This window comes from Salvia hispanica, chromosome 3 (genome assembly GCF_029641045.1).
Source record: "Salvia hispanica isolate PSC_SH4W2 chromosome 3, Shi_PSC_v1, whole genome shotgun sequence".
NCBI classification, from domain to species: domain Eukaryota; kingdom Viridiplantae; phylum Streptophyta; class Magnoliopsida; order Lamiales; family Lamiaceae; genus Salvia; species Salvia hispanica.
In genome coordinates, this window is record NC_142694.1 from 16548551 (window position 1) to 16619611 (window position 71061).

General features: G+C 33.7%; 5 protein-coding genes, 4 long non-coding RNA genes and 3 other non-coding genes across 14 annotated transcripts; 10 read left to right on the top strand and 2 right to left on the bottom strand.

The window, feature by feature from the left end:
* Positions 1-530: 530 nt before the first annotated feature.
* Positions 531-3484, bottom strand: LOC125211864 (protein CHAPERONE-LIKE PROTEIN OF POR1, chloroplastic-like). The gene is made up of 5 exons (XM_048111812.2): positions 3379-3484; positions 2332-2515; positions 2144-2244; positions 1041-1485; positions 531-970 (listed from the first exon to the last, which is right to left on the bottom strand). Exons 2-5 carry the CDS (start codon positions 2463-2465, stop codon positions 820-822), a joined length of 831 nt encoding a protein of 276 aa, XP_047967769.1. The 5' UTR covers positions 2466-2515; positions 3379-3484; the 3' UTR covers positions 531-819.
* A 40-nt stretch (positions 3485-3524) lies between these two features.
* TRNAE-CUC (transfer RNA glutamic acid (anticodon CUC)) lies at positions 3525-3597 on the top strand. The gene has a single exon. It is a non-coding gene; the product is annotated as a tRNA-Glu (tRNA).
* A 1524-nt stretch (positions 3598-5121) lies between these two features.
* On the top strand, positions 5122-8399 carry LOC125214656 (disease resistance RPP8-like protein 3). The gene is made up of 4 exons (XM_089068473.1): positions 5122-5675; positions 5890-6101; positions 6634-6683; positions 6729-8399. The coding sequence occupies exons 1-4, from the start codon at positions 5122-5124 to the stop codon at positions 8397-8399; spliced, it is 2487 nt and encodes an 828-aa protein (XP_088924599.1).
* A 426-nt stretch (positions 8400-8825) lies between these two features.
* TRNAE-CUC (transfer RNA glutamic acid (anticodon CUC)) lies at positions 8826-8898 on the top strand. The gene has a single exon. It is a non-coding gene; the product is annotated as a tRNA-Glu (tRNA).
* Positions 8899-10379: 1481 nt separating this feature from the next.
* LOC125214658 (putative pectinesterase 53) lies at positions 10380-12339 on the top strand. The gene is made up of 4 exons (XM_048115775.2): positions 10380-10713; positions 10792-10981; positions 11500-11942; positions 12076-12339. Exons 1-4 carry the CDS (start codon positions 10424-10426, stop codon positions 12227-12229), a joined length of 1077 nt encoding a protein of 358 aa, XP_047971732.1. The 5' UTR covers positions 10380-10423; the 3' UTR covers positions 12230-12339.
* Positions 12340-14268: 1929 nt separating this feature from the next.
* On the top strand, positions 14269-19757 carry LOC125214657 (transmembrane and coiled-coil domain-containing protein STS1-like). Of its 3 annotated transcripts, XM_048115774.2 has the most exons (15): positions 14273-14663; positions 14773-14851; positions 15186-15689; positions 16111-16276; positions 16398-16550; positions 16722-16819; positions 17013-17104; positions 17370-17440; positions 17542-17677; positions 18326-18385; positions 18462-18544; positions 18864-18940; positions 19050-19120; positions 19200-19257; positions 19354-19757. In XM_048115774.2, exons 1-15 carry the CDS (start codon positions 14473-14475, stop codon positions 19474-19476), a joined length of 1962 nt encoding a protein of 653 aa, XP_047971731.1. In that variant the 5' UTR covers positions 14273-14472; the 3' UTR covers positions 19477-19757. The 3 variants fall into 3 exon arrangements, 1 of the variants encoding a protein (XP_047971731.1); XR_016137121.1 differs by lacking the exons at positions 19050-19120; positions 19200-19257; positions 19354-19757 and adding an exon at positions 18619-18761 and having other exon boundaries at positions 14269-14663; positions 18864-18945; XR_016137122.1 differs by lacking the exons at positions 19050-19120; positions 19200-19257; positions 19354-19757 and adding an exon at positions 18681-18761 and having other exon boundaries at positions 14269-14663; positions 18864-18945.
* A 7428-nt stretch (positions 19758-27185) lies between these two features.
* Positions 27186-28001, bottom strand: LOC148930264 (uncharacterized). Its single transcript, XR_016136447.1, has 2 exons — positions 27878-28001; positions 27186-27419 (listed from the first exon to the last, which is right to left on the bottom strand). It is a non-coding gene; the product is annotated as an uncharacterized LOC148930264 (long non-coding RNA).
* Positions 28002-33095: 5094 nt separating this feature from the next.
* TRNAK-CUU (transfer RNA lysine (anticodon CUU)) lies at positions 33096-33168 on the top strand. Its single transcript has one exon. It is a non-coding gene; the product is annotated as a tRNA-Lys (tRNA).
* A 696-nt stretch (positions 33169-33864) lies between these two features.
* Positions 33865-36213, top strand: LOC125210416 (uncharacterized). Its single transcript, XM_048109975.2, has 7 exons — positions 33865-34131; positions 34499-34630; positions 34698-34757; positions 34841-34917; positions 35605-35661; positions 35764-35830; positions 35904-36213. Exons 1-7 carry the CDS (start codon positions 33949-33951, stop codon positions 36021-36023), a joined length of 696 nt encoding a protein of 231 aa, XP_047965932.1. The 5' UTR covers positions 33865-33948; the 3' UTR covers positions 36024-36213.
* Positions 36214-46539: 10326 nt separating this feature from the next.
* LOC125213136 (uncharacterized) lies at positions 46540-47080 on the top strand. Its single transcript, XR_007174864.2, has 2 exons — positions 46540-46652; positions 46839-47080. It is a non-coding gene; the product is annotated as an uncharacterized LOC125213136 (long non-coding RNA).
* Positions 47081-57221: 10141 nt separating this feature from the next.
* On the top strand, positions 57222-57748 carry LOC125212898 (uncharacterized). The gene is made up of 2 exons (XR_007174791.2): positions 57222-57330; positions 57516-57748. It is a non-coding gene; the product is annotated as an uncharacterized LOC125212898 (long non-coding RNA).
* Positions 57749-61900: 4152 nt separating this feature from the next.
* LOC125210640 (uncharacterized) lies at positions 61901-64953 on the top strand. The gene is made up of 2 exons (XR_016136401.1): positions 61901-64166; positions 64712-64953. It is a non-coding gene; the product is annotated as an uncharacterized LOC125210640 (long non-coding RNA).
* The last annotated feature ends 6108 nt before the right edge of the window (positions 64954-71061 follow it).

The following is a 71061-nucleotide window of genomic DNA, read 5'->3' on the forward strand; positions in this document are numbered from 1 at the left end:
GAGTATAATATTAATATGTGAAATGTCATGAAAGCAAATTGAAACAACATTGAATTACCTGAAACTTGGGAAAGTCTGTCTGATCAAGATATCGTTTCCACAAAATGATAAAATGTGATTGGTATTAGGAAACTGGTTGATGATGATTCAGACTCCTCTGCTTCTTAGCCCTTATGGAAATGGAGGGCTAGAGAGAGAGAGAGGAAGAGAGAGATTGAGTTTGAATGTGTTTGATTTGAATGGAATGCAGTGGAATTGGGTTTTTTCGGTTTGTGAACTGTAATATAACCAATTTAACGAACTTTTCACCTGAGTTATTCGAATTAATATATATTAAATCAAGTTTTCTGATTTCGTATAGAAAAATTGAATCTTGTTCAGGCAAAGTTGAATATTGACCTATCCATTTTGGATGTGAAAAAATAGAATCAGCCAAAAATAGAATTAAGCCCAGATGAAACAATCCTACAAAAAAAGAGACACGTTTCTTGTTGAAACTTGATGCAATTGCAGATATATGAACGCAGACAAAACAGTAAATCATCCCTTTGGTGATATAGCAACTCTATTAAGTAAGATTAATACATAAACCAGTCTCAAGGTTTTCATGTAACAAAACTCAACAAACTTCTAGCCTCATCTATGGAAAATTGCCCTCGCGACGTGATAAATTCAAATAAATTGCAGGCAAATCTAACCATGAATCTGTACTGACATTCTGTAACCGTAAGAATAGCAACTGCGACCACATCAATTCTTGCATTACTGCAAGAACCTACCATGAATCTGGAAAACTTTGGTTATGTATAAAAGAGGCGATCATCGAAGGTAAGTAGATGAAACCCAAAGGAGAATGTAGCTTATCAATGACGTCGTCACTTCCAAGCTTGTTGGCCCTTTGAGTATTGGTGGCATCACAGAGACCATCAAGAAAGTTCCTAGAAGCCACGAAAAAGCAAAACTCCCAGCCCTGAACACATATAGAAACAATTGTCAGCAAGAATTTGACTATTGATGTAGAAAAATAAGTGAGGACTTACCCATAGAGAAAAGCACGCAGTTTGGTCTTGAGGCGATCATGAATGAAGTACATTGTGAGTATCAGAGAGATAGCAACTTGAAGTGTCGGGCCTTCTTCCGTTGGAAAGAGTACAGTTAGCACTCCAAGTACCAAGAAAGCTATGGAAGTTTTTACAATGACCTTTGTGGATGGGGTTCTAAACCTGCTTGTGAAAGCCTGGACATATTTATGCTGCGTTACTTCCCTGACCTTTTTCTTGACGTTGATCTTAGGGTTCTTCCTTTCGTAAAATTTTTGCATAATGATTTTATCATGTGCTTCTTCAATTGCATCCACACTGGCTTTATGTCCTCCATAGGTTTGCATTAGGAAGTTCCGAGCAGATTGAATTTCATCTTCTGAAGCTTCCTTACTGATACCTAGTCGCTTGTAAGGATCCTTGACATTAATTCTAGGAAATATAACTGCAACAACAGGAAAAAACAGAACGAAGATTCAGAAAGACTGACCTCCACATGAGGGTTATAAATAATGCTAATATGACTATATAGCAAGTGCAACAAGCAGTGATGAATAAGTAAAGTGCAAAACATGCAATCAAAAGCAATCTCGTGAAGCCACAAATTTGAAGCGCATGCCATGTATTACAACCTGGACCTAACATGAAAGATTTTTATAATTTTTTATATGAACCTAGCTAGTAGAATCCTGTAAATGCAGTAGATCATGTACGATTAGCAGTCATTTATACTCAATAGTTAAGAAATTCCGGGCATACTTTCACATATTACATGGGACCACCAATAAACATATGATACCTACCATCGATCTTACAGATTAAATCCATAAGTAAAAGTTACACACAAAGTAGAAAGTATAAATAAGGTTTCTGCTTGCTTAAATCAATGAGAGGCTGAATATCAATGCAATTTGGCATAGTTTTCTTAATCCTTATAAAAGCGCTAACCCATCCTTTGTGCCTGAAGTTCAGAGAAACTTGAGAAAATTTCCAGAGATAGGAATTTGCATCAAATAGAACTCCTTAAAGGAGCACAGGATCACTAAGGTTATGACTTATAGGATAATGGGCCATGAAGAAAATAAAAAAAGTTGGTATTTTACCGGTTGATTCATTGCTAGAATCTCCAAAGGTAGCATCCATTGCGCACTTAACAGAACCCACTCTCTGTTTATATCTCCAAGTTGATGCAGCCAAACCATTTCTACATGATTGTATAAACAAGATATTAGTGACGTCAAGTTATGCATATAAAATATAAAATTCTACATGTGAACTGAGATGACTTTACCTTTTCAAAAAGAGAAGATTTGCAGATGACCCAAAACTAGGCATAAACATGAACTGTTTCTTATGCGATCCTAGCCCTCTTGCAGGTAAGCCCATGTTATATCTCAAGGGGCTACAGGTTAACCCGGATGACATTGCTCCTTAATAAGTGTAAGCTGTTGATAGCTTATGTGATAGATGAAAGGCTGCACAACCAACCATAAGGCGAAAAAATAAGAGAAGCAAAATATAGGTTAAAGAGCCTAAGGTGCACTAACTCAATTAAAGCAAAAGCATTAACATGTGGTCAATGAGGGTGTGTTCTTGTATTGACAATGATATCAATAAAATGTAAGACAAGAAGAAGGTAAATTTAAACAAATTGGGAAAATTTATAACATGACAGGCATCAGAGGGATGCTCCATCAATCATACGGAATTGAGCCTAAAGTAAAAAAATTATGCAACATTTTGCCAGTCATTCCCAACTAATTAGTGGTTAAGTCCTAGCCATGAATATTCTTCACCTTTGACATCAAACACATTTGCATTCCATATGAAGTCTCCATAAGCAAGAAGCACAATACAAAAAAATGCATCCCAACTCCTTCAACCACAATATCGAGAGAAAATTTCATTTGCTATTCTATTTATTTATAACATTGACAAGAAAAGACAATAATTACAGGCTTGGGCTCTCCAACAATTGCCAATTTTCCTCCCCATAAAACAGTACAGGAGCCCTAATCAAAATGTAGTCTTTGTTCTAGAACCGAAGCTCACAAAACTCTAATATCTTGTTTCTTCCCAAACTTTTTTCACAACCAATAATTGCTAATGTTTTCCTACCGAATTAATCTATGCTCGTTCCTTGTACCGATTAATTCATTAACTGAACTTTTTCCGCAAACAAATTGACCTGGAATTTTACGATTTTGGCATCAAAGTTGCACAAGAAGGTAATCATACTTTGTGCTACCTCAACTTCAGCCAATCACACTAGAAATTTAAACAAGGGAAAATGGATGAACAACAAAAACATAGTAAATTAAACAAATCAGAGACGTACCTGGCAGCAGAGAAGAGGCTGCGCTCCAGTGGATAGAAGAGTTTGAAAGAGGGCAGAGAGTGTGAAAAGAGTGGAAGTGAAACAAAGAAGCAGGGTTTGGTGAACTTCATAATTCTATTAAATTAATTTCACATTTATTTCAACAATCCGTTGTAGTCTAGTTGGTTAGGATACTCGGCTCTCACCCGAGAGACCCGGGTTCAAGTCCCGGCAACGGAAATTTTTCATCTTTATTTTGTTATTGAATATTGTAGAAAACATATTTTACATTAATAAAAGTTAATTTATTAATTAGTGATGCAGCCAAGATCATCACATCAATTTTCAATAATATAGCTTCACATGCTATGCTTCCTTTCACATGCCTTATTTTTTAATTCCCAATCAATATGACTATGTAAGTCTATGAGTTGTTCTTCTAAATCCCATTATCAATTTATCATATCACACTCGCCGGCAAAGATAAAGGAAGAGAGTTGAATCGGAAAATCGGTCACAAACCAGCAAAGATAGGAAGAAATATTTACAAGAAAGGTATTTTCTTTTCTTTCAATAGTTTCAGTAATTCACATGATTATGCTGTTTTAGAGTATTGATTTTTGAAATCTTTCGCTTCAAACATTGTATTCAATCCAAATAAACGGTGAAATACTTCCCACTTTATTTCTAAATCTTGTAATAACTTGTTGAAGATTCATCGTTATATGTTAACAACATTGATGTGTTTTTAATTTCAATATTAAATGAATTTTATATCATTAGTTTTATTTAATGACACGTTTTGGATTCTTGCAATGTTTTAGCGTTTAAAGTGTTAATAGTGTTCTAAACGATTGTTATGATGTTATACTGATTTGAGTACATTTAGTAATTATTTTAAAAACAGAAATATTATGAATTCATATTATGACTTTTGAATATGACTCTCATTTTTTGGACGCAATGGATCTGGATCGGATCCAAGTTCTATCAAAAATTAGGGTTTAGATTTGGATCCAGCATGATTCAGTCAAAACCCGGCCCATTATCATTTTTAATTGTCACGTATAATTAATGTTAATACTACTCCCTCCGTCCCATAAAAAATGTCCTACTTGTGTGACGATACGAGATTTTATGAGGTTTTATTTCGCGTGTTAGGCGAAAAGAGAAAGTATAATATTTTAATTATTGTGAGAGAGAACTTTTTTAAAAATGGAAATGTGACATCTTTAGTGGAACAAACTGAGACCATCTTTTATGTGACAGATGGAGGTGAAAGAAGAGATAGTTATTTACTCTCCCATTCAGAACTACAAGTCGAAAAAATAAAAAAATAAAAATTAAATAATACTCCTTCCGTCCCCGATTAATTGTCACTATTTTCCATTTCGGTCCGTCCCTCAATAATTGTCACACTTCATTTTTTACCATAAATGGTAAATAGGTCCCACATTCCACTAACTCACTTCACTCACATTTTATTATAAAACCAATATAAAAAAATGGGTCCCACATTCCAATAACTTTTTCAACAAACTTTTCTTTACATTTCTTAAAATTCGTGTTCGGTCAAAGAGTGACAATTCATCGGGGACGGAGGGAGTATAACACACTCCCTTGCCCGAAAAAATAGTTCATTTTTATCATTTTGATCCAGTCCTTCAAAATTAGTCCACGTACATTTTTAATAAATTTTTTTTTTCAATATCATTGGTCTCATTCTCTACTAATAATATTTGCCTATGCAATTTGACCAGAAACATGTCGGAGGCCATCATCTCAGAGGCGATAAAAACACTAGAGAGTTTCGTGGTTGAAGTTACCTCAAGCCACATTTCCCATATAGATATAGGGAATGTGAAAGAAGTAGTAAATGAGCTGAGAATGATGCTGGATTTCTTAAGAGACAAGGAATCAGGAGAAAGAATCAGACTTGATCATTTGCTAGCTGACTTGGTCGAGATTGCAGCGGACTTGATCCAACGAAAAAACATCGGTATCTACCTTACCAATATTTATCACGCCATAGGCAAGCTGAGGAAGACGAGAAAGCGCATTATGGAGTTTGGAGCAGGAGGGGGGCTGATTAAGCCACAAAGTGTTGAAGGAGGAGACGAATCAGGTGTCGTGGTGGGCTTGGAGAAAGACGTGCAACAACTTATAGGTAGAGTGATTCTCAACGAGGAGCGAGACCTGGTGGTTTTGCGTATCAAAGGCATGATTGGTGCGGGAAAGACCACTCTTGCCAGGCTAGTATACAACCATCCGGCCATCGTTGAAAAATTCAAGCTTCGTGCATGGTTAAGCATTTCTAGGTATGGGAGGACACACATACAAATGACTAGGGGCTTAAGAAAATGATTTTTTTTTTATATTTTTCCTTTGTAATTTTTATTAATTTTTACCAATTTTATGCAAATTTTTATACAACAGCCCTTATCCATGAGCTAAATTATACATGAATATAGTTTAAATAATTTTTTTTTAATAAAATAGCCTGATGATTTCTGTGTCCGCCCCTGTTTCTAGGTACACAAGTACGAAGGAGGTGCTTGTGAAACTGGTGCAGCAGTTGCTGGAGCATGATGGAGATGGAGATTCGTTGCTGGAGGAAATGGACAACCAGAGTCTTCGATGGATGCTTCTTCAACGCCTGCGAAGAATGTCATTTTTCATTGTTGTTGATAACCTATTGCCAGATATGGACTTCGAATCCTTCTTGATAGATCTTGCACGTAGCGGTACGTTCGTCTATATATCTTATCTGAAATTAATTATGCATGATCGAACTCATTCACCTTTAGGTAGCAATAAAACTGCTAACATACTTTTATTTTATTTTGTTTAGATAAATTCTTCAATTTAATTTGTTAATATATGATATATCCTTCCTTGATCCACATAAAACTTACTTTCTCAGTCGCATAATATAGGCTAATTGGGGATGATGCACGTTTTAATGTGTAATTAATAAAGTAAAAGAGAAGAAGAAGAAGAAATAGTTGAAATAATATAGACTATAGTGCATGGTGGAGCCCATAAATTTAAAAGTAAAATGTTTCCATAAATGGATATAGAATATTTTAGGGACGGACGAAAAATAAAATCCAGTCTATTTCTATGGACGGAGGGAGTATCATTTCAGAGTACAATATACTGTGTTGATATATCAAAATAATAGTTTTGCATGGGTAGAGAATGATAGAGTTTGAACCCTGAATCTCATTGTTATCAACGGACTTAATTTAAGTACTCTCTCCGTCCCATAATCAGGCCATGGATGTAGATTGTTGATCACAAGCCGTTATCAAATTCCAGAGGACGTCCATGCGCGGCGTCCGAAAATTAGCAGCCGCTATCCAATTCAGGAAGATGTCTTTTATACTCATGAGATGAAGCCTTTGGATTCTGATAAGAGCTGGCAACTGTTTTTGAATGTTTTATTTTGTGGTGACAATTTTGTACACAAGTTACCAAAGCATTTGGAGAGGAAGGGGAAAGAGATGTTGAAAAAATGTGGAGGTTTGCCGATGGCTATAATAGATGCTGGAAGACAAAAAGCTAAGCAAAGACTTGAAGGAATTGGATGGGAGGAACTTTTTGATTCAATTGATCTGAGTGAATCGTTGAAGTTATTAGAGCCGATGTATCATGAACTGGATGAAGAACTCAAGCCATTTTTCTTGCACATGTCATTTTTTAAGAAAAATGCAATAATGAGGGAAGAAAAGTTGGAACAAATTTGGGCATCAAGTGGATTGAATACAAAAATGGCATCTACATACAGTTTATTTAAACAATCCATTATTGAAGTCGTGCATCCGTACCCGAAAGAGTTTAAAGTGAAAAGGTGTCGCATCAATCCTCTACTACATGAGTTATCCATCAAAAAAGCAGAGGAAGAAATGGGCTTTGAGATCTTAAGGAGCGATGTAAATAGTCAACCCTTGCAGAGTCCTCGTCACCGTGTTATCCATTGTGGTAGAGACAAGATGAATCACTCCACAGATCAAGCCAAACACCTTGTCTCTCTCATCTTCCATGGAGGTGGTGGCTACGTGGGCAATGCTAGCCAGTCTTATTGGAAGAGTTTTGAACTCCTTAAGATTCTCGACATGGAAGATTTTGGGGTGAAGACTTTATCAGAAACTATAGGCACATTGATTGAGCTAAGGTATTTGGGATTGAGAAACAATTACATACAAGAGATTCCACACTCGTTTGGAGGCTTGAAAAGGCTTGATGTTCTCGATATAGCTCTAAACTTTATGGTAGAGGTGCCTGATATAATCAAGGAAATGGATAGCCTTTGCCATCTTTACATGTGTGATGTGATTTTCAAGAAGCCTTTGAAAGTAGATGCACTACAAAATCTTGAGACTCTAACCTACATCTCGATTTATGATTGGACATATGAGGCCTCGAGCATGGAGAAGATGACTCGTCTCTATAAATTAGGCGTTGAAGAAGTTGATGAAAAGTCAGATGTATGCAAGCTCTTTGCATCACTAGCTAAATTGACGAGCTTTAGGCAATTTACCTTGAGAGGGTTTCGTTTCAGAAGCATGTCGTGTTTGGATGAGATTAGTGCTCTAAATAGACTCGATAAACTTAGACTAGACGGATGCCTAGCTAGGCTACCAAGTGCCAATATATACTTGGTAGTATTGGTTCTCGTAAATACTGGTCTTAATGAAGACCCTATGCCGTTACTTAGGGAGCTACACTGCCTAGAACAGCTCAAACTGCGGAATGCATACACCGGTCCAGAAATGGTGATCCGCTATGGGTTTCCTCGGCTCCGAGTCCTTCGCATCAATGAGCTGTGGAATCTGAGAAATATACTAGTTGTAGGTGCAATGCCGAAGCTCAAACAACTAGAAATCATGAATTGTCCGTATCTGGAGACGCTACCGGAAGCGATTGGGTCAATGAAGGATCTGAGAAAGTTTACTATGGTAACAACCAAACACATAGCAACAAAGATCAGAAATTCAAGCTTAATCTCCAAAATATTAGAGGTGGATATCATTCCATAATTTGGAGTTAGATACATTTTATTTGTTGGTGTTTGGATGGCATGTAATTTTTCTTCAATGTTTTCCCCTTTTTTCACCAATAAATTATCTGTGCCTATAAAAAGAGAGCCTTGATTTACAAACTTAATCAAATATATGTGGTTGGTGATATTGAAGCTCACTGGCTTCAGAGTGTATTTGCATAGATGTTGTCATTGGTTGATTGAATAAATAAATCCTAATAAAATTTAATAATTGGGGAATGATAAACCAGAATCAGAACTAATTAACTTTAGTTAAGTACTAGCATAATTTTGAATTGATAAACCCTATTTAAAACAAATTAAAAAGCCTGAGGAAACCAACATGTGCTCACTAAGAAGGGCTTTTGGTAGACTTCTTTAATTTATCGATTATATGTTATTATTTTAACATTAAGTTCGGGAATCCGTTGTAGTCTAGTTTGTTAGGATACTCGGCTCTCACCCGAGAGACCCGGGTTCAAGTCCCGGCAACGGAATGTTTTTTTATTTCATTCCAAATATTTTGTTTTAGTATTTTTCCGGATAACAATGGAGATAAATATATTTATAAAACGAATATTTTGTTTTTCATACCAAATATTTTGTTTAGGCTATAGCGAGCACAAAAACACCTAGCATGCTTATAAATTATTAAATAAACTGCAAGATAACATAAATCCTTTATCAATGATGAGCATATCTCATGTTATGTCATATGTAGTTGAAGGTGAAGACAATGGTGTTTTGCAACATGACAGGCTTCTGTCACCACCCATCATTCTCCTACCTAAAATGAACCAATCTCTTCTTCTTCCCTTTACATACTTTGAATCTTAATTTGCTTTACTTTCTATACAAAGAAACCAATTAATTAAAAGCATCAACCTATTTTAACTAGCTTCTCTTTTTCTTCATCATGAAACATGTCAAACACCATTAGCACCATCTTTTATATATTTCCTTTGTTGGGTCTACAGTGCATTTTTATTCTTTGATTTTAAATCAAAAAAGAAAGGAAAAAAGAAAATGCATTGTTTTGAATGGTCCCCTTTTGAGACACCTTTTTGTATGTATTTGTCAACTCTCAATCTCTGTAAATATGCCAGCTCTCTATATTATTATTTTACCTAAATTTACTTGTAACCTCGTATATAGTTTAATTGAAAATAGTATTTTATCAAGGGCTGATTGCCAAATAATGACCATCTTTCACCTAATTAATTCGCTATGTTTACACGACTTTTCACTTGTTCATTTAAGACGCACCTTTGCATTCCACAAATTCTATTTTTTCAATTTTTAGTGTTACAATAAAAAAAAATGCGGTTCCACATGCTCGGATCCGCGCGCCAAACAAAAATGTGGTGCTTGCCGTTTGCGAGTACAATTAATTTGTGCGGGTAACAATCATGTAAAAACTTTGTAATTTAGAAAAAAAAAAGACAATAACGGCCTAATGTTTGTCATTTTTCGATATGGTGAAGGGAAAATCACGCCATTTCACAAACGGAGAATGCTTCAACAAATCCCAACAATTAAAAGAATAAGATAATTTCTATTTTGCTACAAATGTGAAGACATTTTCTTAATTGCTACAATTACTATCTCAAAAGAAAAATGCATCAAATTAAGTAAAATGTGATGTTATACATCATAGTATTAACACTAGTAAATGAACCAAGATAAAAGGAGTTCACTGAACCAAGACAGTTAGGCACTTAGTTGAATATATCAACACCAAAACTACAAGTTAAATAAGGTTGTAGATTCATAATTTTGACAGTGGAATACAAAATTTCTACATGAGTTTGGTCCTCAAAAATGACACTAGAAAACAGGGTTTGACAGTTAGTAAGTGATGGGACTAAAATCTGACATAACTAACAAACACAAAACCAGAAGACCTTGCAGCCACCCCCCACCCCACCCCACCCACCCCCACCCCCATCCTACTTAAAATAAACTCTGTTTCTATCTTTCTTGGATAAGACCATCCCACTAAACTAGCATTGGAAACAATTCATGGCACTCAAGCTCTTCATGTTATTGTTCTTCTTGATGAATTGCACTGCGAATTCCGACAACATCTTCAAAACCAGCGAAGAAAACTACCTCGATTGGGTGAGACGCATGAGCTGGCGCAACCATTCTATCGCGATGGAGGCCAACCACATCTCCCATCCTTGCAAGAACATTAAGGTTCACAAGAATCCCAAGAAAGGAGACTTCACCACCATCAAGAGCGCCATTGCTTCTCTGCCTCTCTTCAATCCATGCCGAGTAGTTATTTCGGTTGCTCCAGGGACCTATAGGTAAATTCACATTTGTTAATTTTGTACATTGTTTGATTTAATTCAATGTTGATGTTTAATGAATGTATTCATATATAGGGAGAAGATTGAAATTCCTGTCACATTGGCTTACCTCACATTGGAAGGAGCCAGCGGTGGAAGGACCATAATCCGGTGGGACGACACGGCCGACCGCCTAGGCCCCACCGGGGAGCCTCTTGGAACTTACGGCTCTGCCACGTTCGCTGTCAATGCGCCGCATTTCGTTGCAAAGAACATCATATTTAAGGTTGTCCATAATTTAAGAGTTAAGGTGATACTAATGAGTGAGAATAACTAGAGAATTGATATAAGTCAAATGAGATTTCACTTTTGATAGAAGGAATTATCTACTTTTAGAATCAACGGGGATAGTTAGAATAGTCCACGAGACTTATAGTGGTCCAAATTCTCTATTTACACTAATGTCGAATATTGTGATATTTAATTGTTTCATTTGCCTACACCCTTCTTCAGTCCTAAGGTGAACCATTTTTTCCTTATCGGGGTTGGACCAAATTTGAAACTCAATTATACTTTTGAGTTAGGTATTTTTCTATTTCGACCAACATACATTACTAGATTAGTTAACATTTATATTCTACTGTCTGCGATCTGCTCTGATACTAAAGTTCGTAAGGTTCCATCCTACAATCAATTAATGATTATAAGAGCACTCCATGAGATTTATTAATATAGTTATTGCAGTTCTATTTTTCTACCGACGTGAGATTCTAATATTACTTTGTTTAACTTTTTCCCAACAAGAACAAGGCGCGGCCTCCGCCGGCAGGGGCGGCGGGGAAGCAGGCGGTGGCGCTGCGGATATCGGCCGACATGGCGGCATTCATAAACTGCAGATTCGTAGGGGCGCAAGACACCCTCTACGACCACAAGGGGAGGCATTATTTCAAGAAATGCTACATCCAAGGCTCAGTCGACTTCATCTTCGGAAACGGGCTGTCTCTCTACGAGAGCTGCCATCTCCACGCCAAGACCGACACGTACGGCGCTCTAACCGCGCAGAAGAGGGAAAGCATGCTCGAAGAAACGGGCTTCTCCTTTGTCAACTGCAAGGTCACCGGGTCAGGCGCCCTCTATCTAGGCCGGGCATGGGGCACGTTCTCCCGCGTCGTCTTCGCCTACACCTACATGGATAAGATCATCACCCCTAGAGGCTGGAATGACTGGGGAGACAAACAAAGACAAATGTAATTAATTAATTAATTAATTAATCACACTTTTTCTTTTCTGTTTAACTATAAAGCCTTTTGGAGATGACATGAATTTTAATACTAACGAGGTTTTTTTTTTTTTTTTTTTTTTTTTTTTTTCCTTGTGTAGGACGGTGTTCTATGGGCAGTTCAAGTGTTCGGGGCCCGGGGCGGGTTTTGGGGGGAGGGTGAAGTGGGCGAGGGAGCTCACCAAGGAAGAGGCTCAACCGTTTATATCACTTAGTTTCATTGATGGGCATGAGTGGCTCACTAGTTTGTTGTGATCTATTTTGATTATTGAGTGATTTGATTGTAATTGTGTTCTTAATTGATATTCTCTTCAACTTGTAACATATATAGACACATTTCTATGAAAAGGGTAATCGTCACAATTCGTCTTCTATGTAGTACTATAATGTTATTCGTTGTCTTAAATTAGATAGCCTCACAAATGACTTTCTGAATTGTATGTACTTCCATAACTGCACATGTTGAGTGTATCCCAATATATGTCAAGCATTTAATTTAAGTCCCATAAACTTTGAAATTGAAATAATAATAATAATTTAAATTATGACATATATGGAACAAGCCAAATTTAATCAAATTTTATGATTTAAATGACTATTATCCAAAATATATGGAGTATATTGGCAGTGTGTATATATATATAGCAATAGAATTTGCACCAACTACATGCAGTAGGAATACCAGTCGAGTTTTTCTAGCTTTATTATGTCTTTTACCCCTTATATTTTGGTAATTCTAAACATTTTCTGAAATTTAAAGTGTGGGTTAAAATCACCGAAAATAATCTGGTAACCTTACCTATATGTAATATATATTGTTAATGCTTTTCAACGAAACAACATCATTTTTTTTGAGTGAACTACATCAAAAGTCCCAGACGTTTCCAGTTGTGACATTGCAGGTCCCTCAGAAAAAAAAATATCTTAGGATGTTACTAACTTTAAAATTAATTACGTATCATGTTTTTTGTGACTAAAAAGCCCTTCAGCCCTTAAAGGGCATTTTGGACAAATACTGCAGATCCTGCAGTAGCGGCCTGCATGCTGCACATCAGTCACTGTTCACCTGATGGAAATTCAAGAATCAAGTTGGATACACTTTTCAAGATTGAATTTTTATTAGCTTAAATCCAAATATCCACCCTAAACTAGCTAAATTGCTGCTGATTCGGACAGATTGAACTCATAACTAATCATCAACATCAATTTCTTCGAAAATGTTGTGTAAAGAACACAAAATGGAGTGAATTCAAGAATTAAGCTCAATACACTTTTCAAGATTGAATTTTTATAAGCCCAATTCCAAATTTCGACCCTAAACTAGCTAAATTTCAAATTTTTTATAAGTTCAATTCCAAATTCCTTCGAAAACGGTATGAAAAGAACGCACATGAAGCAACACAAAAACCTAGAAATTCCCAAGAATTGAAATGCAGTAAACTGAAGAATAAAGAAACGTGGACTCACTGGGTTGGGATCGGAGGTGAAACAGAGCAAGAAGCAGCAGCTTGATCTTGAGAATCATATTGTCGGTGCCCATTTTTTGTTGCAGCAGAGCTATAATTTACTCCGGCCTGCTGCATGCTGCACATGAAGTGTATTCACCTGATCTTGAAAAGTGTATTCACCTGATTTGACAAGTTCTGCAGAGATGGCAGAGTAGGTCTGCCAGTTTGAGTGTAGTATGTCTAAGATGCCCATGAAGGCATTTGGGTATTTTAGTCCGAAAATTGACTACAAAAACATGATACATGATTAATTTTAAGGTTAGGGATATCTGGGGATATTTTTTTTTCTGAGGGACCTGTAATGTCACAACTGAAAACGTCAGAGACTTTTGATATAGTTCACTCTTTTTTCTTTTCTTTTTATTTTATTTTATTTTATTTTATGTATATAAGATTTTGTTTAATCCTCGGTTGTGACATTCACATGCGATTTCCTGACTACCAGATCAAAATACTCCTATTTAACCAAAATTTTTGCAATGATATAGATAGTAATTGTGAACAAATTTAAAATTCATAAATTTTCATACCAATTTTTAAAGTTGGTAGATAGATTATAATTTGACATCTTTATATCAGAATATACCATTCACATGGATCCTATACTATAGTTTTCATATCTTGTTGAGATTGAAACGAATGAATGTTGAAATGATTAATGCAAAGAGTCTTTGTTTTCATTTTATAATATTGTCATTACTAGAAAGTACTTGTGTGTATTTAAATTATTTAATTGCTATAAAATCATATTATAACGAGAAACCGTCAAAACTAAATGGAAAAGCAAAGAAAAATCGTAAACGAACACATCAACTGCTGAATCATCATTCCATCCTGATCAAATGCTTCATTCACTCCAATATTTTGCATAATCTCATCATTCCCTATCAATTTACCTCCGGAAATTCTCTCAATTCTCTGCATATTTCTTCATTTTCGCATGTTTGATTTCAATTAGCGCCAAATTCGAACTGCAAAATAGGCAAAGAAATGTCATCATCATCGAAATCGATGCTGACGCCGCCGCAGAAACACTCGGCGTCAGCACTCTTTGCGATGGCCTTGAACCAGGCGCAGATCCACCAGACTCAGCCACTCGGCCTTCCCGCCTCCGCCGATGACGGCACTCCGTCGCTGCTGTGGGGCAATCGATCCTCCGCCCTCCTTCAACCTGTCTTCAAGTAATTAATTTTCCCCCTTTTTGGAGAAGCGTAGCAATGCCGACCTTCTATTTGAATATATGCATGTCTACTTCACAAATAAGTTGATGCCTTGATTTTGTGATTTCAGGTTTTTTGAAATTGATAGCAAATCATGGGGTGGGCTGGAGGACTCTGCTGGATCTTCACCAGCAAAGAATCATGGAGCTGTGTGTTTATTAATTTCTCAGATTTTTCTCTTTCAACTGCAATTTTACTCTCACCTCATAAATTTGTGATGCTTTATTGCTTTATCTATTATCTTATCTAATCTTAAACCAGAGAGATTAGTATTCTGTCGTGATAGATAAAGGATTTGCATGTTATTCACATCACCATTACTTATTAGCCTAGGTAGAAAAACATAACACAAGGTAATCCATGTATATTAAGAGATTTTACAACTCTTATGTCGTATTAGTATTGTCTCAGTTGCTAGGGATCTGCTGGAATTAGTGTGTGCGTTCTAAATTTCTATTGGTTTCATTCTTGCTCTATCGCCAGTTCCTAAGGTTACTTGCGGAGGAAAGTGGTAATGTGCCATCAGAAGTTGCTAAGAATGTAACTGCTCTAGTCGACGCTGTCGATGCTATGTCTTCGAAATTGGAATTATCGCCTGCAGACCATGACTCCAGAAAGGAAAGACGACTAAAGTATGAGTATTCGTGTCGGGAGAAGTTTTCAGCCCCGGAGGAAACTCAAGAATCGAAACCAGAAGAGAGGGGTCCATCTGATGTTTCTCAGCTGGAGAAAGATGTTGCTACATCTAAATCAGAGCAAGCGGTCAGAAAAAATATCATTGAATCAGATGGAAGGCCAATGGAAGAGGCAGAAATAGTTAGTTACCAGACGAAGGTTTTGGTTCTTTATGAGCTTCTTTCAGCTTGTCTGGCAGATCTGCCTGAAGATAACGAAAAGTCCGCCAAAAGAAGAAAGGGCTATGATTCCAGACATCGTGTAGCATTGAGGTTGCTGGCAACATGGTTTGATGTCAAATGGATAAAAATGGTATAATTACATATGTTCTGGTTTTTAAATGTGTTGCATATAGTTTTTATTTTTTTGATCCTCAGATATACTGGAATTATCCTTTGGAATGACATGTCAAAATTAGCATGCATCGTAAGACTGCATGTAAAAAATAATTTGTTCATCTCCGCGCAGCATTAGACCCTTTTCTTTGCTTTATATTATTGGATGTCTTCTCCTGAAGGATTAGGTCTCTGCTAGTCTATTGTGCAATAATCTTCCTGTAAAGAAACTAAGAAAGTGAACATCTGACTATAAGATCTCAGACTTGTTTCATATATATTCCTGTTAGCTCCAAGTGTTCTCTCAACATTTCAGAGCGAGTTGCAGCTGCGGTGGTGTTTTCTCTGCTGATTCTTACTAAACTAAATGATTCTGACAATTTAGCTAAAAATTGCAGGAATCAATTGAAATTATGGTTGCTTGTACTGCGATGGCAATTTTGAAAGAGGAGGAATCCAAAGAAGACGGAAATTCCACAGACACCTCGTGGGAGAAGTGGAAACGTGGAGGCATCATTGGTGCTGCTGCACTAACAGGAGGTACCTTGATGGCAATTACTGGAGGTGTGTTTTTTTCTTTATTCATTGTTTTATTGATGATGGTGGAAAACATGATTTCATATATTTTGGAATTTTATATGTTGGGTGGGTATACTGAGTTTCGAGTTTGTTTTTATCATTGAAGGTTTAGCTGCTCCAGCAATTGCAGCTGGGTTCGGTGCTTTAGCACCAGCATTAGGGACCATTATACCTGTTATTGGGGCAGGTGGGTTTGCAGCAGTAGCTACTGCTGCTGGAAGCGTTGCGGGTTCTGTGGCTGTTGCAGCTTCCTTTGGAGGTGTGCGCCCTTTTTCATCATCAATCAACTTTGATGGACTTTCTAAGTGTTTTTCTCCATTAAATTAACTACTATTTCTTTCTACTAAATAAATTTGTTTCAGTGTCTGTTGATAACTACTTGCAAGTTTTGTCTGCCCATTTATATTTCACTGCCTTACTTTTGGCACAGCGGCTGGAGCCGGACTAACAGGTACCAAAGTGGCTAGGAGAATTGGTGATGTTAAAGAATTTGAGTTCAAAACAATAGGGGATAACCATAATCAAGGGGTGAGTTTCTTCAGCTGGATAAAATTTGGAAATGGAGAAGAAAAAATAATAGCTTATGATAATGTTTGTTGTCTTGTTAATATCGTTTAGTAGAAATTGAAGCAGTTATCTTGATTCCTGAGATAACTAAATCATGTGTTGTTTCTTCCTTTCTTTATAGTATCCACTCTCCTTACTCAAATTTTCTTGTCAGCGACTTGCTGTTGAGATCTTAATATCAGGATTCGTTTTTGAGGAAGAAGACTTTTTGAGACCTTGGGAAGCACAACATGAAAACTTGGAAAGGTATCTTTCCCTGCATTTTATTGCATTCCGTGATTATTAAGCGTCGTATTCACCTGTATTATTCCATGTTATGGTGGTGTAATGCAAATAATTTGACCAAGCACAATTTTGTGGCCCTTAAAACCACAATCTATCTAGTTGCTTGTCTTGTAGTAGTATGTTAAGTAAACTTGACCCGAGATATAATTATTCTGTGCATTTATGATTTCACTAGCAGTGAAAGCATACTTAACTTCTTATGAAAGCATACCTGTTGTATCTTTAGGTACGCACTGCAGTGGGAGTCGGAGCATCTAATTGCTGTCAGCACTGCTATTCAAGACTGGCTTACTTCAAGTAAAGGATTTTGTTTCTGCTGGCTAAATATAAAAAATCTATCAGCTATGGCCATTGAATACTCACTCTTAGTCATGAACATGGTAACTTTTTTTCTGCAGAAATCGCCATGGAATTGATGAAACAAGGTGCCATGATGACTGTATTAAGCACCCTTATGACAGCACTGGCATGGCCAGCAGCATTGCTTTCTCTTACTAGTTTTATCGATAGCAGTTGGGCAATTGCCATAGACAGGTTTTTCTTCCCACTTGACTTTGACAATGTCATAAAATAGTGACAACTCAGATGCTTTGTTTGTCATATTGAGTCAAAATAAATAGATGACGCTTCTGGTAGACTCATATAATGCTGAAATTCTCGATAATTATTAGGTTTCATGTATAGAGAAGTGATATAGGGCACTCAATCACTAGTTAAATGCATAACTAGAGAATACGAATTTAGTTCACTATAAAAGCGATTTAGTTCACTATAAAGGCATTTTAGTTCACAACACGAATTTGAAAACACGGAGTGAACCAAAACGCCATTATAGTGAACTAAATCCTTTGCGGAGTAAATCCTTCACTATAAGTTATTGTGAACTAAATTGCTTTTATAGTGAACTAAATTTGGGTTCTCTAGTTATGCATTTAAAATTAGTTATACTTTGATCATCTCCCTTCATGTATATGTTACATCTCTAAACTATCCTTTGTAAAAATCGGGTCTTTATACTTTGGTGTAGTATAGGGAGCCAAGTCTTACACAAGAGATTTAATTTTAACATAAATGAAAATAGATGAACATAATTTGCTCAATTTAATACAAGTATACAACTGAAAGGAAGGGGACCTATATAGTGGGAAAATCTGATGTGTGTGATATTCTTCTACTTCATAGATCCGATAAGGCAGGAAAAATGCTGGCAGAAGTGTTACTGAAAGGTTTGCAAGGCCACAGGTATATCCATTTAGAAAAGTATAGTAATTTTTGGTATCCTTCCAAAATTCTTAATTTATGGTGTTCATATTTCCAGGCCTGTGACTCTCGTGGGTTTCTCATTAGGAGCGAGAGTGATTCTGAGTTGCCTTGAGACTTTGGCTGAAAGTGAAAGTAATGGTAAGCATGTAGATGATATAAAGAAAGTCATGGTTTGATATTTGTGCATTTTGTTCATGTTTGAGCCCAAACAGACCCGTTGCACCAACCAATACGGCTATAGACTTGAGGACTTATTAATTTCAAAATCGTGCAGCAGAATAGCTCTCATTTGTAAACCTTCAACTCTTGTCCAGTTACTTCTTCCAACCTACACTCACAGTTGAATTCCTAGGCGGCATGTTCTCCATTCTGCTTTGGCTTTATCTATTTCTTCTTTTAAAATTTTGTTATATCTGATTTTGCCGGAGTTTTTTTCGTTTCCTTGATTTTGAATCAGCTGGGCTCGTGGAAAGAGTTGTTCTTCTTGGAGCTCCCATAGCTATTAAAGACACAAACTGGGAAGCTACTCGAAAGGTAGTTGCTTGGCACCTATTATTATAGGGATGCAATGTCGTTTACGAAAGAGATCTATCTCCATTTATGACTCTCCATGGTCTGAAGTTAGCTGTATAATATTCTGCAGATGGTGGCTGGGAGATACATCAATGTATATTCAACAAATGATTGGATGCTCGGAATGGCATTTCGTGCCAAGTATGAACTCAATACATTATTCAAAAGTTTAATGTGCTTATGATATCTACTACACAAATGATTATCTTTTTTTGAACAGTCTCCTTACAAGAGGATTGGCCGGAATTCAGCCGGTTGATGTCCCAGGCATTGAAAATGTAAAGGCTTCTGCAACTCAGTTCAAATTTTACATGATATGCTTATCTTGGAACACCAAATAACAACTCATTCTGCTCTTTTCCGATCTAACATAGGTGGACGCGACTGAATTTATTGATGGGCACTCGTCTTATCTATGGCGCACGCAGCAGATCCTAGAACAGCTCGTGCTGGATACTTATTACCCTGTTTTCAACCGAGAAGATGTGAAACCATAGAGATTGGCACTCATTATTCCACCTTCAGAATCAGGATAGAGCTGTGGACGATGACAGCATTGATCCTCGAATTGGAGCTGATCCGTCGACTGCATGTAGATACAATAGAGAATTTTTAGTTAGTGAATTACTTGTTAGAGGCTGTTATTAGATACAAACATCTACTCCTAGTGTTCTTTGTCACTTCTTGCTTTCAAATTGTGGCCTTAGGTAGACTTGAATCTTATATTACTTTCACTTCTTCCTGTTGAGTTAGTACATACATGCAATATTTCCTAGTTTTCCAAGCTTTATACTATATAGGTTGTGATTCACTTGTTTTCTCTTACCACACAATATTTTAGTCAAAAACTAAAATTTTGTAAACTTCATTTATTTGCGGACAATTCAACCTTAAATTAATAAGCACACCAAAAATCCAATCCGACCAATTATTTGATAGTTCATAGGTGCTTCTTATTAGGACTAGGGGTTTATGAGACTAAATCAAAATTATATAAAACGAAAATGATCGTAATTAGCGCCAATCATGCGAAAAAATTAATAAGGTATTTTTTATTAAATAAAACGGTAAAAAAAAGTTGAGAGGGTATTCAGTTGAAGATTTGAGAGAAGATAGAGTTATGAAATCTAAATTTTCACAAACAAGTATATTAGAGCAGAAAAACCGTAATTGTAAATAACCACAAATTATAAAGAGAAACTCATTTGATAGAAATATTCATCTAATGATCTACTAAATAAGCAGAGTATTTCTAATATATAAATAACCAGTAACTGTTCCAAATGATCTCCATCTCAACAAGAGTATTTTTTTTTTACTAGCTTAGCTATCTCACTATTCATCACAAGTTTGTAATGACGAAGCTCGTGGCGTCTCTCTTCCTAGTCATGCTTTATCTCTCGCTCACCTTAGCCGGTAATTATTAGATATCATGTATTTTCTTCATAACTTAAAAATTTTATTAATTATTTAATAATAATATAATTGGATGACAATGACTATTACTACAATTTTAATTTACTTTCAATTATAATATCAATTTTAGTCGTGTTTCACGATTTTTGAGTGACGATGCAGAATACACTAGAAAATCCACTTTATTATATGACTAACTCTTTGAATGATAACATTAAGAACATAAGTGCATATAAAAGTATTCTTTTTTATAACTTAAAAAATTAAAAAATTATTTAATAAAAAAATAGTTGATGAAAATGACTATTATAAATTTTAGTTTACTTATAATACAATTATATATAAAAAATTTAGTCATGTTTCACAATTATCTATTTTTAAGTAACGATGGTACACTAAGAAATACACTTAATACCATGAATTCGTTAAATATACACATTACTAGTTTTTATGGTTTAGTAAAGATAATTTGATAACAAAATAATTTGATAAGAATAACTATTATTATTTCGTTGGATGATATCACTAATAACTTAAGTAGTAATATATGTACTTGATTTTATACTTTAGAATTTTAATAATTATTTAATACAATTAATAACACAATTTGATGTGAATGACTATTATTCTTTTGTTGAATGATATCGATAAGAAATTAAGTGTTTATAAATACACTATATGTTTACAATATAATTTTATGAATTATTTAATAATGAAATAATTTGATGTAAATCACTATTAGATGAGTAATTTTTAAATACTAATAGAATAAATAGATGTGAATGACTATTAGGGAGTAAAATTTTAAAAGTGATTAGATAATAAAATAATTTGATTAAATAACTATGATTTATTTTGTTTGATAATAACATTAAGAAATTAAATATATATGCATATAGTCATTTTTATAATATAGAATTTTAAATTAAATCGAAAAGTTAACTTTTATATTAGTATTTAAATAATACAGTCAATAAATAAAATTCTCCATTTTATGATAAGTTAATTCAAATCCTTTTATATTACGCAAATTTACATAAAGTTGTTAAATGACTTAATTACAATTCCCTTACGCAAATTTATAGAAAGTTGTTAAATGACTTAATTACAATTCCCTAAAGTTATTGAAAGTTACTCCCTTCGTCCCGCTTTAGCAGTCTCATTAACTTTTCTGCACTCGTTTTGTAAAAATGATAATAAATAGTTAAAGTAGAGAAATAATAAAGTAAAAAAGAGAATAATGTAGATAAGACTTTTCTCTATATTATTCTATTTTTTACTTTATATTTCTCCACTTTAACTATTTATTATCATTTTTATAAAACGAGTGCAGAAAAGTCAATGGGACTGCTAAAGCGGGACGAAGGGAGTATTAAGATATTGACTTCCTTTCATAATAAACGTTATAGTACTACATAAATATTTATATAATCTCCTTTATTTAAATTAAGGGTATATTAGTATATATTTACATTAAGTTTATGGCAAAATGACATAGGGGTATTATGGCATGAAGACATTATGTCTCTAAATCATTATTCTTTTTATTAAATGAAACGATACAAAAAAGTTGAGAGGGTATTCAGTTGAAGATTTGAGAGTGACATACTTGGATTTTACATGGTTTTAGAGGGTGGTTTTGTATGAATTGATCCTATTTTGTCTATTATTGAGCGTGTTTATATCTACTACTCTATTATGTTGGTATGTTGACCACTTTGTTAAGAATGTGTAGAAAAATGTACTAAATATATGGATGTGCAGCAGCCTTGGTTTATGACAATTTTTACTGGAGGTTTTGAAGTCCAATCGGCCCCTAATCCATATCAATCTCTTCGTCTTTAAAAGAGCTTCGTGTGGGTATCTTGCACACCTCAATCGGAGTTTGGTAGAAGAAGTTATGGCCGTTATAAGAACACTGCGCAGTCCAGAAACTTCCACGCGGCCGGGTGAATTATTACCCTGTAAATTCACCTGGCCGGGTACAACGAATCTGCGCTGAAAGAGTCCGAAAGGGGTCGAAAATCTTCACGCGGCCGGATGAATTTACAGTGTATTAATTCACGCGGCCGGGTGCACTGTTTTGGCGAATTATTTATTTTGCAGAAAACACGATTTTTGAGAAAGGAAAAAGAAGAAAAAGGCTAGGGTTAAGCATCATTCTACCTGACCGCCTCCAACACTCACACACACCTCCAAGAACACTTTGAGAGAGAGAATTGAAGATTGAAGACTCTAGATCGGAAGATTGAAGACTTCATTCCTAGATTCAGAGTTCTTAGTATCCATCTCTTATGTATTGCATTGAATTCTTTGTTTCAAACATGGTTTTTGTGAATAACATGAGTAGCTAAACATTTCTTGTAGAATTCTTGGTGAAGATGCACTAATTTCATAGTTTTTATCCAATTAATTTTGTTCTTACCTTGCTCTTGTAGTTATTTGATTATTCATGGATTTATTCCTTTCAATTGCTTGATCACCATTTGATTGTGTAGGATTAATTAGATTAATCGGGAGATAAAATAATTAATCTGGAAATAAGAATAATTCACACCTTAATGCAATAAAACTCGGGAGAGTTGAGGTTTTGAGTGAGTTCTTTGACCTAATCGAGCTTTTGAGAGTTAGGGGTTTTAGGATTAAAAGGGGACTTCAATCCTAGCACCTAATCTGCAGGTTTCTCACCTCGGGAGGGAGTTTAATCTATAATTTTGGTCGACTTAGTAATTCTAGAGACACCAAAAGGTAAGGCAATTTTCTTGGATACGAGCTTGGAATTGTCCATCGAATCCTTGAGTTCTACAATTTTCTCCATATTATCTTTTCTTCGTGTTTACTTGCTTTTATTTGTTTATTTGCTCATTATATGCTTTTCTTAGTGTTAGAAAAAAACCAAACATTCCCGATTCTCTAGATAGTAGTCAACATTTGTTCGTGGTTGTTAAGTTGATACAAATTTGTCTCTGTGGGATACGATACTCTTGTTTGCTAATTGCTACACTAGCCCCGTAAACATGCGAGTATCACTTATGTTAAAATAAGTCGAGCCAGAGAGAAGATAGAGTTATGAAATAAGCATAATTGTAAATAACCACAAATTATAAAGAGAAATTCATTTGATAGAAATATTCATCTAATGATTTACTAAATAAGCAGAGTATTTCCAATATATAAATAACCAGTAACTGTTCCAATGATATCAATCTCGACAAGAGTATTTTTTTACTAGCTTAGCTATCTCACAAGTTTGTAATGACGAAGCTCGTGGCGTCTCTCTTCCTAGTCATGCTTTATCTCTCGCTCACATCGGCCGATAATTATTAGATACCATGTATTTTCTTCATAACTTAAAAATCTTATTAATTATTTAATAATAATATAATTGGATAACAATAACTATTACTACAATTTTAATTTACTTTCAATTATAATATCAATTTTAATAATATCAATTTTAGTCGTGTTTCACGATTTTTGTGTGACGATGAATACACTAGAAAATCCACTTTATTATATGATTAACTCTTTGAATGATAACATTAAGAACATAAGAGCATATGAAAGAATTCTTTTTTATAACTTAAAAAATCAAAAAATTATTTAATAAGAAAATAGTTGATGAAAAATGACTATTATAAATTATAGTTTACTTATAATACAATTATATATAATAAATTTAGTCATGTTTCACATTAACTATTATTAAGTAACGATGGTACACTAAGAAATACACTTAATTACCATGAATTCGTTAAATATACACATTACTAGTTTTTATGGTTTAGTAAAGATAATTTGATAACAAAATAATTTGATAAGAATAACTATTATTATTTCATTGGATGATATCACTAATAAATTAAGTAGTAATATATGTACTTGATTTTATATTTTAGAATTTTAATAATTATTTAATACAACTAATAACACAATTTAATGTGAATGACTATTATTCTTTTGTTGAATGATATCGATAAGAAATTAGGTATTTATACATACACTATATGTTTACAATATAATTTTATGAATTATTTAATAATGAAATAATTTGATATAAATCACTATTAGATGAGTAATTTTTAAATACTAATAGAATAAATAGACGTGAATGACTATTAGGGAGTAAAATTTTAAAAGTGATTAGATAATAAAATAATTGGATTGAATAACTATGATTATTTCGTTTGGTAATAACATTAAGAAATTAAATATATATGCATATAGTCATTTTTATAATATAGAATTTTAAATTAAATCAAAAAGTGAACATTATTAAGGTATTGACTTAATTAAATTAAATCGTAAAGTCATTTTTATAATATAGAAAGTTGTTAAATGACTTAATTACAATTCCCTAAAGTTATTGAAAGTTATTAAGGTATTAACTTTCCTTTCATAATAAACGTTATAGTACTACATAAATATTTATATAATTTCCTTTTATTTAAATTAAGGGTATATTAGTACATATTTACATTAAATTTATAGCAAAATGACATATGGTATTATGGCATGAAGACATTATGTCTCTAAATCATTATTCTTTTTATTAAATGGAACAATACAAAAAAGTTGAAAGGGTATTCAGTTGAATATTTGAGAGAAGATAGAGTTATGAAATAACCATAATTGTAAATAACCACAAATTATAAAGAGACATTAATTTGATAGAAATATTCATCTAATGATCTACTAAATAAGCAGAGTATTTCCAATATATAAATAACCAATAACTATTCCAAATGATCTCAATCTCAACAAGAGTATTTTTTTTTTACTAGCTTAGCTATCTCACTATTCATCACAAGTTTGTAATGACGAAGCTCGTGGCGTCTCTCTTCCTAGTCATGCTTTATCTCTCGCTCACCTCCGGTAAGCTCATCATATCTCTCTCGGTCTCCGTCTCTTCCACTCGATCTCTCATGAGTTGATAAAATTTGCAGGCAAGGTTTGTCAAACGAGGGCGCAAGTCGAGTGTCGAGTCGAGGACGGAGCGGGAGGAATATGCAAAGACTTTTGCTACAAGCTTCTAACTAGCTACAAAATAAAAAACCAGCTTGAATCAGATTGTTTTATTGCTACTCCAAAAATGGAGAGTTTTTGCTTATGTTATTATCGTTGCTAACCTCAATATCATTTTAATAAATAAGAATAACAATATTTTCATATATATTTACATTTGCTTCGCATTTTTCACATTTTGTACTTGTGTAATGTTTACTATTGATAGGAATTAAATACGAGTAATCAGGGGGCTTGGCCGGCGCCGGACCAGTACCCTTCATGGCCGAGCCCGAATGTGGGGAATTAGCAGTTGTCCTTGTGCGTAATGTTGAGGAAGAAGGGGGAAAAAAGGAGAAATGAGAATGGAAACGTGTGAATTTACAAAAAAGTTACTACTTCCGTCCCCCAAATTTTGACACATTTTGACCCGGCACGAGTTTTAAGAAATGTAATGGAAAGTTAGTTGAAAAAGTTGGTGGAATGTGGGTCCTATTTTTAAAGTATTAGTTTTATAATAAAATGTGAGTATGAATGAGTTAATGAAATGTGAGGTCCACTACCAAAAATAGTAAAAGTGAAGTATGTCAAACTTTTAGGGACGGACCGAAATAGTAAGCTGTGTCAAATTTTCAAGGAAAGGTACCGAGTATATACACTATAGACTACTCCATCCTGCAACATATTTTTCTATTTTAAAATTCAATTACTATGTCTCTATCCAGTTTTGGTGGGTCCATAGCCAGATTAATTTTTATTATGATTATAATTTACAATTAATCTAATCTAATATATACATTTATTTGGTGACTTTATAATATTTTTAGTATTTAAATTAAAGTAACGATGCAAAAAGGTAAAAAATGCATTCTAAAAATCGCTTTTATTTACCATCCAAATTTATTTCAAATATAATTAAAATTTTGAGATTTATATGTGTTTATTTAGGGACAGTGAATCAAGACTTGATACTTTACTTGTACGTTCAATTTAGAATTGCATTTTAAGAAATTATGATAGTGATTTGTGAATTACTTTGTACTTTGGTTTATTAATTTGGAAAATAGCTATGAATTTAGATTGCATTTGGAGTTTATTAATATATATACTCTCTCCATCCCACAATAATTGTCACTTTTATTGTGAGCCCGAATTTTAAGAAATGTAAAGAAAAGTTGATTGAAAAAGTTAGTGGGATGTGAGACCCACTTATTTTATATTGGTTTTGTAATAAAATGCGAGTTAAGTGAGTTAGTGCAATGTCGGTCCTACTAACCATTTATGGTAAAAATGAAGTGTGACAATTATTGTGGGATGAACCGTAATGAAAAAGAGTGACAATTATTGTGGAAAGGGGAAGTACTTGATAATGGAGATTTATTGATTTTTTTTAATTATAATTATCATCTGGTGTCTCACAAAATTTTCAAAAAATTTATATATAAAATTAAATATAAAATGTTTTACTTTAATTCAGCACCGGCTTTTTCAAACTTCTTGTTCTGTCCCTGCGAGTAATTACGTTATTTGATTTTGACAATGGTAATTTACTACCTAATCGTCCATTCTCAATTAATTATCATTTTAGTAAGAATATGAGGAATGTAAAATTTTTTTGTTAATGGTGCAATAAAATATGGAGTAGTTAAATACATCCACGCACACATCGATATATTTATGTTACAAACGAAAATATACACATAAGTTGTCACGACCACAACTCCCTAGTGCTAGTGAGTGTAGCTATTTCACGACTAAACAATTCTCAATAATCAAGGGACAACAATAAAAGGATGAAATCACTTAAATCAATAGTATCAAAGGCATATGGGTACATAGTCAAAACGTGTTCAGAGTATCAAGACTAAGTTCATAGCTTTCTAGCACACAGCTCTAGATTTGCAGCAGAAGAGTCCAAGACAAAATAGCACGTATGAAGACATGCTACTTTGGGCTACCTAACTACTTATTTAAAAGAAAAGCTTGTCCCAACACCTTCGCCTGCTCGTCCACGTTCAACCTGCACATTTGAAAATAACATGCAGGGCTGAGTATTTGATATACTCAGTGGGCACATTGCCAAAAATGGTTCTATCTTTAATTGTCAATGCCACAGTTGAGTGATCACGGGGTTTTACTTAAAAGACCCGAGTCACTAAAATACTTTTCCTTGAGTAAAGATTTGATTGCGCAATCACATAACATAGATATACCATATCTGAAACTGATGTAAACCGGGAATGTGGCCACATTCCACGACGGTCACTGGACCGGCCAACTCCTTTGTTAGCTCACGGTCCCCTCATGTGTACACTAGTCCGAGTAGGGTTTGCGGCCCTACTGGGACCCGAATTCGATTTAACTTGAATTGGCATAGCCAAGCAGATAGGTAATCATAAAACAAAACATGGCATGACAACATACTTGAGCAAAGATTCACATTTTCATACTGAAATCACGTTTTGAAAGAATGCCCACCTCAAAAGCTAAAGCTCCTTCCGAAATTTCCTTAACTTGGTCTTAGATGACGTTCGAAGACGTCCCTTTAGGAAATAAAAAGGTACTTAATTAGATTTTGAGATATCCATTAAGCTTAAACATGAATGCATCCTAAGTGCGTGATCATTTTATTCCTTTTCCTTAATTCATAAAAAGTCCTTGAGCACTAAATAAATCTTGCGATTTAGTTTGGTGTGGAGGTCTACCAATTATTCGTTTAACGAATGAGCGTTACCTCCTATATATTTTATTCAAGCACTAACATAGACTCGAGGTCTTTTCATCATTTCGTACCATAACTTATTCGAGCGTTAATACTAAAGTCCGGGAATTAAATTTATCATCGTGGAAATAATTTAGCGGACCATTAATTATTTAACCAACATCATAGAAGAGCCCATGATTTAATTAATTTCCTAGCCCATACTTTAATTTAGTTGGTGGCCCAACTCCATAATTAAATTCAATTAAAAGGCAGCCCATTTCTAACCTTTCTTAAGCCCATATTTACTTTTAATGGAGAGGCCCAACTTAATTAAAAGAAACAGGCCCAACAACTAATAAAACAAAGAGGCCCAATCACTCCTTTCTTCTCATTTCCATCGACCTCTCCCTCTAACACAATCCCCAAATCAACACACACAACCCTAGACCTTCTCCCTCTTCCCTCTCGGCGGTATCGCCGCTCCACCAGGTCGCCGGAGCACCGTTCGCCGCCACTTCGTCGGGTCGCCGCTGTCTCGCTGTCAACGCCGTTGTCTCGCTGTCAACGCCGTTGTCTCGCCGTCAATTATTGACCGGCGGCGAGCCCTTGCTGCTGTCGTCGCGCGAGAACTTGGGGAAAATAGCGCCTCCGCAATTCCCTCTCCGTTCATCCCTCGTTCGTTCTCGGCGGCTCAGCGTCGTCGCCGGCATCTCCGGCTGAGGCAGACGCTGCTTGGTCCGCCTTGAAGACCAGCGCCGCCGCCACCGCTTCGCGAGGCCTCGCTGCCGGGATCTCAACGCCCCAGAGAGGGCGTCTACTTCTGCCATCGTCGCGTCCAATCGACGTCACAGTTCCAGCCACGGTTGCTGCCTCCATCGCGTGGTCAGCCCCTGCTGCCCGTACGAAGTCGGCAGCCACCGTCCTTCGCCGAGACACTCTCGAACCGCCACGGCAGTCCCCAAAACAACTCCGAACAGCCCCGACTCACCCCGAAGATAAGTTCTCTACTCCAAGTTGCGTTCTTTTCTGTATTTTCAATTAACCGCCGTGGGGGTGTTCAATCTGGTTTGTTCGATTGGTTGTGTTTAATTGAGTTGATTTTTTGGAGGGAACACTAGCTCCCTGGAACGAATTTCTACATATGTGTGCTACTGGTTTCGAGCATAAAGGCAGCCTATTGTACTTCTTGTTCCATTTATGTGTTAAAGCTCTAACAAGGCTACTACTGTTATGAGATTCCTATAGCCATGGTTCTATGTTCTTGAGCTAGCATGATGTTCTAACAAGGGCAGAGGGTGTGCTTGTGTTATATTGATTGTGGTTCTTAATTTGTGGTGCCTCTATATGATGACATGAGAATTTGATTGGGAGAAAAGGATGGAGGTGTATTACCTCTGGAATTCGAAGGAGTGGCTGACTTGCTGCTGCTCACTACTTGCTCTACCCTCTAACTCTCTGTTTTTGCTGAATTTTGTAGTGTGTGTGAAAGGAGTTGGTGTGTGGTGTGGAGGGGCCTTTATAGGCCGAGCTTGGTGTACTATGGAGAATTAATTTGGCTGTCATACCACCTTGTTCCCTTCTTGCAGAGGATCCTCCCTTTTTGACTAAAATCCTGCAGCAAGTTATACTTGAGGATTGGCTCTACATGAGTACCTAGTACTCGGCCATTAATCCTCTCTGTCTGCTTGTGGCTGGACTTGTTTGCTTGTGGCTGAACTTACCCCTTTTTGGCAGTCTTTGGTCTCTTAACAAAAGAGATGTTGTCCCATTTCTTTAAATTGTAGCACTTAATTCCTTTTGTTTTTTTTTCCTTGGTAGCTTAAGCTAGTCTCTTTATTGCAGGTTGGGAGGGGGGGGGGGGGGGGCTTGAGCTGCCAAGCGGCTGTTCGAGATGTCTTGATGCCTCGGCCCGACGGATGATCGGATGGGCCGCGACTTCCAGCCCGGAAGGAGAGACCGATGCCATTTGCTTAATGCACATTTTATCTTCCCTTTTCTTGTTTCCTTTATTTGAGGATTTTATCCATGTAACATATTTATTATATTTTTTTTTTGTTCACTGCAATAAACCTTGTTCTATGTATTGAAGTGTTTTGATGGTTAGTTGTTCTCTTATTGAAAAAGAAAACTACACGAAAATTCTTGCTGTTCTACCATTGAAATTTCCAATTGTTTGGTTTAATAGATTATGTATTTTCTTCCTTGCAATTAAAAGTAAAAAAAAACGCAACAACAAGGCTCGAGTTCCATTAATTCTTCATGAACGGAGAACTTCACATCCTTAGTTCGATCTAAAACAAAACGAAAGGAAAGAAAATATGATGCGGGTATTACATAAGTAAATTTTGTGACATGCTTTTTATTTTAGTGACATATGTACGTTATCATAAGATATAACTAACGATTTTATTTTTAAAGCAATAATTCCCTAAATCCAATGCCTCGTCTTTCATAAATCGCATGGACTTAAATATTAAGAACAAGATAGTAATTTGTGTCAATCATACATTCATACCGAAAAACTGATAAAGTATTTTTCTTATTAAATGAGTATGAAACAAAAAGGTTGAGATGATATACGGTTGAAGAGTAGAGAGAAAATAGAGTTATGAAATGGAGAGAATAAATTTCACAAGTTTATAAGAGGAAAATACCGTAACTGTAAATAGTAGTGTCAAACTATATATGAGAAACTTATTTGATATAATTATTCATCTACTTCCATCCGTTTTTTAACAATAAAAACTATTTCCATTTTGGGTCGTTTCTTAAAAATATAATTTTGAATTAGTGAATTAGATACTTGTTAATCAGAGGTTGGTCTTAGATATAAACATTTGTTTCCTTAATTTGTCATTTTTGCTTTTAGACTTTGGCTACTTTAATCTTGATATCACACTCTCACTTCATCCTAATGAATTAATACATGCAATATTTCCTATTTGGTTCGAACCGGAATAAATATTGAATTTTAAAGCATTTAACAATTGTGGGAACCAGATTGTGGAAAATTTAAACCTAGTTCGAACTGAACTAGTAATTTTCTAGCTATATTACTATAAACGAGGGGAAGAAATTTGGTTTGAGATCGGTTAATTGTTTGTGTAACGTTTATCAAAATATATTTTTTAGCTAAAAACTAAAATTTTGTTAACTTCGTTTATCTACACACAATTAAACCTTAATTAAATGAAACACAACAAAAATCAAATCGGTCCAATTCAGCCATGGCCAGTTAATAAATACTGTGTATGAGATCAAATCACAATTAAATAAAACCAACATGATATATAGTAATTTGTTCAATCATACGAAAAAATTAATAAGGTATTTTTTCATTAAATGAAACGATAAAAAAAAGGTTGAGAGGGGTATTCGGTTGAAGATTTGAGAGAAGATAGAGTTATGAAATCGAGACAATAAATTTTCACAAGTATAGTATAATTGTAAATAACATCAAATTGTATATGACAAACTCATTTTTATAGAAATATTCATCTAATGATAAGCACAGTATTTCCTATATAATTAACCAATAATTGTTCCAAATGATCTCAATTCCAACAAGAGAATTTTTTTATACTAGCTTAGCTATCTCACAATACATCACAAGTTTGTAATGACTAAGCTCGTCGCATCTCTCTTCCTAGTCATGCTTTATCTCTCGCTCACCTCAGCCGGTAAGCGTATCATCTCTCTCTCTCGGTCCCTCCCTCTCGATCTCTCATAGTCTCACGAGTTGATAAAATTTGCAGGTAGAGTGAGGCCAGAAGCCGAAAACAAGGTTTGTCAAACGAGTGGGAAAGTCGAGTGTCAAGTCGGGGCGGGAGGAAAATGCACGGACTATTGCAACACACTTCTAACTAGCCGTAGCTTAAAATCCATTGGAGCACAATGTATAGTTACTATTCCAACAAAGGAGACTTTTTGCATATGTTATTATCGTTGCTAACTCAATATTAGTTTATTAATAAATAATAGTAACAAAAATTTCATTACAGATTCTGCTAGCTTAATTACAACTCTGTTCATTATATTAGAGTAAAGGGTTTATAGTTAATTAATTCTACCATTGGTTTTTGTGCTTGTGTAGTGTTTACTATTGATAGGAATTAGATAAAGTAATTACGTTATTTGATTTTGACAAGGGTAACTAATTTACTACCTAATCGTTCATTTAGACCGCTGTAATTGTCTAATATTGACATGATTTTTAGTAAGATTATGAGGTATATATGTCAAAAAAAATTGTTAATGGTGCAACAAAATATGGAGTAGTTGAATACATCCTCGCACACATCGATCGAAAATATACACATAAGTAAATTTTGTGACATGCTTTTTGTTTTTGTGACATACACACGCAATAATGAGTCATCATAAGATAATACTATTATTATTAAAGCAATAATTCTCTAAATCCAATGCCTCGTCTTTCATACATCGCATGGACTAAACAAAAAGAACTTGATAGTAATTTGTGTCAATCATACCGAAAACCTAACAAGTACTCCCTCCGTCCTATTGAAGATGACCCACTTTCATTTTTAGTTTGTCACAATTAAGATGACTCATTACTTAAAATGAGAACATCTTTATCTCTACTTTATTCCTTCTCTCTTACTTTACTCTCTCCTCTCAATACACAAAATAAATTTGCATAAAATCTTGTGCCATCCAAGAAAGGGGTAATCTTCCTTGGGAGCGGAGGGAATATTTCTTATTAAATGAGTATGAAACAAAAAGGTTGAGATGATATTCGGTTGAAGATTTTAGACAAAATAGAGTTATGAAATGAAGAGAATAAAATTTCACAAGTGTATAAGAGGAAAATAGCGTAACTGTAAATAGTAGTAGTGTCATATTATATATGAGAAACTTATTTGATACTATAAGTATTCATCTAATATTTTTAAAATATCTTTGCAAAATCACTTAACACTCAAATTTATTAAGTTATTTTAAACTAATAGCTTCATCAATTTCCAAGAAGCCCGTCTAGCTCAGTTGGTAGAGCGCAAGGCTCTTAACCTTGTGGTCGTGGGTTCGAGCCCCACGGTGGGCGCTTTGCATGAATTTTTTTTCAAAATTTCAAAGCTTTGAGTATTGTTAGTTTTTCCCTTTTTTCCTATAATTTATTTTTTGGGGCTTTTAAATTTTAATGCTTGAAATATTGCTTGGTTTTCTCATTTTTTCCACTTTACATATTTTAAAGCTTCAAGTATTGCTTTTTTTTATTTTTTTCTCCCTTTTGTTAGTTTTTCCTTTTTTTCCTTCTTATTTTTTGGGGCTTAAATTAAGAGCTTCAAGTAATAAGTATTGCTTGTTTTTTCCTTTAATTATTTTTTGGGTTCGAGAATTTCCTTTTACTTATATCTAAAGCTTTAAGTATTGCTTGGCTTTTTTTTTCCCTTTTATTTAGCTTTTTAAGCTTTAAGTATTGCTTGTTTTTTCCCCCTTTTTTTTATTTCTTAAAACTTTAAATATTGCTTTTTCTCTCTCTTTAATTTAGCTTTTTAAGCTTCAAATATTGCTTGTTTTTTTTCCTTTTGTTTATTTTAAAAGGTTTAAGTATTTGCTTGTTTTGAAAGAAGTTAGCTTCCATTATATCAATTGGACTGCTCCCCATAATTTTTGGTTGTCTCCTCATTACAACCATCAATTATATATCTCCCCACCTTTTTCCTTTATGATATCTTCCATTTTTAGTTTTCCACTCAATTTCCCATTTACATATAAACACATCTCTCCCCCCTTTTGTTGATTGTTTTTGGCTAATCAGCCCATCTTCATCATACATGTTTATTCCTCACAATTCAACCAATCAATCACATTTTCATCTCAAATGGCAGCCGCATACTGCAGGCGGGCTCTGCTAATTGCCCCCCGCTTGCATGGCGCCAGCCGGGTCGGATCGCGATTCGCATCCCGGACCTTCTCCGACATCGCCAAACCCGAGGCTCGCCCCTTGTGCGATCTCGTTAGTCCCGACTGCAAACGCCTCATCCTCGTCGACACTTTGGCTCTCGTAAATTATTTATTTCTCTCTCATTTTCAACACCTTTTTTTTATAGGCAAATGAATTTACTTCCTCCTCTGTGCCCTAAAAATATGAACTTTTGAAATGACATAAATTTTAATACATAATTAGTAAACTAAGAGAGATATAGAAAGTAACGTGTATTAATGGAAATTAGGTCGCACCTTATTAGAGAGAAAAAAAATTCCTAATATAGAAAGTTTCTATTTTTAGGGGACAGATAGAGTAAATTTAAAAATCGCATCACAATGAACTCGAACCCGAGACTTTTGGCTTCAGGCATTACCATTTCTAACACACACATAATTATCATCTTCTTCTTTTTTTTCATCTTTGTCGACGTTTGGTTGATTAGGTGAGGAAATTCGAGGCGAAGGGGATTCCAACGAAGCAGGCGGAGGCAATCACGGAGGCGCTCAAGGACGTTCAAAACGACAGCTACGACAATGTGGCTCACAACTTCGCCACCAAAGTTGACATGGAGAAAGTCAGCATTTTCAACCTTGTTTTCTTCTTTTGATTGTTTATCCATAGATTAATTCGGTTTTTTCTAGAATGTGATGACGATCGAATCAAACTCCTCCAAATTCGAAAGCGAAGTTAAAAGTAATGTGGTATGTTTTTTGTCTCTTTGAAATGTGTAAACCTTGTTGATGGATGGAAGAAAAATTATTTATGGTGATGATATGAAATGTAGATTCACCATGTCTCTTTGCTGCAACAAGAGAATGAGAAATTGAAGTCCGACATCGATAAAATCCGCAGTGAGTTAAGGTGCGCGCCATTGTTACGGATTCCAATGTCTCGTATCGATTATGTGAAACAACAGATGTGGAATTTATAGCCCAAATGAGCTCAATTCTCTCCTAATAACTTTTTTTGTTTGGTCTGTCACATAAAAGATGTGTCATTTATTGACCAAATAGAATCTCTCTTCCAATAAACTAGTCTCGTGACCGCAAAAATAGATGTGGAATATTGGAATTTATAGATCAAATGGACTCCCTCTTTTGATAAACTAATCCCATGGCCAAAACAACAGATGTGGGATTTAGTGACCAAACAGACTCCAGATGTGAGTTTATTAGACCAAATAGATTCTCTCTTCCGGTAAACTAGTTAGATAACCAAAACAATATACTCTATGTGTGATCAAAACAACATATATATGGTACTCCATCAGTCCCATAGAAATAGACCATATTTCCTTTTTCTTTCATCTCATATAAATAGTCCATAATCTATTTATGACAACATTTTTCTCCTTCTCTCTTACTTTACCAAATTATACATTAAAACCCGTGCCAGCCCTAAAGGGCTTATTTTTATGGGACGGAGGGAATTATATAAAATCAAATGGGCCAACTCTTTAATGGGCCAAATATGCTTCTTTCATGATTGACTACTCTTTTGAAACGAGTTATCTTGTTTGGTTTGTAACATCGATACTTATTTGTTTAGGTATGAAATAGACAAAGTCACAGCAGGGTTGAAGTTGGATCTTAATCTCGAAAAAGGGTATGTATGGATGGAATAAATAAAGAGAGAGACATAATTAATTTCTTGTGCATATAAATAAGGTAAACCAATTTGATAAATTTGTTGTTGGTGATGGATCAGGCGAATAAGGGATGAGCTCAATCATCACCATCAAGACGCAATTAACCTCAACAGCAAGATTGATCGAGTCAGTACTTAATTAAATTTCTCAAATTTTCTTACAATTTGATGCTAAATTGTTACATTGAATCCTGTGTCAGGAAATTCATGTGCTGAGGGCAAACATAGAATCATTAAAATACGAGTTGGTCAAATATTGTGTTGGGACATTTGCTTCCATTGCTGCTGTTACTCTCGCTTTGCTTCGTTTTGTTTACTGATTCTTCATTCTACTAGTTTAGAGCTTTGTTCTTTTGTTTTTCACAGAATAAAAAGGGTTTAATTAGTTAGTTAGTATGTGCACTGGTTTTTGTGTTTGTATCTTGTATACTAGTGATAGGAATTAGGTTAATGGCTTTGACAAAGTGTAATTTACTAACCTAATCCTCCAATTTCACATTCTTACTACTCCCTTCGTTCCATAGTAGTTGAATTGCATTTCTTTTCAACACGAAGATTAAGAAAAACGTGTGTAATCCGTCACACTTGTGGGACGACAGAAGATTTTAGGAGGTTTTGTTTTGTGTGATAAATGGAGAGAGAAAATATAATTTTTATATTCATGTGAGAGAGAACTTTTTCCAAAAAGAGAAATGTGACATCTTTTGTGGGACAAACTAAAAAGGAAAGTGTGACATTTTTTTTGGGACGGACGGAGTAAATAAAAAGATAATAAAGCAGAAGACAAAAAAAATAGAGAGAATACAGTAAGAGAGGAAAAAGTGTTACTTTAAAAAAAATGACTTTATTACCATATGTCCAAATGGAAAAATGACTCTATTATTATGGAACAGATGAAGTACTACTCCCTGTGTTCCATAGTAATAGATTCATTTTTCCATTTTGATATGTTCCATAGTAATAGAGACATTTTACTATGGTAGAATCAGAAAATTGATTAATTATCTCGTAAATGTATGAACGTATATATATTGGTCATGCTTGGATTATTTGTAAACATTGCAATCCCACATAATTTTATTTAGTAATTACTATATCATTATACAATGATATAGTAATGAGCGGTGAGAGGTGATATGCTGGGCGAGAGAAATGAGCGACTTATGTGAGCGAGTCTGACGTGTCATCAACGGCAGCAAACTTTATTAAGTTTTAATATTGTTTCTCTTTCTGCTTCGTCTTCTTCGTTAATTCATGTAATCTGGATTCTGGAGAATTAAATCTACGCCATCTCTTGCAACTCCATTAATCTAACAACGGAAATATCAAGTTTATATTAAAACACCAGAAAAAAGTTTCATCAAGTTCATTATTTTCGCAAATCGAGAAAATTTCAATGAATTGCTCACAAAGATATATATCAACATCGATTTTTATGATCGATTCACATATTTCTGTCCAATTATAGATCAAATTTGGGTAGAGCTACAATACCCACAATTAAAATTCTTCATTACGTCTTCATCTAGATAATTTCTATCACAATTCTTGCAAAAAAAAAAAGTCCAACCATCTCACACACCATTGCTCCAAGCTCACGGTCTCTCGAAATCTGTTTTTCATTGTTGCTTTGCTTATTTTTCTGAAAATGAGTTTCTTCAACATCCTATTAAATTGAGGTTTGTTACTCAACCATTCCCCAAAATCAATACGATTGAGATATGTGATTTCCAAAGCAATATCACTATTTTTCGATTTCATGGTGTGTGCATTTGAGATGTTTCAATTAATAATCTCTCCATTCAGATTCCGATGCTTGAACAAGTATGAAAACAATCAAATTGAGGGAGAAAAGGCCGGCGAGCACACAGATGGGGAGAACAAAATCGGGATTTTCCAATTACAAAAAAGGAACAAACGATATGCAAAATGATAAGGAACGCGAAGTGTCAAGGAAAAAGAAAATCAATATTTTTGAATAGAAGGATATTAGAAAGAGAGATTCACAATTAGCGGTGTTGCAATTTGCAATATTTGCTTCTGTCAGAGAGCATCAGAACGCAAAGTCGCAGAAAATGGAGTATAAAAAATTGAAGGGAAAGAGAAGATGAGAGAGAAATTAAATTTAAAAATAATATCTGACGTGGAGGGAGCGCTCAAATAAGTCGCTCAATCTTCACCCTCAGGAGATCAAATCTCATCATTGTATATCATAATCAATTGCTAATCGTGCAAAGTATAACAATAAATCCCGCAATTTATATAATAAATTTAGATATTTTTCAAAATATAGTAAAATATTGCTGACTTTTAATCAGCACAAAAATATAAAGCAATAAATACATTCTGTTTAATTGGAATCAGGAATCTAATCAAAACAAAATTTTAAATCAGTACATCCTAACGTTTGGTTAGCATATAATACCACTCCTTGATTTAAGCAGAAAATTATAGTAAAAGACAGATGGCAAGTTAATCTTGCAGAAATTTTAGTTATTTTGAAATGAATGCAGAGAATAATTACCATGAATGCCTAGGATCTGAAATTCTATTAGCTCGTAAATTGTATGTATAAATAGGTCGTGCATGTTTTATTCGAAAACATTGCAATCTCAATTTTATTTACTTAGCTATATCATTTCATATCATAATAAATGGCTAAGCTCATTGCATCTCTCTTGGTAGTCATGTTTTATCTCTCTCTCGCCTCAGCAGCGGGTAAGCATATTAATAATTATCTCTATTCAAGTTTTGCGACAACGTATAATATTAGTGACGATAAATTTGTCACTAATATTTTTTTTTACCGATAATGCTTTTAATTACGGATTGTATCTGACTATAATGTGTCAGTAACACTGTTTATCGTCGGAAAATTTGCAGGCAGAGAAGAAGGAACGTCAAATGTTTGCCAAACTAGTGGGAAACTCAATTGTAAATTGGGACCAGGAGGAGAATGTGCAGACTATTGCAATGTGCTTTTGATTAGTCGCAGATTAACACTCCTTAGATCAGACTGTGTTGTATCTATTCCAGAAAATGTTACCTTTTGCAATTGTTACTATCCTTGTTAACCTCGATAATATTTTGATAAAATAATTATAGTAACAACTTTTCATTTTATATTTTGTTTTATTCTTCTTTTATTCGAGAATTTCTTTTTAATTTATTTTGTGTTGAATGCCTATTATGCTGGATTCTTGTTTTAGTGCGTATGTGTCTTGGTATATTGGTAATTTAAAGATGAATATTCAAGTGGAGATGTGAAAAAGTTATGGACAAGTGAATATAGCAGCACATATTTTCAATTGTGCCATAGAAACCCAATAAGAAATGAAATGGCAAGAAAAATAAAAAGTTGTCAAAATCTTTTCTTTAAAATAGAAAAATCCCAAAGTGGCCAAGATTTCTAGGATAATTCATCCTAAACTTGTCAAATTTTCAAGCTTTGTCAATAAAATATGAAAATAAACATTCTTATTATAAATAAGTCTAAACTAGATGAGAGAACCAAATAAAAAATAACATGTACCAGTGATTTAATTATTTTAGAAGGTCTTTATAAATTAGTGGTGTCAACTTATGTTTGTTATTCGTTTTCTATTGCATGTTGCTTTTATTCTACTGTCCCACTTCATTTTTGGAGTATTACTTTTGGTAATAGACCCCACATTTTATTAATTCATTTTCCTTTATACTAAATATTATAAAATTAATAGACAAAAGTAAGAATCACGTACCACTAAAATTTTTTCACTAAATTTTTATTACATTTCCTAAAATCCATGTTGAGTCAAGTGGGACACATATTGAAGGACGGATGGAGTAGTTCTTTATTACACGAACACATAGTTCTTTATAAGATCATTTTAGTTAAATTTTTTACAATGACGAAAAAATATCAAATAATGATCATAATTTGTGGTTAGCATATAATGCTACTCCTTGATTTAAGCTGAAAGTTATAGCAAAAGACAGATGGCAAGTTAATCTTGCACTAGTTATTTTAAAATGAATGCAGAGATTAATTACCATGAATGCCTAGGATCTGAAATTCTATTAGCTCGTAAATTGTACGTATAAATAGGTCATGCATGTTTTAATTTATTCGAAAACATTGCAATCTCACTTAATTTTATTTACTTAGATATATGATTTCATATCATAATAAATGGCTAAGCTCATTGCATCTCTCTTGCTATTCATGTTTTATCTCTCTCTCTCGCCTCAGCAGCGGGTAAGCATATTAATTAATATCTCTCTCTCTATTCAAGTTTTGCGACAGCATATAATATTAGTGACGATAAATTCGTCACTAATATTTTTTATTGTGTATTGTATCCTATGATAATATGTCAATAAAAATGTCATAGTGTTAGAAATATGATGATTACTGATAAATGTTCGCAGGAGAAGATGCCACGTCAAAGGTTTGCCAAACTAGTGAGCAAATCAGATGTAGAGTGGGGCCCGGAAGAGAATGTGCAGACTATTGCAAAGCATTTGTTATTAGGCGCGCATTAACACAATATAGACCAGACTGTGTTATATCTATTCCAAAAAATATTACCTTTTGCAATTGTTACTATCCTTGTTAACCTCGATGTTCTTTTAATAAATCAATTATGGAGTAATAACTTTTCAGTTTGTATTTACATTTTATTATTCTTTTCTTCGTGAATTCCTTTTAATTTATTTTGTGCTGAATATATATTACGTTGGATTCTTGTTTTGATGTGTCATGTGTGTCAAATTTAAATGGGAATATAATATTCAAGTAGCAATGTCTTTTTAACATAATCTCCCCTTTGTTAAAGGCTAAAAGTGTAATTTACTAACCTAATCTTCCATTTTCACATATTACTTACTACTCTCTTCGTTCCATAGTAATTGAATTGCATTTCTTTTTGGCACAAAGATTAAGAAATAAGTGTGTAATAATAGAGTATTAAATAAAAATATAATAAAGTAGAAGACAAGAAAAAAGTAGATAAAATTTAAAAAAAATGATTCTATTACTATATGTCCAAATGGAAAAATGACTACGTATCGTCAAAAATATATAAATATATGGAATAATTAACAAACCTAGAGTTGATTTTTATGAAAATTGTACAATTAAAATTTTATATAACTGTATACAAAATTCCTAATATCTTAGAATCAAAATAAATGTATCTATCTTAGAATCAAAATAAATGTATTTAATTGGAATCAGGAATCTAATCAAAACAAAATTTTAAATCAATACTTCCTAACAATTGGGTATATATCTTGCTTTATATATTCTGCAACATAATATTTAATTTTATATAACTTTTCATTTTTTATTTACATTTTATTCTTCTTTTCTTCGTAAATTCCTTATAATTTATTTTGTGCTGAATATATATTACGTTGGATTCTTGTTTTGATGTGTGTCAAATTTTTAAATGGGAGTATAATATTCAAGTAGCAATGTCTTTTTAACATAATTTTTCCTTTGTTAAAGTCAAAAATATTATGAACATGTGAATATAACACAAATTTACACCGGTGATGGAAATCCAAACTTTTTTTTTGAAACAACAAATACTGGATCCTATACTTGTGGTGAGCTAAAGTACGATAGCCAAAATGTCTTGTAATATATGAAATGTAGGAAAAATAAACTTGCTCAAAATAATTACTTTATAATAAAAAAAAATACTTGTATAAAGTGTGATTTAGTCACACTTAACTCATACATGTAGAACGTAACTATCACAAAATTGGTGTGAATAATAAATTATGAATGTTACCCCTCATCAATAATTTATAAGAATAAAATTGCCATAAAAATATACCACGATGTTACCCCTCATCAATAGTAACTTTATGTTTTTCACTTTTTATGGTGCGGCTTTTAGGTGCTAGATTATATGAGACAATTATTAAACAACTAGTATGAATAAATAACTATACGTAATTTATAAATTAATGATAGATATATTATAGTTAGGATAACCAGTCTACTTATGTTGATTCACTTTAAGATATGATGTTAGTCAAATTCTTTAGGTTTATATGATAGTATGACAACACAAATTTTAGAAAGGTAATTACCCAAGACTTCTAGGTTATGCTAATTAATTTTAAATTTCTAAAAATTTTCAAGCTTTGATAATAACATGTAAATAAACATATATCATTGACAAATTAAAAGGTTTGTTTACTATGTTGGCCTAGTGCTAAAAGTACACAAAGCCTGGTACTAAATGTTTTGGACTTGAGTTTATTGTGACGTCACATCCTCTAAATTTATGTTTATCTATCAATTAAAAATATATATAATTGAGGAATGATGGATGCCAAATATATTCTCCTTGTATGGTCCACTTAATTTTCTTTTTGCATATTTGTAGACAAGAACCTTCCTAGAATATATTATTTAGGGTGAAAAAAAATAGATAATTGAAAAGGGACTAGTATGCTAGACTAGACATAATAGAGAAACAAGTCTTTTATGCGATCTGCGGAATTGATCTATGTCATTCACTAATTTTATTACTTAGTAATTAATAACATTGTTACGTTGAAAGGATGTTATTATTTTAATTTGAGTTATTTTTGAAGTACATCGTATTTCTGAATTCTTATTTCTAATCATCTCCAGTTGTCATTGGAGTCCTACACTTTGTCTATTTTTCTTTATTCTGCAACATTTAATTTGATATAAAAAAAACGATCATAAGTAGGCTGTACACTATACCTATTTGAATTGAAAAAAAATTAAATACAAATGGCAAGTTAAGCATGCAGCATCCTCCTCAAAAAAAAAAAAAAAAAGAAGAAAAATGAAATAAATTCAGGGAAAAGTTTTTATTTTTGTTAGGAAATAGGAATAAATATAACTACCGTATATGAATATCAAAACCTAATCTCCAATTTTACTAGCTCGTAGTTTTTATTTATAAATAGGTCGTGCCTGGGTTACTCGAAAACATTGCAATCTCGCATAATTAATATTGTTTTCTTAGACATATCATTTCATATCATAATACATGGCTAAGCTCATCGCATCTCTCTTGCTAGTCATGTTTTATCTCTCTCTCGTCTCATCGGCGGGTAAGCACATTAATATCTCTATTCAAGTTTTGCGACAGCATATTTGGTTAGTAAGGTGACGGGCAAATCCGTCACTAATTGGATTGTAACCTACGATAATATGTCAATAAAAATGTTTAGCGTCAGAAATATGATGATTACTGATAAATCTTCGCAGGAGAAGATGACACACCAAAGGTTTGCCAAACTAGTGAGCAACTCAGATGTGAAGTGGGGTCGGGAGGAGAATGTGCAGACTATTGCAAAGCATTTGTTATTAGGCGCGTAATAACACAATTTAGATCAGACTGTGTTATATCTCTTCCGGAAAATGTTACCTTTTGCAATTGTTACTATCCTTGTTAACCTCGATGTTATTTTAATAAATCAATTATGGAGTAATAATTTTTCATTTTATATTTACATTTTGTTTTTCTTTTCTTCGTGAATTCCTTTTAATTTATTTTGGGTTGAATATATATTACGTTGGATTCTTGTTTTGATGTGTGTCAAATTTAAATGGGAATATATATAATATTCAAATAGCAATGCCTTTTTAACGTAATCTCCCATTTGTTAAAGTCAAAAAGATTATGAACATGTGAATATAGCACAAATTCAATTTGGTGGACTGCCGTGAATGTATGGAACTATGAAGTAAGTCTTGGTTCTCCTCTCAAATTGTCATATCAAGAGATTATGCTAAGCTATGGAGATTTTCGTATACATGAACTTGAGGAGAAAAAATATACCTTTGTGTAGAAGGGAAGAAGCTGCACAGGAATTTTGGAACGACGTTGATAATTGACTAGATTGTCATGGAAAGGAATTTTGGGCTTCTCAAATTGGTCCCATCTAAAAGAAATAAAATGGCTAAAACAAGATAGATAAAAGTGATAGGCTCAAATATTTGATTTAGAGTATTGATTAAACTGTGGTGTTTTATTTTAGTACTTAGGTATTATTCCAATACTCGTAAATAAACGTCCAAATTTTTCCATCGACGAATCTCGCGTCAATCTCGTGGACTACTTTCACCACACTATTAACCAACAACAATTCAAGCATTCAATATTTTCATTCGCAACCAATCACTTACTCATTCTTAAAACAAAGTCTTAACGTAAAAATGTAATAATAAATGCGGACATTACAAGTGTATGAAAATGGATCATAAATAAAATACACATTTCTATCTAATCCAATGAAAGCCATCGTGAAAAATTGAGATGACAAAAAGATTTCTTTTTGTAGAAAAAGCTTTCATTCCATTCAATAAATTGGAGGGTCGAATTATCACCGAATAAATAAAAATTATTAATATTAATTTTGTTAAAAAAAGATGGCTTTTAGATAATCAATTTTAATATAATAATCTAGAATATTTTAGAAATATAAGTAAACTAAAAAACCATGGCTGAAGTGATTACAGTATACATATAGGTGATTTATAATATGGAGTAGTATACAATTTATATTTTATACACTACACTTGAGAGCAGTCTTTTGGCTTATATGAAACCATCATATCCAATTCTACTATAAGATTCAAAATATTGTCTAATGTAAATATGGATTGAAAATTACACGAGAGAATTCTAGTTCAATGCAATGTATACCAATAAATCACGCCATTTATATAATAAATTTAGATATTTTCAAAATATAGTAAAATAATGTTGACTTTTAATCAACACAATTATTTAAAGCAATACATTCTATTTAATTGAAATCAGGAATCTAATCAAAACAAAATTTTAAACCAATACATTCTAAACTTTTGGGCACCTTGCTTTATATATTCTGCAACATAATATTTTATATAAAACAAACGATCATAATTTGTGGTTAATTAGCATATTATACTACTTGTTTAAAGGAGAAAAATATTCATCTCCGTTAATCTTGCAGAAATTTTAGTTATTTTTAAAATGAATGCAGAGATTAATTACCATGAATGCCTAGGATCTGAAATTCTATTTGCTCGTAAATTGTTATGTATAAATAGGTCGTGCATGTTTTATTCGAAAACATTGCAATCTCACATAATTTTATTTACTAAGCTATATCATTTCATATCATAATAAATGGCTAAGCTCATTGTATCTCTCTTGCTAGTCATGTTTTATCTCTCTCTCGCCTCAGCAGCGGGTAAGCATAATCTCTCTCTCGCCTCAGCAGCGTATAATATTAGTGACGAAAAATTCATCACTAATATTTTTTTTACTGATAATGCTTTTAATTACAGATTGTATCTGACTATAATGTGTCAGTAACACTGTTTATCGTCGGAAAATTTGCAGGCAGAGAAGAAGGAACGTCAAATGTTTGCCAAACTAGTGGGAAACTCAATTGTAAATTGGGACCAGGAGGAGAATGCGCAGACTATTGCAATGTGCTTTTGATTAGTCGCAGATTAACACTCCTTAGATCAGACTGTGTTGTATCTATTCCAGAAAATGTTACCTTTTGCAATTGTTACTATCCTTGTTAACCTCAATAATCTTTTGATAAAATAATTATAGTAACAACTTTTCATTTTATATTTTGTTTTATTCTTCTTTTATTCGAGAATTTCTTTTTAATTTATTTTGTGTTGAATGCCTATTATGCTGGATTCTTGTTTTAGTGCGTATGTGTCTTGGTATATTGGTAATTTAAAGATGAATATTCAAGTGGGGATGTGAAAAAGTTATGGACAAGTGAATATAGCAGCACATATTTTCAATTGTGCCATAGAAACCCAATAAGAAATGAAATGGCAAGAAAAATAAAAAGTTGTCAAAATCTTTTCTTTAAAATAGAAAAATCCCAAAGTGGCCAAGATTTCTAGGATAATTCATCCTAAACTTGTCAAATTTTCAAGCTTTGTCAATAAAATATGAAAATAAACATTCTTATTATAAATAAATCTAAACTAGATGAGAGAACCAAATAAAAAATAACATGTACCAGTGATTTAATTATTTTAGAAGGTCTTTATAAATTAGTGGTGTCAAACTTATGTTTGTTATTCGTTTTCTATTGCATGTTGCTTTTATTCTACTGTCCCACTTCATTTTTGGAGTATTACTTTTGGTAATAGACCCCACATTTTATTAATTCATTTTCCTTTATACTAAATATTATAAAATTAATAGACAAAAGTAAGACTCACATACCACTAAAATTTTTTTACTAATTTTTTATTACATTTCCTAAAACCCATGTCGGGTCAAGTGGGACACATATTGAAGAACGGAGGGAGTAGTTCTTTATCACACAACACATAGTTCTTTATAAGATCATTTTAGTGAAATCTTTTTATAATGACGAAAAAAGATCAAATAATGAAATTCATATAAAATGAAGTGAGATTTAGTGTTTAGTTTGATCTTTAAATTTAGTTCGACATTGAATACAATCCTATTTATGAATTCCTATTTCTAATCATCCTTCAGTTATCATTTATGCCTAAACTTTGCCTATTTTTCTTTATTATACAACATAATATTTGATATAAATAAAACGATCATAAGTAGGCTGCACACGGTACCTGTTTGAAGGGAAAAAAAAATTAAATACAAATGGCAAGTCAATCATGTAGCATCTCCCTCAAAAAAAAGAAAAGAAAAGTGAAGTAAATTAAGGGAGAGGTTTTATTTTTGTTGGGAAATAGTAATAAGTATAAACTGCCATGAATATGATCAAAACCTAATCTCCAATTTTATTAGCTTGTAGTTTGTATGTATAAATAGGTCGATCGTGCATGGGTTATTCGATAACATTGCAGTCTCACATAATTTTGTTTTCTTAGTTATATCATTTCATATCATAATTAATGGCTAAGTTCATTGCAACTCTCTTGCTAGTGATGTTTTATCTCTCTCTTGCCTTAGCAGCGGGTAATGACATTAATATCTCTATTCAAGTTTTGCGATAGCATATTTCTTCAGTACGGTGACGGACAAATCTGTCATTAATATTTTTTATTGACAATGCTTTTAATTATGGATTGTATCCTATGATAATATGTCGGTAACATTGTTTACCGTTAGAAATTTGATGATTAGTGATAAAAATCTTCGCAGGAGAAGATGCCAAATCAAAGCTATGTCAAACGAGTGAGAAACTCACTTGTACAGTGGGGTCGGGAGGAGAATGTGCAGACTATTGCAAAGTGCTTATGATTAGCCGCAGATTAACACTCTTTAGATCAGACTGTGTTGTATCTATTCCAGAAAATGTTACCTATTGCATTTGTTACTATCCTTGTTAATCTAGATGTTCTTTTAATAAATTGATTATAATAACAACTTTTCATTTTAAAGTACATTTCATTCTTCTTTTCGTCGAGAATCCGTTTAAATTTATTTTGTGCCGAATATATTATGTTGGATTCTTGTTTTGACGTGTCTCAAATTTAAATGGGAATATAACAGTATTCAAGTAGCAGATGTGAGAAAATCTGAGAGGAGGAGAGATGAGTTGAGATTGTTTCTGTTCTATGAATTTGTAGGGGAGAGAGAGGAACATTCGACAGTTTAGAGAAGGGAGTGTATAATTCTTTTCATTCCATCCCCTCTATTAAATTGGGATTCTTTGTTGTATACTTGTATTTAGTGGCTGTGTACGTGTAGGAAGAGCAGGGAATATGACTTATAGGAGTACACATGTTTAATTTCAGTGGCCTAAATCTTTTATTTATTTTGGGCCTTTAGTTAAGCAGATATGTGTGGAGTTGGGAGTATACTAGTAATACATATATATGTTACGCGAAATAATTTGATCTATGGACAAAATCATTGTGGTAAAGGTAGTAATGCCAGCGGGGAGTGATCGATTGCTAACTCATTATTTAATTGCTAATTACAACTAATTTAAGTTCATAAGATTTTAGAAAGTGTGTGGTCTACAATTTGTCACGTGTAATTTTCATTTTTATTAATTAAATCGAAAAAGATAAAAAAAAAACTCCAAATTAGGATTTTGGATGAAAATGTCAATATAGTGTTCCGAAAATATCAACACAATGCTTTGAGAATGTGAACACAATGCTTTAAGAATGTTAACCCATTGCTTATATTGACATTCTACTGTATTATATTGACATAATTTATATAGTATGTTGACATTTCTGTTGTACGAAAAAATTAAAAAATTTTGAAATTTTTTTCAAATTTTGACGTCGGAACATATGCATGTAGGATATCGTTGGAATTCTTATAAAATTATCTTTAATTTGATATATGTTATATGAACTTAAAGTTTTGGGATTTCTTTTAAAAGTTAGTTATAACTAATTTTGTAGTTAATTGACATTAATACCTCTATTGATATATTTTGAAATTAATTCTATGACCTTATTGACGTTTTTTGTTGATTGTATTGACATTTCAGGATTTTTTTTTTGATACAAGAGAAAAGCTCAAGCTGAGGGCACAGCGAGCAGATCAGTCGATAACAAACAAACGAATAAAGCAAAAAAGACAACCAAAAACAAAGTAGAAACCTCCACTAATCTGCCACTAACCAAAAACCCATAAGCTAAGCAAAGAAACACTACAAGTCAGCAGCAACCCGACCACGAGCCATTCATTAACAAAAAGCCACACCACCAGCTCAACCAAGATCAAGATACCAACAACAGAAAAGCAGACATCGGAGTAAAAGAAAGAATGAAAAAGTAACAAAACCACAAAAGAGCACACCTCAAATGCCTTCTTCCATCTAGTTCCTTTTCCTTTCAAAGCCTCGCCAGCCTCTAACATCGTTTAAGTTTTCTGCCATTTGTGTAGGGGAAAAAGGGAATCGTGAGCACCAACCCCTCACCCATGTACCAAGTCGCCACAAAAGTCTTCTCTTTTCAAACTCCCAGTTTATTGTGAGGTCTTGGAAAATTGTTCCGGATGTCCCAAATCTTCCACAAGACGAGATAGAACATGGAGATCCATATCTTCTTGTCAAACCTCTTGAAGGGGGCACCACGCCATGAGAGCAACCATGCTTCTGGTCCCTTTGGCAAGCAAATCGATATACTCCAGCAGTCACAGGAAAAATACTATAGTTTCGAGTTAACAATATAACACTCCCCTATGTTATGTTGGATAGGAGGAAATATATTTTTAAATTCTTATATTTAGTTATTAGCTTTTGTCTATTAAGATATCGGAGGAGCTGGGAGTCATTTTAAAATACTGTTTCTTTTCCTTCTTTATAGTTTTTTTTAGTTGGGCTTCTGATTAGTTTATTTTTGTCTGGGCTAGTTCAATATTTTTTCAGTTGGGGGTTAAAAGTATTTTTTTTAGGATAGATTTCTCGGTGATGATTTAAATCCTGAAAATATAAGGACTTTATATTTATGTTCTTTTCTATGAAAGATGATGGATAATTTGAGCACACAGATATAGGACTTTATATTTATGTTCTTTTCTACGAAAGATGATGGATAATTTGAGCACACAGATATATGATGCATGCATCGTTTTTAATTAATTTACTTTGCAAAATCTAATTTTGCACGTCATATTATTTTGAAAAGGGTGAACTTGTGCACGTCGCTTGCGATTGGAACAGAAAGTGATTGAGGAATCAAAGCTCTTGAGGTGGATTTTCTTTTCAAAATAAGAACTATGTCAAAAACATATTTTGTTGTTGAAAAGGAGGTGAAAATGTTTGTCTTGCCATGTTTTTGTGTTTTGATGAACCTATCTGAAGTGGTTTAGCCATGTATGTTTAATCGAATTCGGGTCTAAGTAGGGCCGCAAACCCTGCTCGGACTAGTGTACAACCCGTAGATCGTGCGTTATCTCTTTTGAGTTGACCGGTCTAGTGACTTGGTTCATGACCACGTTCCTTGTCATGTATGTTTAGATATGGTATGGTGATGATGGTGGATGTGGATGTGGATGTGGATGGAAAATGGTTGTGCAACCGAACTTTACAAAAAATATATTTTTAATGTACTAGGATTCTTTTAAATATATTTTAAACATATCAGTGGCACTAAAAAAATATATTTTTAATGTACTAGGATTCTTTTAAATATATTTTAAACATATCAATGGCACTAATCACATATTTCTATCGTATAATCACTTCACATATCCATGCCATATTCCACCATCTATATCAAATAACACGTAATTATATCAGAGTCATATCATATAATCAAATTATTCATTTTATTTAACACCTAGCAAAGAAGCACATAACACATGTAAAATTAAAAGTGTTATTTATACACATCTGACTATAATAAGTAGTTTAATTGAACCCCAAGTTCCACTGGCTACCTCCTTAATCCTTTTATTTCTTCCGCTAAAATCTTCTGCGGTAATATCTCCATGTATTTCTTCTAACTTCCCCTCCTGTTTCTCCTTCTCCATTATCAACTACTCTTTCAATTTTTTCTTCTTTCTTTTCTCCGATATTTTCTTTTTCTTAATACTCTATCATTTTCTTTATTTCTATTTTCTTAGAGACAAATTCTACTGCGTAAAACAAACCTTCCGTCCGTTGTATGCATATATCTATATATATGGATAGTACTTTAACATATTAATCTTAGCTATTAGATATAGCCTTGATGGATCACCAAAATACACATGTAGGGATGCTTAGCTATTCAATATTACAATACTCCACGTGCATGCATTAAAATATTACTCTCTTCGTCTCATAAAAATTGATATAAAACTTTTGGGCACGGAGATTAAGAATTTATATTAAATAAATAGGAGAGATGAAAAAAGTATGAAAGATAAGAGAGAGTAAAGTAAATGATGGAATAAAGTAAGAGTGATTAGATGTTTTGTCTTTTGTTAAAAAAGGAAATGACTCAACTTTATTGGGACGGACTAAAAAAGAATATGACTCAACTTTTATGGGACGGAGGGAGTACTATTGTACATGTATATTTATAATATGACTAGGAAAATTTGGACAACTACTAATAAAATTTCATATATTACGTACATGTATTACTTGATATAGTTGGTTAGGCAGTTGTCTATTTTTATGCATTTGGAGCATGAAATATTTTATGTATAAATATAGAATTTATTTGTATACATCGACTATACTTTTAATATCTACTTTCTTGATAATTTTCAAGCTCTATACTATTATAAGTACTTATTATTGTTAGAATTATTTTCTATTTTAATGTTATAAGTACTTATATATTCAACTATCATCTTATCAACTAATATATCTTCTATGACACACTTAATATTTCTATAGTACAAAGGACAATATAATGTGCAATGACAATAAAATATGCTAATATGCAAAATAATGTATGTTTCGGGTTAGGGATGCCACACAACCCGTAGATCGTGCGCTATCTCTTTTGAGTTGGCCGGTCTAGTGAATTGGTTCATGGCAACGTTCCTTGTCATGTACTCCCTTCGTCAACAAACAATAAATCACTTTTGTCATTTTGGGACGTCCACAAAAAATAGATCACTTTCTTAAAATGGAAAATTATCTCTTATACTTTTCCCACTTTTTCTTCCTTCTCTCATACTTTACTCACTCTTTCTCCCTATCTCTCTTACTTTACCTACTTTTTCTCCCCCTCTCTCTTACTTTACCAATTCTACATTAAAACCCGTGCCATACACAAAGTGATCTATTTTTTTGGATGGAGGGAGTATGTTTAGATATGGTATGATGATGGTGGATGTGGATGGAAAATGGTTGTGCAACCGGACTTTACGGAAAATATATTTTTAGTGTACTTGGGTTCTTTTAAATTAAAAACCCCCAAGATCACTCTTTATGGCTTTGACAAACTGAATTTTGGCATGTGTCCACTGAGTGCAAGTACGTACTTAGCCCTGTATATTTTTTTCTTAATACATATTAAGCAGCGACTGACGTTGAGGATGTTGAGCAAAGTGCATGGATAATTATGTCTTGTTTAGTATTGCTGGATATGTTGTGTCTTCATACTCGGCATTATTCAATTTCTAGAACGCTTATGCTAAGGGCCTTTTTCATTAGAATTGTTTTATCGTTGTGATTCTAACCTTTTTTAAAATCGTTTACGATCCAGTCTTTATTTTCTTAGAGTTGGTATTTTGTTGAGATGATATTATGTCGTTTTCTAAGTTATTTCAGTTATTTAAATGATTTGGTCAAATATGTATGTTTCCCCCTTCCCTTCCCGCTTCTTTAACCTTCCCCTAGTCGCGATCTATCGTATTTTCTATCCTTAGAAAATGCAGACGTGAGATAAGAAAGCAATCAAAATCTTTTCTTCAAAATAGAAAACCCCAAAATGGTCAAGACTTCTAGGATAATTCATCATAAAATTCTAAAATTTTCAAGCTTTGTCACTGAAATCTGAAAATAAACATACTTATTATAAGTAACAAAAGTTTTTTTTTTTGCCGACTCCAAAAATCTCAAACTACATAAAATAGGACGTAACAAAAGTCTAAACCAGATGAGAGAACCAAATAAAAAATAAAACAAGTACTAGTGATTTAATTATTTTAGAAGGTCTTTTTAATTTGGGGAGTCAACTTATGTTTTTTAATTATTTTCTATTGCATGTTGCTTTTATTCTATGGATCCCACGTTTTACTAACTCATTTCTCATTATATAAATATAAAATTAATAGATAAAAGTAGGACTCACATAAAATAAATTCTTTTAACTCACTTTTCTTTACATTTCTTAAAAACTTGTGTTGTGTCAAAGTGGGAGTAGTTCATTATTACACAACACATAATTTATTATAAGATCATTTTAGTTCAGTCTTTATTGCAATGAAGTAAAACAATAAAATAATGAAGTTCATATAAATAAAGTAAAACGATCTAAAAATGAAATATATCATTTGCTTGATTTATTTTATCCACTGGATTAGAAAAATGCAGGACTAAGAGTTGATCTTTAGTTCGATCTTTAAATTTAGTTAAACATTGAACACAATTCTATTTATGAATTTCTATTTTTAATCATCCTCATTCCTCCGGTTATCATTTATGCCCTAAACTTTGCCTATTTTTCTTTAGGAAAATATTTTAGAGACATAATGTCTCCAAGCCATAATGCTATAATGAGGTTAAAATAGTCATTTTAGATTGTTTTAGATTTTTATTTAAATTTATGTTTTGTACATATACCATACTACCCTTATGCATACGAAACATTTATTTATATTTAAAAATTACTCACTTAGGAAAATTGTGTATATTTATGGATGACTTGATTTAAGCAAATATATACTCAAATCTTCTCACCAATCTCTCATAAATTTCCAAACAACTTATCACGTAGGTATAGTTTATTTAAATTCATTACATAAATATGCTTTTGAATTATTCTTTCTAACTTCACATAATATTAGTTTATTTAAATTTAATTTAATATAATGAATTAACCTTTATTTAAATAATACTTTATACAATATTTTTAAAATTCTAAACTTATAGGCATTTAATAGATTTAATACTCAATCTTAGTTTTATTTTTACAAAACATTATTGAATCTGGAATTTATACTTACTAATAAAACAATTTGATGCCAATGACTATTATCCTTTCATTAGATGATAATAAGTACAATATATAACTAGGGATGTCAATTGCGCTAACCCGCTCGGGTTCGGGCCAATCCACTCGGGTTGTCGGGCTATTTGGATACAGGTTATTCGGGCTGTGAATTTTTCGGGTTATAAATTTTCGGCCATAACCCTAAATGTTCGGGCCAATAGTAATCTTATATGTTACTACTTTCTATCCAATCCAATATTCTAAATTATTAAAAAGCAGATTGTCGCAAATAGTAAAGTATTATCTAAGTGATCAAGAGAAAGAAAATAATAGCAATTGAAAATTGAAACAAAATAGATAAATATATCGTTTAGTTAATAGCACACATGAATCTAACTACAATTAAATGGAAATCATGCATTTCATAATTACTTCTTTATATCAGTGTTGTATTTAATATTGATATTACCAAATATACTTCATATAAGTATATAATCCAAAATTTTAATTATATTTTTATATTAAATGCTCCACCCGTGGGCTAACCCGCAACCCACCCGGGCCAGCCCGTATGACCCGCCGACCATAATGGATTAGCCCGTGTAGCCCGCTTTTGAATATGGGTTGCGATTTTTCGGCCCTAACCCTATGATTTTACCTGGTAATTCGGGTCGACCCATGGGTTTTGGGCTAGATTGACATCCCTATATATAACTGATAAACTCATGTTTTAGTCGGTTTAATTGGTATGTTGAGGTGCTTAATGTTGAGTTTCGATGCTTGATGTGTCTATTTCCAGCCAATTAACCTATCTTTTGGAGTTTCATGTGTTTGTGAGTGTTCTAGGATAAGTAGATAAAAAAAGAAGCAAAAATCCGGCCAATTGTGGATAGGAGCCTGGCAGGGCCTCTAAAGGCTACACCCGGCCGGGTGAGTTTCACCCTTATTAATTCTACCCGGCCGGGTAGGACTTGCAGAACATAAGGGATCCGGAAAACGACACCCGGCCGGGTGAATTTACAGCACAAATATTCCACCCGGCCGGGTATTCTGAAGACGGCGTTAAGATTCCAGAAAGGGGTCTGAAATGGTCACCCGGTCGGGTGGATTTACAGCACTAAAATTCTACCCGGCCGGGTCAGTCAGTTTGACGGGTTTGACTTCTGAAAACGCGATTTTTGACGAAAAAAATCAAGAGAAAAGGCTAGGTTTGGATTGGACGAGAGGCATTCGACACTTACCGCTTCCATCACTCACAGACACCCCCAAGAACACTTCTAGAGAGAGAATTGAAGATTGAAGACTCCAAATCGGAAGATTGAAGACTTCACTCCATAGATTCGTTCCACAGGAGTTCTTAGTATCTATCTTTCATGTTTTTGTTCGGATTCTTTGTGTTAAACTTAGTTTTCTTCATGAACATGAGTAGCTAAACACCTTTTGTAGAATTCTTGGTGAAGATGCATTAATTTCATAGTTTTTATCCATATTAACTTGTTCTTACCTTGCTCTTGTAGTTATTTGATTATTCTTGGGTTTATTCCTTTCAATTGCTTGATCACCACTTGATTGTGTAGGATTAATTAAATTAATCGGGAGATGAAATAATTAATCTGGAAATAGGAATAGTTCACACCGTAATGCAATAAAACTCGGGACAGTTGAGGTTTTGAGTGAGGTCTTGGACCTAATCGAGCTTTTGGGAGTTAGGGGTTTTAGGATTAGAAGGGGACTTCAATCCTAGCACCTAATCTACAGGTTTCTCACCCCGGGAGGGGGTTTAATCTATAATTGTGGTCGACTTAGTAACTCTAGAGACACCAAAAGGTAAGACAATTTGATTGGATAAGAGCTTGGAATTGTGCATCGGATCCTTGAGTTCTACATTTTTCTCCATATTATCTTTTCACTCCGTGTTTACTTGCTTTTATTTATTTACTTGTTCCTTTTATGCTTTTCGTAGTGTTAGAACAAAACCAAACATTTCCTGATTCTCTAGATAGTAGTCAACATTTGTTCGTGGTACTTAAGTTGATACGAGTTTGTCTCTGTGGGATACGATACTCTTGCTTGCTAATTGCTACACTAGCCCCGTACACTTGCGGGTATCACTTGTGTTAAAATAAGTTGAGTCAATAACATAGGTATACTACTAGTATTTTATAATTTAGAATTTTAAATATTATTTAATAAATAAAAAAATTGATGTGAATGACTATACTATTTCGTTTGACGATAACAAGAAAATAAGTATATGAACGCAGGTATTCATGTTTATGACTAAGAATTTTAATAATTATTTAATACTAATAAAATAATTTGATGCGAATGACTATAACTATTCCTTTGGATGATAACACTAAGAGATTAAGTATGTATGTGCTTTTAGTCATTTTTATGACTTAGATTTTAATAATTATTTAATACTACAAATAAAATAATTTGATGCGAATAATTATTACTATTTCGTTAGATGTTAGAAATTAAGTATATATACATATGTACTCGTTTTTATGACTTGGAATTTTAATAATTATTTAATACTAATAAAATAATTAGATGTGAATGACTATTACTATTTCGTTGGACGATAACACTAAGAAATTAAGTATGTATATGCATGTAGTCATTTTTATGACTAAGAATTTTAATAGTTATTTTATAGTAAAACTAATAATATAATTTGATGCGAATGACTATTATTATTTCGTTAGATGATAACAATTAAAAATGAAGTGTATGCACATAGTAGTCGTTTTTATAACTTAGAATTTTAATAATTATTTAATACTTTCTTAAAAAATAATTATTTAATAGAGTACTAATAAAATAATTTGATGTGAATGACTATAACTATTCCGTTGGACGATAACACGAAGAATTTAAGTATATATGTGCATGTTGTCATTTTTAAGACTTAGAATATTAATAATTATTTAATAATAATAATATAATTTGATGCGAATGACTATTACTATACCGTTGGATAATAAGACTAAGAATTAAGTATGTATGTTTATGTAGTCATTTTTAAGACTTAGAATTTTAATAATTATTTAATACCACTAAGAAAATAATTTGATATAATTATTACTATTTCGTTGGATGATAACAATTAAAAATTAAGTGTATATACATGTAGTCATTTTTATGATTTAGAATTTTAGTAATTATTTAATACTAATAAAATAATTTAATTCGAATGATTATATATTACTATTTCGTTGGATGATAATACTAATAAATTAAGTATGTATATGCATGTAGTCATTTTTATGATTTATGGAGTGACAAATTAATATATTTGAGATTTATGCAATTTAGTCTCGTTAGTTTTGATTGAGTATATTTAGATTATTGAGTATATTTTGATAAAAGAGTGTAATTTGGTGAGTTGACTTTTGATATGAATTTGATTGATTATTTAGATAAATGATATAATAAATGAATTGTCTTTCCTTTTATAATTTAAAATAAGGGTATATTAGTCCATGTAATAATTTGGTTTATGGCAAAGTGACATAGGGGTATTATGTCTTGGAGGCATTATGTCTCTAAATCATCACTCATTTCTTTATTATGCAATATAATATTTGATATAAATAAAACAATCATAAGTAGGCTGTACACGGTACCTGTTTGAAGGAAAAAAAATTAAATACAATGGTAAGTTAATCATGCAGCGTCTCCCTCAAAAAAAGAAAGAAAAAGAAAAGTGAAGTAAATTAAGGGAGAGGGTTTTTCAGTATCTCCCTCAAAATAAAGAAAAGAAAATTGAATTAAATTAACCCTCAAAATAAAGAAAAGAAAATTGAAGTAAATTAAGGAAGAGGTTTTATTTTTGTTAGGAAATAGTAATAAGTATAAACTGCCATGAATATAATTAAAACCTTATCCCCAATTTTATTAGCTCGTAGTTTGTATAAATAGGTCGTGCAAGGGTTACTCGATTACATTGCAATTTCACAAAATTTTGTTTTCTTAGTTATATCATTTCATATCATAATTAATGGCTAAGTTCATCGCTACTCTCTTGCTAGTGATGTTTTATCTCTCTCTCTCCTTAGCAGCAAGTAAGGACATTAATATCTCTATTCAAGTTTTGCGATAGCATATTTTGTCAGTACGGTGACGGATAAACCTGTCACTACTATTTTTTTAATGACAATGCTTTTAATTATGGATTGTATCTATGATAATATGTCGATAACAACTGGTTAGCATTAGAAATTTGATGATTAGTGATAAATCTTCGCAGGAGAAAATGCTGTCCCAAGGGTTTGTCAACTGAGTACGAAACTCACTTGTACAGTGGGGCCGGGAGGAGAATGTGCAGACTATTGCAAAGCGCATATTAGCCCATTAACACCCTATAAATCAGACTGTCTTGTATCGGTTCCAGAAAATGTTACCTATTGCAATTGTGACTATCCTTGTTAATCTCGATGTTCTTTTAATAAATTGATTATGATAACAACTTTTCATTTTAAAGTACATTTTATTCTTCTTTTCGTCGAGAATTTCTTTAAATTATTTTGTGTTGAATATATTGTGTTGGATTTGTGAATGTAAATATTGTATTTGCATTAAGAATATTCATCACAACTTCACAATATATACAAGGATTTCTAAACTAAACAAGGAAAGAGATAAATCAAGGATTGATACAATCCCTTGATAAAAGGCTATTAATAATACAATCAGAGACTTAAATCATTGCATTATTTTATGCTATCATCCCCCCTCAAGCAAGAAGTCGGATGAGGTCCAACGCGTAGCTTGTCTCTGAAAAATTCAAATAAAGGACGATGGAGAGCTTTTGTGAAAATGTTTGCAAGCTGTAAGTCTGATGATACAAATTGAGTCTCTAGCTGACCAATTGAAACAAGCTCCCTAACAAAATGGAAGTCAATATCAATGTGCTTAGCACAATTATGAGAACTCGGATTCTGACTGAGAAAGATAGCACTATCATTATTTGAATAAAAAGTCGGGCAAGAAGACAGCTGGACTTGAAGCTCACGAAGAAGTTGGAGCACACACACCATTTCAGAAGTTGTATTTGCAAGAGCTCGATACTCGGATTCACAGCTAGAGCGAGAGATCGTGGGTTGTTTCTTGGCACTCCAAGATACTAGATTACCGCCAAGGAAAATAGAATAGCCATAAGTAGATCGTCTAGTTTCAACACAATGAGCCCAATCGGCATCAGAATATGCAACAAGAGAAAACGAAGAGCTACGTGTAAAACTTAAGCCAAAGGCTGGAGTGTGTTTTACATAGCGAAGAATTCGTTTTACCGCTTGAAAATGAGCAACGGTAGGATGTTGAAGATGCTGACTAACAAGATTTACTGCAAAAGATAAATCAGGACGAGTAATTGTCAGGTACTGCAACGATCCAACTAATGATCGATATAAAGTAGGATCCTCAAATGGCTGGCCGTCCGTTGAAAGTTGGCAACCTGCAACCAAGGGTGTAGAGACAGGTTTTGACTCTTCAAGAGATGCTCGCTGAAGGATATCACGAGCATATTTAGCCTGATTCAAGAAAATACCAGAAGAAGTATAAGTGACTTCAAGACCCAAAAAATAACCAAGTTTTCCAAGGTCAGTGATGGCAAATTCTTGATGAAGCCGAGAGATGAAAGATTTCAAGTCATCATAAGAATTTCCTGTCAGAATTATATCATCAACATAAACCAAGAGATATATAGTGGATGAGCCACGATTATAGATGAACAGTGAGGGATCAGAACGACTACAGAAAAATCCAACGTGTACAAGAAAATCACTGAGTCGTTGATACCACGCAAGAGGATCTTGCTTTAGACCATATATCGCCTTTTTAAGACGGCATACATGGTTTGGAAATTGAGGTTCTATAAAACCAGGGGGCTGTTCCATATATACTGGTTTGGATAGAACGCCGTTCAGGAAGGTATTTTGGACATCCAACTGATGTAGAGGCCAATTATTGGAAACAGCAATGGATAACACTACTCGAATTGTAGAAGCACGAACAACAGTACTGAAAGTATGACAATAATCAAAACCCGGAAGTTGTGTAACGCCTTGTGCAACAAGACGAGCTTTATAGCGATCTAGAGAGCAATCCGCCTTGAATTTCGTTCAAAAAACCCATTTGGATCCCACAACATTTACATCTTTAGGACGAGGAATAAGATCCCAACTGTCCTTGAGAGCCATGGCAGAAAGTTCCTGCTTTAGAGCTTCAACCCATTCTGGTCTTTTTAAGGCAGACTTGATTCCACGAGGTGTAATCACCGTAATGAGAGCTTGAAATAAACGAGTACATGCGTAATTTGGTATGTACTTTGGCTTGATGATACCTGCATGTGCTCGAGTTTGCATAGGATGAGTAGAAGATACTCTTGGTGGAGGGACAATTGGATTCATCTCAATTGGTGGAGGAACAGGTGGATTCATCTCAATTGGTGGACCGGGCTCAATGATAGGATCGAGAGTTGACTCATTAACATGTTGATTGTTGATATCGGGCTCTTCTTGGTTGGGTCGTGACTGTGTCTCGTGTGGAATAGCAGGCAGCTCATGAGTGTTGATAGTAGGCTCATCTTGGTTGGTGTGTGACTGTAATCTAGAAAGTAGAGTCGGCTCATCACATAGATTTCAAGAACTTGGTTGAGGAGCCGAATCAGGATTTACATTTGGGAGCTGCAATTTCAATTGACCATCCAATCGCATTGGTTTAGTAAATTTCGAGATAGGAATAAATTGAGAGTTGTACCTGTCAGGGGACTTAGAGAATGGAAAAGATGACTCATCAAATTTAGCATGACGAGATATATAGATGTGGAAAGTCGAAGGATCGTAGCACCGAAACCCTTTGTGCGAGCTACTGTAACCCAAAAAAATACAAGCTCTACTCCGTGGCTCAAACTTGTTTGTAGTGTAGTCTCTCAGACATGGATAAACCCTACAGCCAAACGGATGAAAGTGTGCAAAGTTTGGAACAGTTAAGAATAATAACTCAAAGGGTGATTTTCCATCTAACACCTTCGAGGGCAAACGATTTATAACATATACGGCAGTACTAAAGGCTTCCATCCAAAATTTCATAGGAGTAAAGGAATGAAATAACATTGTAAGACCTGTTTCAGTAACGTGCCTATGTTTACATTCCACTCGTCCATACAGTGCAGGCGTATATGGAGATGAAAATATATGGTGTATGCCCGACTCCTGGAATAACATTTGCACCTTTTTATTGGTAAACTCTGTGGCCCCCATCACTGTGAAAAGTTTTAATATGACTAGACAACTGATTTTCAACAAAAGCCTTAAAACTAAAGTAGCATTTCATAGAAATCAGATTTTTGTCTCAATGGATATAGACATGTAAATCTGGAATAATCTTCCACAAAAATAACATAATAGCGAAATCCAAATTCAGAGTTAATCGGCACAGGGCCCAATAAATCACAATGCATAATGTCTAAAATAGAAGACGATCGTAGAAGACGATCATTTTTCATCACGAACAAAAGGTAATCGATGACTTTTAGCTTTCTCACAAGCGTCGCAAATCATTGGTTTGGGTAACAAAGCACTAACAGATATGCTCCCAATTTTATGTAAAAAAGAAATTACATCAAATACAACATGACCAAGCCGAGAGTGCCACATACAAAAGATGCTTTAGGCGGACGAGCTGCAACCAGAGCTGACTTAGTATCATCTAACACGTACAGACCATCCCTACGACTGCCTTGAGCCAGAATGTGTTGATTTTCCCGATGCTGAATTTTGAAGCAATTATCAGTAAAAACCACATCAATAGGTAAATCAGTAGTTAATTTGCTCACTGAAAGCAAGTTTTTAGTGAGTCCGGGAACAACTAACATCTCAGACAGATGAATAGAATTATTCAAATAACAAGTGCCAATATGAGAGATAGGTAATAAGGCACCATTACCGACTACAACTGAATCTGAACCTGTGTATGACGTAGATGAGTGGAGTTGCGCCAGAGTAGGAGTCATGTGCGCTGATGCACCTGTGTCTAAGTACCAGTCAGAGATAGGAGGATCAGAGGCAATACTCGATGCGGAGAAAGCCTCAGCAATGTTGGCCACATGTGTGGCAGTAGCAATCTCACGATTGCATCGATCGGGACAAACGTTGGCATAATGGCCGGTTGTCCTGCATATTTGACAGTGAGGCTGGCGCTTTTGGCTAAAACCACCACGACCACTCTTTTTCGGACCAGAAGCGCGACCACGAGACATTTGGTTATTAGAAGACCGAGAGTATGTGTGTGCGGTGAAAGCAACTGGGACGACATGTTTGGTTCAAGTGTTTGTTGAAACATGTCCCAAGCTTCAGCATTGTTGAGAAGATCAGAAAAGGATGGTAATGGGGACATAGCCATTTGAGTTGCTGAGAAGCTAGAGAAGTCAGAGCTAAGTCCTTTTGTAACGCCCCGGAATTTCATTCCTTTCTTTCGAGATAAATCGGATTTATTAGCTTATCTAATGTTGTTTAGAAGTGGTGTAATCGTACTTCCCTCGATGTATTTTCGACTTTTGGATAATCTAAGTATTTTATGTTGGGAAAGATAAAGTGCAAGGAAATATTAATTCAAGGATAAGAGTAGAGAAAATACTTTTATTAGAAAAGTGAGGAAATGCACATGTGTATACTAAAGTACAACAAATTGGATTCAAGCACATGGGAGACCCTTCTCAAAGTGGAAAAAATAATGGTGGCTAGTTCTACTCTACGGAAATTGTAGTAGCTAAACTCAGGATAAAAACTAAGTTTGCTTTGATCAAAGGAGCTGCAATTCAGGATCTTCTCTTCTCTCCCCATCCTTCTCGATTCCACCCTCACCATGCTCCAAATGTGGCGACCTATTCCTGCAAGTCAAGCACCAAAAGGGGTTAGTGTTTTCCTCAGCCAAAAAGGTAAAGTCTTGGACCTTCATCAAAATAGTAAAGATGCCAAGTATGCTATGTCCCCATCAAACAATCAGCCAAGTCTAAGAAAAAGGACAAGAATCAAGATATCCTCATATCTCTCCACTAGAATCTGAGATGATAGAATCTTCCATGAGAAGTCATCGCCTAAGCCCACAATAGAGTAGGCAGATTCTCTTCTTCCATCATCCAAGGCTGGAGAAACAGCCAAGATACTAGCCTCCAAGATATGCACAAGAATAGGCATGGAAACGTACTTACAAGCTCAAAAGAGGTAGAGCTGGCAGCCCCAAAATAGGAGTCTTTGCCTCCAAGTCTCAAGCACAAACAACCAAGGATAGAGCACTATATAAGCAGTCTCATCTCCCTTCTCCTCCCCACAAAATCGACACTCCAAACTCACATAAAGTCAAAGAATACAGCAAGGAAGGGAGGAGGAGCAAGGAGGAGATTCTGAAGCAGGACATCAGTCCCATCCAAGAGGATTCATCAAACTTAGGTAACACCACAACCAGAGCATTGCATCATGATAGCAAGAACATAGAGAACATAGAAATAGGCCAACAATCAGTTAGCATAGCCACTGCCAAGAAAAAAGTCACAAGTAGAATATGCCCACAAATAGTTGTTCAAGCATAACAATGTTTAAGCTTCAAAGTAGAGACAACAAGGATCAATCCCAGTAGGCTCTCCAAAATTTAGATCATGGAATTTTAAATACTCCAACAAGATCATATGTAATACCAACAGTCACCAATCTACCATAACTCGAAGAAATTGAGTAAAGGGGGAAAGGGGCTTAGCTTAGGCGACGGACTGCCTGGCATCGAGCAAACGCCGACGTGAGGCCGCGGCGGAGAAGGCGGCGCTGCAGGAGCAGCAGCGCGAGGACGGAGACGGCAGAGCAGCAGCTGGCGAGGCGGTGAGTTGCTGGAGCGCGGAGGTGAGGCGACGCCTCCTTCCACCACGGCGACTCCGTCTGAGAATGCGGAAACTCCGCGATGATCTCGCCGAAGACAAAAGAGAGTAAAAATGAGTTGAGGGGAAACCCGATCCGTTAAAAAGAAAGGTTACTCCGTGCGTGGAATCTCCGGCGGACGGCGTGAGACCGTCGGGAGTGACGATTTTTGCCGAGAAAGAGGAGGAGAAGAGCTGCTGTCCCGATTTTCTAATTTGGGGATTTTGTTGTTGAAATTAAAAGTAAAGTGTTAAGAAAATAGAGGGGTTGACCGAGATGGTGGAAGGGAGCCCATATTTTGGGCTTTGATTTAAGAATTGGGCCAAGCATATTATTTTATTAGGATGGGCCATGGTTGGATTAAAAAGAAAAAGAGGAGTCCGATAGAGGAATGAAGGGATTGGGCTTGTTCCATTTAATTAAGGGATTAGCTTTAAGGATTGGGCCAGGGGCTGCACGTAATTTATTTTGGTGACTACTGAATTATTCTAGTTGGACCAATTAATTTACTTTGGGCTAGAATTAATTATGAAAGTGAGCTTATTGCTCGAAGGTTAATGGATTAATTCACGGATGAATTACTAAGTTCCAAATATGGGAAAAGATGTAGTTAGGGACGCGAAAGCCGACCGGCGTCGCCCCGCGACGCCATGGGCGGCCTTAAGAAAATTCAAAGAAAAGATTTAAGGAGGGATTTTCCAAGAATCCATATTAAATGCTCAAGTAATTATTTTAAAGATAATGGAATTTCTCCGAACTTAGTGAAGTGAGTGAATAAATCCTACAACTTAGTGAAGCCCGAGAAAGGATTAGAGATCCTATGAGACCAGACTAAGGATATAGGTGTTATGCCATAGGGTGCATGCATTCTTTCTAAAGAGAAATAGTTCAAGTACTAATTAGCGTGTTACGCTATTTATTTTCAAAGGATAAACTGCTCAAGGGCAAGTGAGGCCAACGCAAATAATTGAATTAAGGAATAAGCATACCAGGTGGGCTTTCTTTTAATATCCAGCACACTAGTGCGGATATAAATCAAATACTTGCGAAATTATGAAAAATCATCTTTTCTCAAAATTGAGCTATGATTCTTTTTCAAAATTGTTGTCATGCCATAAATGTTTTGTTTTGATGAATGAGATTGAATGTCATGGAATTGAATGTCATGGAGTGGAATGGATTTACAAACGGAATGGATTTATGGATGGAATGGATTCATGAATGGAATGGATTCACGAATGGAATGGATTTATGGATGGAATGGATTCACGGATGGAATGGATTCACGAATGGAATGGATTGATGAATGCATGGAATGGATTTATGAATGGAAATGGATTTATGAATGAATGATGAAAGAACCTAGTCTGTAGTCGAACTTTTAGCTCACAAAAGAACTTAGTAAGCTCGGGCCTTTTAAGAAAACCCCCGTGTGTTACTATGATGGCTTGACAACTATATAATGTATGTTTTGTTTTCGGCACGTGTCCACTGAGTACTCCTGTACTCAGCCCTGCATGTATTTATAAATGTGCAGGTTGAACGTCAAGAGGATGGAGTGATGATCGGAGTCGATGTTATCAAGTTGATCTCCCAACGATTCGTGTCTTCATACACGAAGTCGTTTAGCAAGGACTTATTCCGCCGTGCTTTTAGAATTATATAACCTCACCATCAACTCTGATTTATTTGAGGAGATGTCTATTCTGTTTTCAAGACCGTGTAATGAAATACTTGGCTTCTATGTTATCAATTGACTTGGCCTTGTGAAATTCTCAAGTTCTAGCTCTTTTCTTTTCCTCGCTTCTTTAATCCCTCTTATTAGTCGCGGTTTACCCGCTTTCGCTATCCTTAGCAAAATGCGGTCGTGACACCTTTCATAAATAGATGGATTTTTTCTGTTTCATCAACGAATCGCCCAATTGCAGATAATTGATCGCAAACGAGTTTGAAATCTCGTCCAAATTCAGAGACCGAGCGACCTCCTTTCTTGATGGACTGAAGTTGTCCTTTTAGACGGAGTTCTCGAGCCTTAGATTGATGACTAAAAGTGTGCTCTAGTGTGAGCCAAACAACGCAAGCGGTGGTACAGCCGATCACCACGGACATTGCTTCCTCGGACAAGGAAGAGAATATGAGACTGACAAGTCTCTGATCCTCAACACGCCAAGATTGGTATGGTGGATTTGGTGTTGAGTTTCCGTCAGCGACCACGTCAGTCGGTGGTGTTGGACGTGATCCATCAATTAGGCTAATAAGCCCTTGACCAATGAGAAGTGGGTAGATTTGGCTTCTCCACAATAAGTAGTTTGTTGATGATAATTTAATAGTGAGCATATGGATTAAAGTACCATATGGCAATGTATCAGAAGAGAGGTTTGAAGAAGAAGCCATGGCTTAAGGCCTATGAACTGAGGAAGAGCAGCAGAGAAGGTAGAGCGAGAAGAGATTTGGGTTTCAGTATCTTAAGCTGATACCATGTGAATGTAAATATTGTATTTGCATTAAGAATATTCATCACACACTTCACAATATATACAAGGATTTCTAAACTAAACAAGGAAAGAGATAAATTAAGGATTGATACAGTCCCTTGATAGAAGGCTATTAATAACACAATCAGAGACTTAAATCATTGCATTATTTTATGCTATCAGGATTCTTGTTTTGATGTGTGTCAAATTTAAATAGGAATATAATATTAAAGTAGCAATGTCTTTTTAACATAATCTTCCCTTTATTGTTAAAGTCAAAAAGATTATGAACATTTAATATAGCACAAATTTACAGTTGTGATAGAAATCCATTTTTTTTATGAAACAACAAATGCTCAATACTACTGTGGCGAGCTAAAGTACGATAGCTAAAACATTCTAATAATATATGAAATGGTAGGAAAAATAAACTTGCTCAAAATAATTACTTTTAAATAGAAAAAGAATACCATAAAATGTGATTTAGTCACACTTAACTCATACATGCAGAGCGTAACTATCACAAAATTGGCGTTAATAGTAAATTATGAATTATCCCTCATCAATAATTAATAAGAATAAAATTTCCATAAAAATATTTTACGATGCTACCCCTCATCAATAGTAACTTTTTGTTTTTCACCTTAATTTTGCGGTGCAACTTTTAAATTTCTAATTCATTTACCCATCTTAAAAAATAAGAAAAAAATTGTCTTAAGGACATTCGATGTGCTAGATTTATACGAGACAATTATTAAATAACTAGTATGAATAAATAACAATACGTAATTTAGAAAGTTATGATAATTATATTATAGTTAGAATAACCAGTCTACTTATGTTGATAACAATACGTAATTTAGAAAGTTATGATAATTATATTATAATTAGAATAACCAGTCTACTTATGTTGATTCACTTTAAGATATGATGTTAGTCAAACTTATAGGTTCATAATATATGATACTCCCTCCGTCCCGGCTAAGATGACACATTCCTTAGACGGCACGGGATTTTAGAAGTTATTGGTTAATGTGTTTAATTGGAGAGAGAAAAGGTGGGTGAAAGTATTAAAATAGAGAGAGAGAAAGATGAATATTTTAATAGGGGTCAGAAAAGTGGTTGGGTGTATTAATTGGAGAGAGAAAGTTTTCAAAAAAAGAAATGTATCATTTTAGTTGGGACAAACTAAAAAGGAAAACGTGTCATAAGGAGGACAATACAAATTTTAGAAAAGTAATTATCCAAGACTTCTAGGATATGTGAATCAATTTTAAATTTCTAAAAATTTTCAAGCTTTGACAAAAACATGTAAATAAACATACTTACAATCATCGACAAATTAAAAGGTTAGTTTACAATATGCTGGCCTAGTGCTAAAGTACACAAAGCCCGGTGCCAAATATTTCGGACTTGAGTTTATCGTCAACTCACGTCCTTTAAATTTGTTTATTTATTAATATATATATATATATATATATATATATATATATATAGGGCCTTGTTAGGTTAAGATTATTTAGCTAAATTGAGATATGAGATGCAATATGGGCCACTCATCCAGAATATTTGTGAAATGTCAACAGCATGTAGTTTATGTCAACAGAGGGGCATAATTGTAATTTTATTAATTTTTTTTATTAATTAAATTTTTTATTAATTTTTTTATTAATTTTTTTTTTAAAAAAAAGTTCATTTTTTTATTATTATTTTTTTTTTTAATTTTTTTTTTCAACTATATGTACAATTCATGTCAACTACACATCAAATGTCAACAACTTTATTCAATAAATACTATTTGACATGAATTGTACATGTAGTTGACATTATATTGTGTAGTTAACATGAATTGTATATGTAGTTGACATGGATTGTACACATAGTTGACATTATATGTGTGTAGTTGACATGAATTGTGTGTTTGGTTGACATGGATTGTACACATAGTTGACATTATATGTGTATAGTTGACATGAATTGTATATGTAGTTGAAAAATAAAAATTTTAAAAAAATAAAATTTAAAAAAAATAAAAATTAAAAAAAACGAAAAAAAAATTAAAAAAAATTAAAAAAAATTTTAAAAAAAATTTAAAAATTAAAAAAAAAATTAAAATTTTTTTAAAAAAATTAATAAAAAATTAAAATTAAAAATTAAAAAAAATATTTATTGAATAAAATTTACTATGATATTACCATTCCGCCCTTTCATAATTAATTAATCTAAAGATATTTTCCATGTGGAAAAATCTAGACCACTCATTTAATAAAAATGAGTGACTAATATTGCATCTCAATTCTCAATTAGCATAAAAAATCTCAATTGATCACAATCTTATATATATATATATATATATATATATATATATATATATATATATTATAGGCAGATGATCAAAATAAGAATGCATTTAAATCCAGAAATGCAGCCCAAATCTTGGCCATAGGATTAGATGATCTAATGGTTAATAATTAACCAAAAACACGAAAGGTCATAATTAAGCAGTTTTAGGTCATATTAAAATATTTGAGTTTATGTCATGTTAAGATCATTTTAGGTCATGCTTTGTTAGCATGACCTAAAAATAAACTAACTATGACCTAAAAATGCCTTACGTATGACCGTGTTCTGCATTTCTGTATTTAAATCTGGTCTTCATAGATCAAAACCCATATAGGGAGATGATCAAAACAAGTATGTGTTTAAATCCAGAAATGCAGCCCAAATCTTGGCCCTAGGATTAGATGATCTAATGGTCAATAATTAACCCAAAACACGGAAGGTCATAATTAAGTAGTTTTAGGTCACATTATAAGATTTGGGTTTATGTCATGTTAGCATGACCTAAAAATAAACTAACTATGACCTAAAAATGTCTTACGTATGACCGTGTTCTGCATTTCTGTATTTAAATCTGGTCTTTATAGATCAAAACCCTATATATATATATATATATATAGATGTGATTATATCATAACCCCCAAATCACATAATAACTCTATAACCAAATCTGGACCACACATATTTGATAATCTTGTGGTTGAGATTCAAACTTAGATTTACTTCATAAAAAAGGCGCAGAGGGGTAAAAATGTAATTTCATCATTTAATTTCTGAATTTTACTCTAAACGCGCGATTCACGCTTTCATTCTGTTTGAACTCAATTCTCTCACCTTCATCTTCATCTTCATCTTCACAATTAACAGATCGATTCTCTCATCTTCATCTTCCATATTTCTCGCCTATTTTATTTCAACATCTCCAGATTTTCTTCGATTTGTTCATTATTCCGTAGTCTCCAGATTTTGTTTCCATATTTCTCGCATAATTGTGATCGGGAAGATGTTTTGAATTTTGCGTTCTTATTTTCATTGATTACCTCTTCAATTGCTGTGAAAATTTGCTTCGATGGAATCTGTAGCAAATAACGAAGGTAACAATCATTATTGATTGTGTTCATATGCATGTATTGTATTTGATTTTAGATTAATATTAGTTGTCGATTGGTTTATGTTTCTGATGTACTGAAATTCTTATTTGATTATATTATGTATTGTCGATTATGTTTTAAAATGATACTTTTGGCTTATAAATATTAGGTTTACTGCATAACATGATAGTTTTGTCGGATAAAATGATACTATGATAAAATGATACTTTGGGCTGATAAAATGATAGTCATAGCTGATAAAATGATACTTTTCAGATGTGTCATAGCTGATAAAATGGTAGTCCTAGGTGATAAAATGATACTTTTGGCTGATAAAATGATAGTCATAGCTGATAAAATGATACTTTTGGCTGATAAAATGATAGTTATATCTGATAAAATGATACTTTTGGCTGATAAAATGATATTTTTGGCTGATAAAATGATACTTTTCAGGCGTGTCATAGCTGATAAAATGATAGTTATATCTGATAAAATGATACTTTTGGCTGATAAAATGATACTTTTGGCTGATAAAATGATAGTCATAGCTGATAAAATGATAGTCATAGTAGTTGATAAAATGATACTTCTTACTAATAAAATGATACTTTTGGCTGATAACATGATACTTTTTGGCTGATAAAATGAGCAACCTTGGAACAGAGTTTCTACAACGGTTTACATCTACAAGGAAACTTTTATGACAAACTATCTTTGAAGAGGGCTTCCAAAATAATTTCAATTGAACAATACAGAAGAGTTCTCTTCACATTGCACAGACCTACAAATGAAAAGTCTAATCTATTTCAAATTGAACCACAAACAATGGCAAAATAATGTTTAAAGCCTACATAAGTAAATGTCTACCAACAGAATCTATGCTGAAGTATGGTAATTAAAACAAGCGCTGAGTTTCAGTTAGAGATCCTATCATGCTCGCGCTCGGCTTCACCATCTACGCACTTCATGCCTGTTGGGCGGCATCTTCCTGGGCGCCATTAACAGCAGGCGCTGGCTGTTCACTGTCAGCGACAACAGCTTCTGTTTTCTTCCGCTTTGTGGCGGACTTCTTTCTCGTTTGAGCCGCATGACTCTTCGAAGGCTGCAGAAGCAATAAGCACCAAAATATTCAGGAAGCAGAAAAATCTAGAAAGAAGAATTCAACATCACGAATGTTCTTACCTAATAAACAAAAGATTTCAGTGTGTTAAACAGTTTATGTAATTATATAAAGTCAAAGTATTCACAAATTATCATTTTATCATTTTCAAAAACTATCATTTTATGCACCCAAAGTATCATTTTATCAAGCAAAAACACAATTTCTACATTTAAACAGATCATCCAAACACATAACAACACACACACACACAAAAACACAGAGACACACACAACAACACACACAAACACAGCAGCAGTAGCCTCAGGACACACACACACACAAACATAAAGTATTATGTTATCCTATGAAACTATCATTTTATAATCTGAAACTATCATTTTATTTTCGGAAACTATCATTTTATCAAGGGCAATTATCATTTTATCTTCTGAAACTATCATTTTCTAAATTTCAATGAGTTCAAAAAAGCAGAGAGGGCATAACTTGTCACTTAAGTAGAACAAAACACTATTCACAAAGTATCATTTTATCATTTTCAGAAACTATCATTTTATGCACCCAAAGTATCATTTTATCAAGCAAAAACACAATTTCTACATCCAAACACATAGCAACACACACACACAAACACAGAAAAACACACACCAGCAGCACACACAGCAAAATGTAAATCTAAATATATAGATTGTTCTCAATATTGTTATGCATGAATGATATTGTATAAATATAAGAAATATCTACACTAAAAAACTACAGAATCTAAAAAAATCGAGAAAATCTCCAGCAAAATGATAAATCGAGCAAAATCAAAAGTGAAATAAGTAATAAACTTCATCCAACCTTTCTTCGATGATGC

What these genes read in the sequence shown, in the direction of transcription:
- LOC125211864 (XM_048111812.2), bottom strand. Translation starts at nt 2,465, where the DNA reads ATGTCATCCGGGTTAACCTGTAGCCCCTTGAGATATAACATGGGCTTA. An exon ending in AATCTTCTCTTTTTGAAAAG is followed by an intron (nt 2,245 to 2,331) that starts GTAAAGTCATCT and finishes ACAATCATGTAG; the next exon opens with AAATGGTTTGGCTGCATCAA. An exon ending in TTCTAGCAATGAATCAACCG is followed by an intron (nt 1,486 to 2,143) that starts GTAAAATACCAA and finishes CTGTTGTTGCAG; the next exon opens with TTATATTTCCTAGAATTAAT.
- LOC125214656 (XM_089068473.1), top strand. Translation starts at nt 5,122, where the DNA reads ATGTCGGAGGCCATCATCTCAGAGGCGATAAAAACACTAGAGAGTTTC. An exon ending in GCATGGTTAAGCATTTCTAG is followed by an intron (nt 5,676 to 5,889) that starts GTATGGGAGGAC and finishes CCCTGTTTCTAG; the next exon opens with GTACACAAGTACGAAGGAGG. An exon ending in GTTATCAAATTCCAGAGGAC is followed by an intron (nt 6,684 to 6,728) that starts GTCCATGCGCGG and finishes TATCCAATTCAG; the next exon opens with GAAGATGTCTTTTATACTCA.
- LOC125214658 (XM_048115775.2), top strand. Translation starts at nt 10,424, where the DNA reads ATGGCACTCAAGCTCTTCATGTTATTGTTCTTCTTGATGAATTGCACT. An exon ending in CAAAGAACATCATATTTAAG is followed by an intron (nt 10,982 to 11,499) that starts GTTGTCCATAAT and finishes TTTCCCAACAAG; the next exon opens with AACAAGGCGCGGCCTCCGCC. An exon ending in GGAGACAAACAAAGACAAAT is followed by an intron (nt 11,943 to 12,075) that starts GTAATTAATTAA and finishes TTCCTTGTGTAG; the next exon opens with GACGGTGTTCTATGGGCAGT.
- LOC125214657 (XM_048115774.2), top strand. Translation starts at nt 14,473, where the DNA reads ATGTCATCATCATCGAAATCGATGCTGACGCCGCCGCAGAAACACTCG. An exon ending in TGGGCAATTGCCATAGACAG is followed by an intron (nt 17,678 to 18,325) that starts GTTTTTCTTCCC and finishes TCTACTTCATAG; the next exon opens with ATCCGATAAGGCAGGAAAAA. An exon ending in ATGTCCCAGGCATTGAAAAT is followed by an intron (nt 19,258 to 19,353) that starts GTAAAGGCTTCT and finishes GATCTAACATAG; the next exon opens with GTGGACGCGACTGAATTTAT.
- LOC125210416 (XM_048109975.2), top strand. Translation starts at nt 33,949, where the DNA reads ATGGCAGCCGCATACTGCAGGCGGGCTCTGCTAATTGCCCCCCGCTTG. An exon ending in AAAATCCGCAGTGAGTTAAG is followed by an intron (nt 34,918 to 35,604) that starts GTGCGCGCCATT and finishes TTATTTGTTTAG; the next exon opens with GTATGAAATAGACAAAGTCA. An exon ending in GATCTTAATCTCGAAAAAGG is followed by an intron (nt 35,662 to 35,763) that starts GTATGTATGGAT and finishes GTGATGGATCAG; the next exon opens with GCGAATAAGGGATGAGCTCA.